The 72089-nt window shown below is 34.1% G+C and overlaps 1 long non-coding RNA gene across 1 annotated transcript; it reads right to left on the bottom strand.

The window, feature by feature from the left end:
* Nucleotides 1-52876: 52876 nt before the first annotated feature.
* On the bottom strand, nucleotides 52877-57557 carry LINC00433 (long intergenic non-protein coding RNA 433). Its single transcript, NR_047021.1, has 3 exons — nucleotides 56943-57557; nucleotides 56414-56484; nucleotides 52877-53043 (listed from the first exon to the last, which is right to left on the bottom strand). It is a non-coding gene; the product is annotated as a long intergenic non-protein coding RNA 433 (long non-coding RNA).
* Nucleotides 57558-72089: the final 14532 nt, after the last annotated feature.

Genomic DNA, 72089 nt, shown 5'->3' with positions numbered 1-72089 from the left:
TTCTTTTTTATTGCAGCATAGTATTGCATGGTGTATAGGTACAACATTTTCTCTTTTTTTCTCTCTATATATTTATTATACTTTAAGTTCTAGGATACATGTGCACAACATGCAGGTTTGTTACATATGTATACATGTGCCATGTTGGTGTGCTGCACCCATTAACTTGTCATTTACATTAGGCATATCGCCTAATGCTATCCCTCCCCCCTACCCCCACCCCACAACAGGCCCTGGTGTGTGATGTTCCCCTTCCTGTGTCCAAGTGTTCTCATTGTTCAATTCCCACCTATGAGTGAGAACATGCAGTATTTGGTTTTCTGTCCTTGTGATAGTTTGCTCAGAATGATGGTTTCCAGCTTCATCCATGTCCCTACAAAGGACATGAACTCATCATTTTTTATGGCTGCATAGCATTCTATGGTGTATATGTGCCACATTTTCTTAATCCAGTCTATCATTGTTGGACATTTGGGTTGGTTCCAAGTCTTTGTTATTGTGAGTAGTGCCACAATAAACATACATGTGCATGTGTCTTTATAGCAGCATGATTTATATTCCTTTGGGTATATATCCAGTAATGGGACTGCTGGGTCAAATGGTATTTCTAGTTCTAGATTCCTGAGGAATCACCACACTGTCTTCCACAGTGGTTGAACTAGTTTACAGTCCCACCAACAGTGTAAAATTGTTCGTATTTCTCCACATCCTCTCCAGCACCTGTTGTTTCCTGACTTTTTAATGATTGCCATTCTAACTGGTGTGAGATAATATCTCATTGTGGTTTTGATTTGCATTTCTCTGATGGCCAGTGATGATGAGCATTTTTTCATGTGTCTGTTGGCTTCATAAATATCTTCTTCTGAGAAGTGTCTGTTCATATCCTTTGCCCACTTTTTGATGGGGTTGTTTTTTTTCTTGTAAATTTGTTTGAGTTCTTTGTAGATTGTGGATATTAGCCCTTTGTCAGATGAGTAGATTGCAAAAATTTTCTCCCATTCTGTAGGTTGCCTGTTCACTCTGATGGTAGTTTCTTTTGCTGTGCAGAAGCTCTTTAGTTTAATTAGATCCCATTTGTCAATTTTGGCTTGTGTTGCCATTGCTTTTGGTGTTTCAGACATGAAGTCCTTGCCCATGCCTATGTCCTGAATGGTATTGCCTAGGATTTCTTCTAGGGTTTTTATGGTTTTAGGTCTAACATGCAAGTCTTTAATCCATCTTGAATTAATTTTTGTATAAGGTGTAAGGAAGGGATCCAGTTTCAGCTTTCTACATATGGCTAGCTAGTTTTCCCAGCACCATTTGTTAAATAGGGAATCCTTTCCCCATTTCTTGTTTTTGTCAGGTTTGTCAAAGATCAGATGGTTGTAGATGTGCAGTATTATTTCTGTGGGCTCTGTTCTGTTCTGTTGGTCTATATCTCTGTTTTGGTACCAGTACTATGCTGTTTTGGTTACTGTAGTCTTGTAGTATAGTTTGAAGTCAGGTAGCATGATGTCTCCAGCTTTGTTCTTTTGGGTTAGGATTGACTTGGCAATGCGGGCTCTTTTTTGGTTGCATATGAACTTTAAAGTAGTTTTTTCCAATTCTGTGAAGAAAGTCATTGGTAGCTTGATGGGGATGGCATTGAATCTATAAATTACCTTGGGCAGTATGGCCATTTTCACGATATTGATTCTTCCTATCCATGAGCATGGAATCTTCTTTCATTTGTTTGTGTGCTCTTTAATTTTGTTGAGCAGTGGTTTGTAGTTCTCCTTGAAGAGGTCCTTCACATCCTTTGTAAATTGGATTCCTAGGTATTTAATTCTCTTTGAAGCAATTGTGAATGGGAGTTCATTCATGATTTGGCTCTCTGTTTGTCTGTTATTGGTGTATAAGAATACTTGTGATTTTTGCACATTGATTTTGTATCCTGAGACTTTGCTGAAGTTGCTTATCAGCTTGAGGAGATTTTGGGCTGAGACGATGGGGTTTTCTAGGTATACAATTATGTCATCTGCAAACAGGGACAATTTGACTTCCTCTTTTCCTAATTGAATACCCTTTATTTCTTTCGCCTGCCTGATTGCCCTGGCCAGAACTTCCAACGCTATGTTGAATAGGAGTGGTGAGAGAGGCCATCCCTGTCTTGTGCCAGCTTTCAAAGGGAATGCTTCCAGTTTTTGCCCATTCAGTATGATATTGGCTGTGGGTTTGTCATAAATAGCTCTTATTATTTTGAGATATGTCCCATCAATACCTAATTTATTGAGAGTTTTTAGCATGAAGGGTAAAATGGATATATACCCAGTGATAAGATTGCTGTGTCAAATTGCATTTCTGTTTTAAGTTATTTTAGAAATCTCTAAACTGCTTTCCACAGTGGCTAAATTAATTTGCATTCTCACCAAAAGTGTATAAGCATTCACTTTTCTCCACAGCCTTACCAGCATCTGTTGTTTTTTGATTTTTTAAGTAATAGCTATTTTGACTGGTGTGAAATAATATCCTATTGAGGTTTTGATTTGCATTTCTCTGATGGTTTGTTATTTTGAGCATTTTTTCATGTTTTTTGGCCACTTGTCTGTCTTCTTTAAAGAGGTGTCTGTTTATGTCTTTTGCCCACTTTTTAAAGAAGTTATTTGTTTTTCTTTCTTGAATTATTTAATTTCCTTAGATTTTTGGATATTAGACCTTTTATAGATGTATAGTTTGCAAATATTTCCTCCCATTCTCTAGATTGTCTATCTACTCCATTGATAGCTTTTTTCTTCTGTTCAGATGCTCTTTAATTTAATTAGGTCTTACTTGTTAATTTTTATTTTTGTTGCAATTGCTTTTGAGGCCTTAGTCATAAATTCTTTCTCAAGTATGATGTCCAGGATGAGCCAAAGGTTTTCTCCTGTGATTCTTGTAATTTGAGGTTTTTAATTTAAATCTTTAACCCATCTTGAATTAATTTTTTGCATATGGTGAAAGGTAAGGATCCAGTTACATTCTTCTGCATATAGCTAGCCAGCTATCTCAGCACAATTTATTGAATAGGAAGTCCTTTCTCCATTGCTTATTTTTGTCAACTTTGTCAAAGAGCAGATGGTTATAGGTGTGCAGCTTTATTTCTGTGTTCTCTATTCTGTTTCATTGACCTTTGTGTTTGTGATAGCAGCAGTGGCCTATCTGAAATGGCTTCTGTGAAGATGCCAGCTGCAGCAGGCGAGGCATGGCTGGGGCTGCATGTTTCACAAGCCAATGGGAGCCAGAAACAAGCAGAAGCCTCATTCCCTTCCAAGTTGGCAGGGTAGGAGCCCTGCCCTTCAAGGCACAGCTGAATCTACCCATCTGTGGCTGCAGACCCAGGCATTCCTACATTCTCCAGAGCCTGGGAAGTCCCCCTGACCCCACAGGCTCAGAAATGCCTGCTCCTCCTGCCTGGCCTCTCCCTGCTCCCAGCACCCACTCTGATTTAAGAACAAAGTTGAGGGAGATCCTAGGTGGTGTTGTGACCTGGCTGGGTCTGTGCACACTCAGGGCGGTGCTGACACATTGGGCCCCTGGCACCTTGGCACTCTCTCTGGACTTTGGGCACCAATGAGCATGTGGGATGAGGGAAGCTCAGCATGGGCCTGCAGGTGCCTCTTCACTCATGAAGCTTAGTTTGGTGGGATATAAAATTCTTAGTTGGAATACTAGCCAACCCAATTCAGCTGCACATCAAAAAGTTAGTTCACCATGTTCAAACAGACTGCGTAAGTGGGATGGAAGGATGGTTTAATATATGTAAATCAATAAATGTGATTCACTACATGAGCAGAATTACCTGTGAAAACCATATAATTACCTCAACAGATACAAAAAAGCTTCCAATAAAATTCAACTTAACTTCATGATAAAAAGTCTCAAGAAACTAGGCATCAAAGGAACACACCTCAAAATAATAAGAGCCATCTATGACAAACAAACAGCTAATATTATACTAAATGGGCAAAAATGGGAGGCATTCTCCTTGAGAACTAGAAAAAGACAAGGATGCTGAGTCTTACTTCTCCTGTATAACATAGTATTGGAAGTCATAGCCAGAGTAATCAGAAGGCTGATAATAGGCTCCCACTATCTCCTGTTTTATGAAATTTCTGCTGAGAATCACACTGTTAGCCTTATGCGGTTCCCTTTGTATGTGATTGGACCCTTTTCTCTAGCTGTTCTTATATTTTCTTTAGCATTGACCATGGACAGTCTGGTGATTATATGCATAAGTGATGTTCATTTTGTATAGTATCTCACAGGTTGATATGGTTTGGCTCTGTGTCCTTACCCAAATCTTATGTGGAATTGTAATCTGCCGTGTTGGAGGAAGGGACTAGTGGGAAGTGATTGACTCTCCCTTGCTGTTCTCATGATAGTGAGTGAGTTCCCAAAAGAGCTGGTTGTTTAAAAGTGTGTAGCACTTCCCCTTTAACTTTCTCTTACTCTTGCTCCTGCCATGTAAGATGTAATTTCTTTCCCTTCATCTTCTGCCGTATTTGTAAGTTTTCTGGTGCCTCCCAGCCATACTTTCTGTACAACCTGCAGAACTGTAAGTCCATTAAACCTCTTTTCTTAATAAATTACCCAGTTTCAGGTAGTTTTTTATAGCAATGTGAAAACAGACTAATACACAGGCGATTCTCCGGATTTCTTATATCTGGATGTCTCCCTCCCTAGCACAGTCAGGGAAACTTTCTAGAAATATTTTATTTTCTCTAATGTTTCCCAGGTTTTTTAACTTTTTCTCTTTCTCCATCAGAAATTTCAATAATTTGTATGTTGACTGGCTTTATATAATTCCATATTTCTTGAAGACTTTGTTCATTATTATTATTATTATTATTATTACTTTTTTATCTGACTGGATTAGCTCAAAAGACCAGTCTTCAAGCTCCAAAATTCCTTATTTTGCTTGGGCCAAACTGTTGATAAAGCTTTCAATTGTATTTCAAAATTCCTTGAGTGAGCTTTTCAATTCCAGATTCTCTGACTGATTCCTTTTTAAGATATTTATCTCTTCATGCATATAGTGAATTTCTTGAGAAGTTTCTTTGTGTTGATTTTCAACCCTGTCTTTGTTTTTTTTGAGCTTCCCCACAATTCATAGTTTGAATTTTTTATCTATCATTTCTGAGTATGTTATTTCTTCATCTGTCTTTCTGTCATATCTGAGTTTTAATTTTGGTTAGGGACCATTGCTAGAGAGCTAGTGCAATCCATTGGTAATGTCACTACATTCGGATTTTTTATGGTGCCAATTATTTTCTCCTGTTTCTTCTCCTCTGTAGATATGGGCTTCTATAATTATTAAAATTATTTTTATGCAAGTAGGATTTTTATTTTTTTCTCCATTATATTATATTTTTTTCCCTTTCCTTTCCCTTAGCCTGCTCCCTAAGGAGTGCAACTGTAGAGAATTCTTATTACAGTCTTTTAGCTTTTCTACTATAGCCCTATGCACTTCTTTCTGCAGGTTTTATACTTGGCAATATACTTTGATCTACAAGCAAGTAGATTGCACTTATAGGTAACAGCCATCTGCAGCCAACATGGCTAGGTATATACTTGATCCTTGTTTACTGGCAGAAGCTCTCTATTGCCTCAGGCAATGAGACAGTTAATGAAATGTACAGTGGTCTATGCTTGCTGCTCAGCACTGGAGGTATGAGTCCATGATTGATAGCAATGTACTAAGCAGGTTGTCATCCTACACATCTCCTGATGGCTGGCACAAGCATCACTGTCAATAAAGAATCTAGTGGGCGGCCCCCAAGTGCCCAGAGGTGTTCCTGTGTTTGGAGCTGGAAAACTTTATTGGCCTAATTTTCTCTGCATGGGAATCAAAGGTAGCCTAAGCTCGTATACCAGGAGAGTGGTAATGACAGATATCTGGAGATCTGCCTGGTTTGGAGCAGAGAAGGGCCTTCTGCAACAAGATTTCTGCCCAGGAGATGTTGGGCAACTGAGGCTGCTGAACCAGGCAAGCAGGTTCTCTGAAAGCCTGAAGATCTGCCTGGGCATAGAGTGGAGAGGCCCTTGCTGCACTACAATCAGTGCCCAGAAAGTGTGTAGTGACTCATGCTGCTGCACCAGGCAAACGGATTCTCTGAATGTCTGGAAACCTGCTTGGGCATGAAGTGCAGAGGGCCCCACTGCACCACAGTCTATGTCCATGAAGGGTGAGGAATCTCAGGCTGCTGGCTGAGGCAAGTGGGTGCTCCAAATGCCTGAATTTCTGCCTGTAAGTGGATCAGAGAGGAATCCACTTCACCACAATCTCAGGGGAGCAGGCTGGGGCACCCAGTAATGACACACATAAACCAGTTCCAGGTAACAAAGCTGGCGTTGGCTGTAAGTCTTACCACCCAGGATAAACTGCAGCTGTAGCAGTTTTTCTCCCACCCCAGGTTTGCAATGAGTAAAAACACAACTTGAGCACCTACTGTTGAGGTGCTTTCCACAATTCTGGCTGTGAAGGATCCTACCCTGATCCAGAGCAGGCACTCCAATCTCTGGCCCAAGACTGAAATGCCTGTGTGGCCATGCTGCTGACCCACTAAAGAATGGCTGACTTTGTATGCACCTGGATTAAAAATTATGTTATGCTCTCAGTCCTAGGTCTGGGAAAATGTCTGCAGCTTTTTCTAGTATCTTTTCCTCATAATATCTCCAAGGCTCTTCCCAAGTTAGCTCTAGGGCTTAGGAAAAATGACGTACTCTCCTGCAAGTTGGGTTGCTTGGATCTTCAGTGGAAAAGTGAGTCACAGAAGGAGGCTTTCTATGTCTCTCACATACTGGGACTTCACTAACTTTTATCAGCTGGATGCTACTTGACTGTGATCTCTCCTGGGGATCTGGAGTCCTTCACAATTCTGGTGGATTCCTGTTTTTCTTCTTAAATTAAAGCTAATAGAGTTGATCTTTATGCACTATTTTGCAATTTCCACATGTCTCAGCCATGGTGAAAACCTATACTCTGCCATCTTGGAGGAAAAAACTATCGGCATTTTATGGACAACAGAAAAGGGCTGCAAAATAAAATTAATTTAAAATTACCTTTATATATTCAAACATATAATTTATATAATTTGTTTTTTTCTATGAAAAAAAGACACAAATAACATTTCAGTGTATAATTTACCATCCTCATTTTTTACTAATGTCTATTATCCTGTGGGATTTTATTGACCTAGGCTTTCTTTGATTCTCAAAATACAAGTTAACTCAATGCCAATTTTGAGAAAAAATATAAAAGTTGTGTTTAACTGTCCTCTATTTCTTAAATTTCTAGAATGTTGGAGATATATTTATTGACTTAAGCCTTTCAACATTTTTGTAAATGTTGTTTCTATGTAAATACGCTATGGCCTTGTAAAAACATGTTTTCATTAAAAACTGCCTTTAACATGGAGGAAAATATTTGATTCAACTTTAATGAGGTTTAATAATGAACACAAATAAATTTAGCTTATGTTTTATTGCATTTGTGCACTTAATATTTTAAAATCATGTGGTTATAACTCTTAACACCAATTGTTTACTTATCATTTATTTATTTTAAGCAATTTTAGTAGGAACTATTGGATAGTGATAAGGTAGATGATGCAATATTTGTTTTTTATGGGTTCTCTTTTTGAATTTGCATGGCAGCAAAATACGTTTGAGTTTTATTGTATATCATTCTGAAAAAGATTTTGTTAGCTCTTTGTGCTGGGGAAATTAAATGGTAGTCTTATCTAGTTGAATTAAACTCATTTGTACCCTGTGATTCTTTTGAAGTAAATTGTATAACATAATGAATGGGGAAAAATCAATAGCTTTTATAAATAATTTTATAAGGCATATAAATTTAAAATATTATCACTGTACAATTATAAAATTCATAATATTTAGTTTTATACTCTACATAATATATTTGGTAATGTAACCCAAATATAGAAATTAAATTTAAAATTTAATAAGCAAATTACATTTTTATTGTTATTTTCCCACTGTTATGATTATCCACTCATTCTACAAATACTTATTGTGAAACTTTTTTGTGAGGCACTCTTGTAGACAATGAGAACATATTATACATAAGATAGCAAAGAAAGTCTCTTTATACAAGAAGCTACTTTTTCCAAAGTGGTTTGAAAGATACTTGAAAATTTTTAGATAGACAAGATAATTTCAGAGATAGAGCAATGTTATGGGGAAGAGAGTAGGATGAAATAACTACAGAAATAAAAGTTACTTTAGGTACAATGGTCAGGAAATGCCTTCATGTAAAAATTTGCTAAAACTCTGAAAACAAAAACCAGTCAAGTTCATATTATGGTGAAATAAACCAGAAGGAGTGCAAAGCGAGTTAATGAAAGAATGTACATTTTATCTTTATAGAAGTGAAAAACAATCCGTGGAGGTTGAATAGAGTGTGCAATATAAAGATGGGAAAAAAATCACCTCAAAAAGAAAGGCAGAGTATCTGCAGAACCATGCTGTCAAGATGTATATACATATATAAAATATAGTTCATTTCTATGCAGTATGTTCATTGTATATTTCTAGTGTGTGTGTGTATATATATATATCTTATATATATGGATATAAATATGGATATTCTATTAAAAAATAGATACAAGGAAGCAGTTCATAAAAATAGATACAAGGAAGCAGATACAAAGATTTCAGTTGTAAAACTATGATAGCATTGTAGCAGCCTACATGTGACTGCATGTACACGTAACTGCATGTACTCTTAGATGTTGTCTTCTACACTGAAAATCTCTGCATTTACATGAGTATTTTTAATTAATTGATTTTGCAAATATTTATTAAGATTATGCTTGCTCAAAAATGTACTAGGCATTGAGAACACAAAAATGAATTAGGTATTATCTCCAAATTGGGTGCACAACACTTAACATTATGGAATAAATCCAGTATATAGAAATGTGTATTAAGGCCTAAAACTATAAAAGAAAGAAAAGATCTGGAGCTGACTGTGACCAGGTGGGTTTCATGAATAATTTTCAGGATGGCAAACCTAGTGTTGGTTGAGTCTAGTAAATTAATATCATGTCATTACTTCTGAATGCCACCAGTTGCTATCTCCAGATTAGCAGAGGTGCAATCTACTAAAAGTAAATGAAGAAGACTGTAGTTCTATGAAAAATATAACTTGTTTAGTTACACAGCAGACTTCTGACATTCTGCTTGAGAAGAATCATCTTGAGCATGAGTGTAGATTCAGAGATGAATTTTCCATAAAGCCAATGAAGGTAAAGATGCATGTCTCCTCATTGCATAAGCCCCTTCACAGGGCTTTAGCAAGGTGTTCACTATGATTTTTATGTCTTTAAAAGATTTTTTAAATGAAGATGGTGTCTATTTTTACTCTTCCTTTCCCTCTCCATGAGACTTAGCTTGCTGTCCATTTGCATAAATGTGGTTGCAGGTGCTTTTGGAATAAGGTTATGATTAAGGAGAATAAGGAATACATTTGGTTCCACTTTCGTGGTGTATATTCAAATGGTTATAGTCCGGTCCACGTATAGTTAAGTAATTGTTAGAGCTCTCAGTTTGAAAATGGCTTCTAAGAATCAGGATGGAGTACTTCCAGTTACATTCATCCATGAACTTTTAAATTTATTCAACTATAATTTATTGAGTACCTATTATATGTCAGGAACTATTCCAGGAATTAGGAATAGAATGGTGAACAAAAAGATATTTATCCAACTACTAATGTTTCTGACTTCATTTCTTACTGAATGTATACTTGCTCACTTTGCTGTACACTTATGACTTTTTTCCTTCCTGTTCTTATTCCAGGTACATGTGCCCACTTTCTTGGCATCATGACCTTAGTCTAGGTACAGAAGATGTGTCCACTATTTGCATAGATTCTATAGGAGGTAGGAATGGGATTATGTAGATTTTGAAGGGGAAAGAACTGTTCACCAGACTGAATTATCTTTACTTAAGAAATATCTCAAATTATTTTTATAACTAGAGGTGATCAGTGAGTATTTACCTAAATGATACAGAAAAAAAATTATTATAGAAGTGTCAATGAGTAAATTACAAAGAGTATAGTGATATTTTTCTGGATTTTATGATATATATTGTAATTTCAGTTTTATTAGCTTTGTAATTGGCTGTAATTTTACTCATTATAAATAAATATTCATATGCATATAAATTATTACTTACTATTTGTATCCTTTATTTCATATTGTATAAGCTTCAAAGCCCACAAAACCTGAATCTACCCATGGCTATATTCATGTAGGAATTTATTGTTTATGTAGTATTTCATATACAGTTTCTCAATTAGTGTCCTTTCAAATATGTATTTGGCATCTGCATTTTGCATCAGAAAAAGAAATTAAGGCTCTGAGAGTTTAAAGATATTTATTCCCCAAGGTCATACAAGTGAATTGCGACTCAGACATATCTTTTCCCATCCCAAGCCCGGTACTCTCCCATATACACAAATTTTTCCTATTTGCATAGTGAAAAAAAGCAGGTGAATTTTCTAATTTTGGTAAAGCAGGGCTATTTATGTTTCTAAATACAGTTTACATAATAACAGAAATGTTCTTAGATGTTATTTCCTTGACACAACAACTAATTTCCAACAGGGTTCATAATGCATATCCTTACTATAGTGTATTTGAGGAACTGGCTAAGGTCATTTATATGTGCAATTTTGACTAGAATATTGGTGTACTTAAAGCAATCATGAAGATAATATTTTTTTCTTTTTTCTTTGTTTTTGAGACGGAGTTTCACTCTTGTCACTGAGGCTGGAGTGTAGTGGCGTGATCTCGGCTCACTGCAACCTCTGTCTCCCAGGTTCAAGTGATTCTCCTGCCTCAGCCTCCTGAGTAGCTGGGATTACAGGTGTACGCCATCCCGTGAAGCTAATTTTTTGTATTTTTAGTAGAGACAGGTTCCATCATGTTGCCCAGGCTGGTCTCAAACTCCTGACCTCAGATGATCCACTTGCCTCGGCTTCCCAAATTGCTGGGATTTACAGGCTTGAGCCACTGCACCTGGCCGAAGATAATTGTTTCACAAGATAATCATACACTCCTTGGGAAACAACCAACCAACAACAACAAAACAAGAATCTATACCAGAAGAATTCTCAAGCTTTTGTGAGAGTGTGTGGAATTTACCCACAAAACTGCAGTGAATCATTTTATAATAATTTATGACACCGTATTTTTGTGTTTCTAAAGTAAGATTTTAAGGTTTTAACCACAGAGGGAGTAAAGATTAAGCCAGTGAATTGGAAAATCAGAAAGCTCATTGTGCATTCCATAATATTTCCTAGACAAACGTTTTATGAGCAGCTTGTTCCAGTACAATCCAAAGTAAGCTGACGGTATACTTGTGAAAAATATTAAACATTCAATAGCTCAAGAAAGTTGTAAACTAGTGTAATTTTAGGTAGAATACTGAATAATAAAATAAGGTAAATTTAAAATTACATATATTAAATATAGAGACTCTATGTTTTTAAAATACAAAAATCTTGTAGCCTAAGATGTTTTGTTAATCAAACAAATACTAGAGAAATTCTATTTGATGTGAAATGCAAATTCTAGAGGGAAAAAATGATACAAGTGAATAATTTATTGAGAAAGAAAGTACAAATTATCCCAAGCCTGTTTTTAGTACAAGACTTAGTGATAATTATTAACATATACCAAACTTTATTCCCATAATATACTATTCTAAAATTAGATAGCATTTATAGTTTATGCTTTCTGATATTATATGCAATTTTTATATAACCTTAGCACAAATAAATTTAACTCAGAATTTCAACTAATTCCAAGATCCTAAAAGTCTGATCTTAGGATCACCTTTTAAGTCTTTTTTCAGACTCCACATACCATCCATTCCTAACACAGATGTCTCCACCACCAACAAACATGCTGAGTCATAGGTGTTAAGAAGTAGGGAAAGATTACCATATTATTTGATAAATTATAGTTATTTTAAATTCCATGTCTAATAATTATCTGAGTTTAGTTCTTATTATTGACATTTACCCCTGGAGTGTATTTTTCCTTCCCTTTTCTTACATCTCATTTGCTGTTCTTAAAAGACAGACACCTTTGTAGGAAGGTAGTCCCTGAGTTAAATATGGTTTATGTTTGCTGATGGTCATGACTTTCCCTTTAATGTTGGATTTGTTTTTTCGAATTTAGTTTGATGTTTGTTTTTCTTATGGTTACCATCAGTATACCAGAAGCTTTCAATCTCTGTTTAGTGTGTGGGTGGTTTGCTGGAGGTTAATTTCTTAACATCTGTTTCCTTTGCCTTTGGGTCTTTCCTTTGCACTGTGGCCTGGAGAGAATCTGTCTCTTGTAACTAAGTTGTATTCCACTGTTACTTTTACTCAATGCCTGAGAACCTGTTATGGACGAAGTGGCAAGAGAATGTTTTCTGTTTTCAATAAGCTTCAGTCTTAGGTAGGCACTGTATTCCAGGATCTCATGTGTGTGACTTTTCAAAACTTTTTGCCCTCTTCCACCTAGAGAGTAAACATAGTATGTCTATTCATCCATTTTTTTGCTGCTGATAAAGACATACTGGATACTGGGTAATTTATAAAGAAAAACAGGTTTAATGGACTCACAGTTCCACATGGCTGGGGAGGCCTCATAATCATCTCAGAAAGTGAAAAGCACATCTTACATGGTGGCAGACAAGACAGAATGAGAGCCAAGTAAAAGGAGAAAACCATTATAACACCATCAGATCTCATGAGACTTACTACCAAGAGAACAGTGTGGGGGAAAGTGCCCCAATTATTCAATTATCTCTCACCAGGTCCCTCCCACAACATGTGGGAATTACAGGTGCTACAATTCAAGATGAGATTAGGGTGCAGACAAAAGCTTGCAATAGGGTACAAACCCCTATGCTGATCCACTAGCACGCTCATGCTAACTCGTGCTCAGCCTTTAGTAACTGATTAAATATTTTAATCTGAACTTTCCTTTATGTTGCAACCCATGGCCTCTGCCTTATAGAAGTAAATGTTCAAGCATTTTTTCTTTATTCAGGTGCCTTTTTTTGCCTGTTTTTTCAGTCAGTTGTTTGCCTTGGGACCTCAGTTCTGAGATGGGGTCCAAAAAAATTATTAATTTGCAGTCTGTCCGACTTTTGCCTTATAAGTTTGGGAGTGATGCCATTTCAAACCCTCTTCACTGAAGTAAAACTACCTTGAGTTGAATTATTATTAACTTAAAGATTATTAGTTTTATTTCTGGTAAAAATGCCATTATATATTATGCATTTTATTTAGTTTATATATTTAGAGTAACATATTTATAAATCTAATTCATATTTAAAGTATATATATATATACTCATAGGTTTATGAATTCACTGTCATTCACATATAATTATAAAGAGAAAGAAATGAAAAACAATCATGGATAGAATCTTTTTGATGCTGATGTTAAAACAAAATGTGGCTTAATATTTGATATGTTAATGTCACATTTCTCCTTTCCTAAGCAGTCTTTTTCTTAGGGTGGTATCCAGTAAAGTATTCCAATGACTATGTATTGCATCCTAATTGGGAGCTAAGTTTTCAGGAGAGTGGGTGCTGACAGAGACTCTCACTTTATTAAAGCTGCCTATTCTCTTTCATCCCCAGAAGAACATATTTTGTGTAACAAACTTCATCTCATTTTACATAATACTTTCCCCAGTGTATTTCTTCAATTCAGCTTTTCCTTCTTTATAAACAGATTCAAAACTTCAAAATTAAAATAACTTTGTTCTTCTTTCCATCCCTCCCTTGTCCTCCACCTCACAACATGCAGAGACTCTAGCATACGGTTTTCCGAAGTCCTATAACCTAACTTAAATCACTTCTTTGTACTGGCATCCTATATCTTTACAGAGATTAAAACAAATTCTGGTGTGTTTTATGTATACATGTTCATGGTAGATATTACTATTTTAGAGACATTGATAGTATGACCCAAAGTACTTCATTTTATTTTTCTAATACTCTTACACTTGACTTCTTTGAGAGAAAAACACCTGCATATATAAAATATTAAAATTACTGTATCTGATATAACTCAACCAAACTGATAATTTCTCTTTCTCTCTACATATGTCCACTTGTTTTCTTGTTTAAAATTTATGCATTAAAATATAAAGTAGAATAATCAATTAATGTAGGTAATTATATTCTAATGTGAGAAATATTTTGAACTCAGAAGCATTTAAGTCTAAAGGAAAAATGGAATAGGTTCTTGATTAGCATATATTCAAAATTCATTGAAAGTGGTATGGAAATAATCCAATATGAGAAATACATATCTTCCTGCCTGAAAAATGTGGTAACAATCATGCATATGTTGCACCACACTTCTTATCAATACCTAGATGCAAGTGAATGATAGTTTTTGCTTCTCTAGTTTCCATTATCTGTACCTCTAATTCTTCTGTTGTACATATTTTATTATGTTTCACATTTTTCCAGTTTATCACAATATATCACTAGTTTTTTTGTTTGTTTGTTTTCAATTCTTTCTTTACAGATTGTCCAAGGTAAGTTTCTTTCTCTTACTTCTTGCTAATAACTATTTAGAAATTAGTTTTGGATTCTCAAATCTCTCCTCTAATTGCCACGTGTTCTAGCTAAAATATAGTTCAATGTATCAAATTTGTTCAAAATGCTACATGCAAGTTTCCCCTGAAAAATTTAAAAATAAAAAACTAGATAATTTGTCACTTGAAAAATGGGGTGGGAGGAATTTGAAGTGAGAGCTCTTCTCATGTACTGATATTGCTAGATGGCACGGTTGTCATTTTTTGGGAGGATAGTGGGAGACTCTGTAAAATTACTTAAATAGACACACTTTATTTTTAAATCAATTTCCAAGAATTTATCTTGGGTAGAAAATCACAGACATACACACAAAGTTTCAATGAAAATGTTCAGACATTTTAAATTTCACTGATTTGGGAATTTTAACACCTCAATGTACATCAACAGGGGATTTATAAATTAAACCAAGGTTTATTCCTGAAACTCAATTTGTAAAGCTGACTAAAATAATGTTCCCCCCAAAATGAATTCCCTTTATAATATCTCCACCTACATATTTATCCTGTGGCGGTACTCACATTTCCTTCTACTCTTTTACTGATGCCATATATTGACTGAAAATGTGAATATTTTATTTATATATTCATACGATGTTCAATATAACCATCATACTTTAGTCACTATCATTGGATGATAATTAATCAGATTGAAATAGGAAAAGTTTTCACTCTTCATGTTGGTGCAAATCCAAAAGCTTTAAAACTTTTGGTAAATTTAAGGCATACATTTACAGTGGAAAAATTCAAGCTCAAAGTGTAAATGAGCTAGCTATAATTTGCCAAAAAATAAATATATATGTATATATGTACGCATTTCATATATTGTTAATACAAGGGAACATTCAAAATACGAACACATTAAGAGTAGTAGATGGCAGGAGCATATTTAAATTTTATTTGACTTGTCTGTTTTTGATGAGTTTCCATCAGAGCCGAGAAACACCCTTTGTTTCACAAGCATGCCACAGTCATGTACTACTACTCCACAAACATACCTGTCTCCTGTGCATATGTTTACTCTGGTTTTTGGCTTCATGACAAACTCTAGTACATAAAATAAGTCCTGCTATCTGGGCTGCTTTTATCTCAGGTAGAAGACTATATTCTAAAAGAGAGCTTAGATTACTGATAGCACATTCTGCTTGATAACATCAAATTTTGGTTTTGAAGTATGAGCCATCAACAACCAATATTAGGTCAGAGTTCTTCTCAATAGGAGTCTGTAATACACCTGAGCAATATTTACAGAGAACTCCCTAACCAAGGTAAGACAATCATGAAGCTCCTTTCTTCTGATAGGGGCAGAAGAGTGGCAGTATCCAGGGTGTTGCCATACCAAATAGTGATGTAAGAAGGAGAGAGTAATAAAATCTCATAAGAGGTAAATCAGCTGGCCGAAATGTGTTGTGTGTTCTCAGTCAGTAACAGTGTTTCTACTTCATGAAGATCATGAGGTGAAATGGGGAGCCTAGAACTACTTCAGCAGAATCATAGAATTTTTCTTTGGCAGTTATCATCCTAACATAAGAGAAATACGCCTTTGTAATCAGATCAAGGGTAAGGCTATCATAAGTAAGGGGTATTTGATGGTTGCCCTGAAGTTAAGTTAAAATTCCAAGAGCTTGTCCAGATTGCTCATGCACAAATAGATGAATGGCAATTTGTGCTTATGGTTGTCTAGAGAAAGAGGCTGTTGAAGCATCTTCTTTAGAGTACAAAGGTCCTGTTCACGTTTGAGCTTACAGAATAGAGCATATTGTACAGAGGACTTAGTCAATTCATAAAGAGGTGTAGCAATCTCAGAAAAAAAATGGCAGTCATTCACAGCAACACTCAAATACAGAAAATTTTTCACTTGTCATACTGTGAAGGGTGTAGATAAATAGTTATTGGATAACTATTTTTCTATCAGGAGAGAATTTTTTTTCTCTCTTCAGATAGGTCATTCCCTAAATAATTAACTGTGTTCTGTCAAAATTGTAATTTAACTTTTGAAACTTTATATATTTTTTCTGCAAGGCTGAGAGTAAATAAATGAAATTATTTTTACAGGTTTCTTTATTTTCTGAACAAAGTAGCAGATAATCTACATATTATACAAGTATTGAGTCACAAGGGAAATTTAGATATTTCAAGTCCTAGATCTGGGAAAAGTAGGAGGAAATTTTAATGATCCCTGGGGCAGACTGTTGAGGTATACTGTTGTCCTTCTCAGGTAAAGGCAAAGAAATGAACTCAACTGGCCTACAGGTACATTGAAAAAGGTAGAACACAGATCCATTAAATTGAAGTGGCTTCAGGAGAAATTGATGACAGGATGGTATTTGGTTTAGGTACTATCAGAAAACAAGATATAGCAGTTCTGCTGGTGGTCTTGAGGTTTTGAGCACATTGATATCACTGATATCCTTGTTCATTTGGTTTCTTTACTGGCAGGATGAGAGTTAAAAAGACTCACTTTTTACAAAGTGCAGGATACAAGATGATATTTGGGTATAGGGTTTCAACTACAAAATTGAGACTTTCTTTTGATTTTGTTTCAAAGACTATCCAGATATTTTGGTAGGATTTATATTTTACAGTGCCTTTGCTGGTTATTTTGTCTATATCAACGGAACTTTTAGCCCATAGAGAGATGCAGTGGCAAGATCCTTATGCAGGGTGTATATTAAATGCAATGAGGAAAGGAAAAAATAACTAGAGTAGACCTAACTTCGTCATGAATACAAGAGTCTCTTCGACCTCAAGAAAAAGCCCTTTTGATATGCATTTAATATTGAATTCAATTTGCAAAGTATGTCTGTATTGCTAAATTTGAAGGAGTTAGGTATCACAGAGCAAAAAGAAATGTTTTGCAGTCAAGGGCACCAGATTTATGGTTAAGTGTTAGGAGAAAAATCTGTTGGTTATTTGAAATACCTACCACCTATGTGGCACGTTAATTCGAGGAAGAGGTTGAACAAAGGTAGTGGAGTTTAATGTGGCCAGGGTGGTAACCATATGTACCAGAAATTCATGAGGGTGACCATCTATATTTATAGTTAATTTACTTTGAGTGTTTGAGAGTATGGCAGGATGTTAGATGATTTTTCCCTTTTCAGAGCACCTCCTTTGATCTAAATTAAGGGATTTTTAAAATCTTGGTTTTTCTTTTGTAAAATGAGACCATCTTTTTTTCAGCGTCCACTCTATTTACAGTATCTACCAGTGTCCTTGTCAGTAGGTGTCCAACTGGGAGATGAGCCACCAAACAATTTCATGTGTAGGACTAAAACTTTATATTGGTTATGTCTCATATTTATTCTAAATCGATTTTAAAATGTGCTGCCAAATATTGAAGTTCAGATAAAGGGATTATTTCCCTTTTTTTCTTTTTAATTAGGTCTCAATTTCAAGTTTCACTTTACTGACAAAATGAGATCAAAGGGCTACTACTATATTAGCACATAACTTACAAGTATTTTCATAAGGTATTCTCTATTCTATCCAGAAAATATCCTATTCTTTCATCTTTTGTTTGTTTGTTTGCATAATTAAACAATGATATATTAAATTTTTATTAGTCATTTTTCAGGTATGACTTTTAGGAGACTTTCATCTACTTGTCTGGCCTTTTAACGGCCTTCAGGTTAACTGTGGAAAGAAAGATCTCCTAGGTTCCTTTCCAGGAGTGTCAAATCAGCTCTTTCTATCACATATTTAGCATCCAAGGTTATGACTGACATTTGTACAAGGTGATACTGGTCAAGTAATCCTGGGTGTCATGAAACCAAAATAATTCTAAATTCTCTCATGAATATTTACTTGTCTTGCTTGGGTTGAGGTAAATTTTTATTTTTAACTCTTAATTCGATTCAAGTTCAACATTTAATTATATAATTGCCTACATTTGTAGTTCATGAGAGGGATAGATATTTAGAAACCACTGGCATATTGGGATTTTAGGAGAGTTGTTGGGAAAATGTAGGGTTTTCTGGTCAAGGATGGAGGAGTTGACAGGAGTGCCAAAAGAGGGAGATCAAAAGGAAAAGAGAGAAAATCTGAGTATAAGAAAGGAACTGGGGCTTAAGAAGAGAGGATTTACTAGGGAAATGGATTTAGTTTGTTGTTGCTTAAGTTTGCTGAATTGCTCATGGTCTTTGAGCCAAATATGTTTTAGTAAAGCAAATTTTAATTGAGAATTTTATTTGGAGGAATTTGAATATCAATCAAAATATGCTACCCATTAGGTCTGAGAAATACTGCCTTTCTTTTCTAAGACACTTCTCAAATGAACAATTTTATTTAAATCTGGCAGTCACCACAGCGGCTACACAAGACTCATTCGGCCTTGGTGAAGTTGTGCCAGTTAGAAAGATAGGTACAAATAGTAGAATTGTAATGAGAGTACATTGAAACAGAATTTTTTTTTTCCTGAAAGAGGTGAGGATTCACACTTTAAAAACCCCCATTAGAGCTGTCTGTGACAATGAGGGACATAATTCTTGTGTTCCTTTTGTCTTGAGCTCCCAATCTGACAATTGGTCATCTCTGAACACAAACTGAATAATCTATGCCCGGTGGCAGGTGGAAAACCAGAAAGAATGCTCACCCTGAATCAAAGCTGACTTCTCAGGACAATAAAAATGAGATGGAAGAACTTCATTTGGATTTATTGATCACTCACAGCACAGTTTGTTCAAGTGAATGTGGATTCGGTCGGAATTACAAACTCACCATCCCTGAAGCTGGTTTGAAAAACATGCTTATAGGGCCTATGCCTATATTCTACTCTGTGTTTCGTCTTCTAATAAGAAGCAACACTTTTAGACAGCACAACGTTAAACAGTAACACAAAAGTCAGCAAAAAGAGATGAAAATAAATAGTATGAATCCACCAAAGATGTCAAAAAATAGAACTTATGACAAAACCTAAGTACCAAACGTTGAATAAATAGCAATGAAATCTATCACAGAGTTGAGTTCAGACCCAGTGCTGACACTACATTATTGAAAATTCAACCTGTAAGCAGCAAGTTGCAAGCATCCTCTCTGGGTTATGCACCTGGTTGAAGATTTGCGGCCACAGCATCAGACAGTGCAGAGCGTATCTTAATAGAACCTTCACTATAACTGTGGAAATATATGATCACTCAAGTAAGAACAAGTAAAGGCATTTATTCAGAGTTCGCTATAGCAAGAGAGTTGGCAACCACCAATTGTGTTTTGGAAAAGACTCGAAGGAAGGCAGAGGAGTGAGAAAGTTTTATGATGAACAAAAGGGAAAAATCTAGTGTGCCTTGGTTGGAACTGTTGGCATGGAAAGGCTGTAGGCAAGCTACCTAGAAGCAGGGCATCCTATGTAATTGGTTAGGGGTGCATATTTAGCATTTTATATTTGAAGCTAAGTTGGACATTGGGGCAAAAAATAAGAAATCTTTTAGTTATTAATTAGGTTTTACTCATTTTTGACTATTACAGGGATTATTGTTTGGTTTTCTGAAATGGTTCCTAATGATAGTAGTTTGACTTCCTGACTGGGTACTAGGTAGATGTAGATAATGGCTTGGCTTACTGGATTAATTGCTATGGTTGTGAGTCAGTGTTTTATTTTTATATATGATCTGAACATTATCCATTTGCATATTCAGCTTCTCAATGTACTCATCACTCTGCAAAGGATTCTACATGTAGTAAATTATTCTGCTGTAAGTCCTATGATACCGATATTGCTATCATCTTTATTTTACACACAGAGAAGTTGAAGCCTAGAAAAGTTTAAAAGCATCTCTAAGTCACTCAGAAATTATGATAATATGATTCAAAAAGTCTATTGTGTTGCTCTTAATCTACATAGACATGCTGGCCAATAGAAATTTCTAAGATGAAAATATTTATTATATGTAATGTCTAATATGAGTAGTCACATTCACATGTGACGACTGAGCACTTGAAATGTGGCTAGTATGACTTAAGAACATACATTTTAATTATACTTAGTTTTAATTTAACTATTAGTTCAAATAGTCACATGTGGCTTTTTGTTTCTGCATGAAAGAACATAGCTCTGTATAATTCTATGAAAACAAGTTTTCAGGGAAATAAAATGTTTTTAAACCTAACTTGTTTGAAAAGAAAAAAATATGAAACAGCTTGCAGGAGACTAGCATGAAGCATAATTGCTTTATATCATATATATGTATATGTGCATATGTGTGTATTATATATATTCTATGTATGCATATATTACACATTCTATATTTACTAGTAAATGTGTTGTATATAAAATGAGTAACAACATTTATAGCTATAAGTATGGTATACTTAATAGGATATCTTGATATACTACTAGTAACAATAACAACAGTAACAAGGAATTAAGCTGAGTCACTATAATAAAGATTAAGAATTCTTGCTGTTGATGGAGCAAAGAGATAACTGAGTGAAATACATTGGATATTTGTTCCCCAAATATCATGCTGAAATATAACCTGCAATATTGGAGGCGGGGCCTGGGCCTGGTGGGAAGTGATTGGGTCATGAAGGAGGATTCCTCATGTCTCGCTGCTGTTTTTGTGATAGAGTTCTTACGCGATCTGGTTGTTTAAAAGTCTGTGGCACCTCCCTCCAACTCTTTCTGCCACTTCTGCCATGTGAGAAGCCTGTTCTCCTTCCACCTTCTTCCATGATTGCAAGCTTCCTCAGGCTTCCCCAGAAGCTGAACTGATACCAGCATCATGCTTCCTATACAGACTGCAGAATCAGGAGCCAATTAAACCTGTTTTCTTTATAAATTACCCAGCCTCAGGTATTTCTTAATAGTGATTCAAGAATGGCCTAATACAGAAAATTGGTACCAAGAAACGGGGCATTGCTATAAAAATATCTGAAGATATGGAAGCAACTTTGGAATTGGGTAACAAGCAGAAATTGGAAGAGTTTGGAGGGCTCAGAGGAAGACAGGAAGATGAAGGAAAATTTGAAACTTCTTAAAAACTGGTTAAATAGTTGTGACCAAAATGATCATAGTGATATGGACACCAAATTCCAGGATGATGAAGTCTCAGATGGAAATGAGGAACTTACTGGGAAATGGAGCAAAAGTCAAGTGGATTTTGCCTTAGCAAAGAATTTGGCTATATTCTCTTCATGCCCTAGGGATGTATGGACTTTTTAACTTCAAAGTGATGATTTAGGGTATCTGGGGGAAGCAATTTCTAAGCATCAAAGCATTAAAGAAGTGACCTGGCCTCTTCTAGCAACCAAACTCAGATGCAGGAGCAAAGAAATGACTTAAAGTTGGAATTTATTTGTAAAAGGAAAGGAGAGTGTAAACATGGAAAATTTGCAGCCTGGTCATTTGGCAGAAAAAAGAAATAACTTTTTCAGGAGATAAACTAGAGCAGAGTATGGAGCAATCACTTGCTAAAGAGTTTTGTGTAACTAAGAAGGAGCCAGATGCTGATAGTCATGACAATGGAAAAAGGCAAGCCTTCCCATCACAGGCCCTGAGGTCTAGTCTGTACAGTCTAGGGACACTGCTCCTCACATCCCAGCTGCTCTGGCTCCAGCCTTAGGTCAAAGGGCCCCAGATATAGCTTGGACCACTGCTTCAGAGGGTGCAAGCCATAAGCTGTGGTGGCTTTCATGTGGTGTTAAGCCTGTAGATGCAAATAATGTGACACTGAAGGAGACTTGGCAACCTCTGCCTAGATTTCAGAGGACATACAAGAAAGCCTTTGTGCCAAGGCAGAAGCCTGTCACAGGGGTGGAGGCCTCCCAGAGAACCTCTACTAAGGCAGTGCAGAGAAGAAATGAGGAGCTATAAGCCCCAAACAGAGTTCCCACTGGGGCACTGCCTAGTGGAGCTGTGGGAAGGGGGCCACCGTCCTCCAGACTCCAGAATGGTAGATCCACTAACATCTTGGCACCCTGCACCTGGAAAAGCCACAGGCACTCAACGCCAGCCCATGAAAGCAGCACCAGGGGCTGTAAGCTGCAGAGCCACATAGGTGAGCTGCCCAAGTCCTTGGAAGCCCACCATTGACTCAGTGTACCCTGAATGTGACACAGAGAGTCAAAGAAGATTATTTTGGAGGGTTAAAACTTGATGACTGCCCTGCTGGGATTTGAAGATTCATGGAGCTTGTACCCCCATTCTTTTGGTCAGTTTCTCCCTTTTGGAATGAAAATATTAACCCAATTCCTATGCTCCCCATTGTATCTTAGGAGTAAATAACTTGTTTTATTTTATAAGCTCATAGGTAGAAGGAACTTATATTCAGATGAGACTTTGGACTTGAACTTGGGACTTTTGAGTTAATGCTAGAATGAGTTAGGCTTTAAGAAACTAGTGAGAAGGGATCATTGTGTTTTGACATATGAGAAGTACATGAGATTTGGGGGGCCAGGGGTGAAGTGATGTTGTTTGGATATTTGTGCCCTCAAATTTCATGTGGAAATATAATCCCCAATGTTGGAGGTGAGGCCTCATGGGAGGTGATTGAGTCAAGGGCATGGATCCCTCATGGCTTGGTGCAGTCCTCAAGATAGCGAGTGAGTTCTTACGAGTTGTGGCTGTTTAAAAGTGTGTGGCACCTTCTTGCCCCCATTCTTGCTCTCACTATGTCAAATGCCTGCTCCCCCTTTGTGTTCCACCATCATTGTAAGCTTCCTGAGGCCTCACCAGAAGCTAAGAAAATGACAGTACCATGCTTTCTGTATAGCCTGCAGAACGATTAGCCAATTAAACCTCTTTCCTTTGTAACGTACCCAGTCTCAGGTATTTCTTTAGAGCAATGCAAAAGCAGACTACTACACTGAGTCACCAAAGATCTTTCTGTCCCAACTGTGCTGTAGTCTCTGTAGTAACAGCTGTCACTGAGTTTATACAACATTTTTATGATCTTACTTCTATACCCCATTAGTGGAGATTACTTGACATTTTCAATTTCTAAAAACCAAATGAGTCAAATACGTTACACTTAATGCGTATAATTTTTCATTGAACTAAACACTAATTTCCTCTTTAATATAGTATGCTTTGTATGACACATTGCACATTAGATATTGAGACTTAGACATTCTTTCTCCCTATATAGGCATTCAGTATATGAAAAATAATAATAGTATACATAAAACAAAAATATAAATGTAATACTGCAGAGATAAGGACCTGAAGTTGTTATATCTGATGTACTTTCTACCAAGATAATATTATACACTTCCATTCAACCTTGACATATTCTTAGTGAAATATGTATTCTCCTGTTACTGACAAATGCCAAACAGCAACTTCTCCTTTTTAAGTATTTGGCATAATGATAGATATTTTCCAGTTCAAATTACAGTCAGAAGTATATTGTTTAGAAGATACCATTTCTTATACCTCTATAATGGCAAATTATACTTTTGAAGCCACTCTATAAGAGCAATCAACTTTGATCATTACCTCTAATGCTGTTTCTAGAATTATCTGTTTTTCTTTTTGACAAGGAGCACTTTAAATTCTTCAAGAACCAGTTGTAAATTTTACTCCTCAGAATACATAAGATTCTGGCATATGTTTAAAGACAGAAAATCTTAATGCTTTCTATTTTTTTCCATCACTTTGACTCAATCAACATTGAATGACTATTTTTACCATGCACTAAAGATAACTGTAATTTCAATCCTCATGTTAGTTTCTAGGTTTCGAAAAAATAGACAACTAAGTAAATGTTCTTCAATATAATATGTTCATTATACTGAAGGACAATGATAGCTTTATGTATAGAATGCTATAGAAATGCAAACATAGAGCACCTAAATAGCCTTTAAAGTTTATTGAAAGCATCCTCAGGGAGTACTATCATACAATAAAGCTAATAATGACAAGAAATTATAATATTAACAGCAAACAAAAAAAAAACATTATTTTTATTCACCCTTTCATGTTCCTTCTCAGATACTCTGAGTACAGAAATCATGAGACATTATTCAAAGAATATAGTTTCATATTTTGTTCCATCTTTGATAGTCATCCTTGAACTTTTTGAAGCATTGACATGCATTTGTTCCCTTAATATGGTTTCAATAATGAATAATCAATCCAGATTTACATTTTTAACAGCTTAGAAACAAAATATAGCCAAATAAATTAAATTGGAATCAAGACATGAAAAATTACTTGTGAATAATCTCATTTCAGCATTTTCAAATGTAGTTTTCTTGTCAATTCATAAATAATAAATGCAAATGTATAACAGTGATTGCTTATTGTCTGTTTTCCTAGATGGAGACTCTGAATCATCACAATAAGATAAAATTACACTTTAAAACTATTAAGTAACCCAATGCAACAAGAATATAGTAAGTACGAAATAGACTAACAGGCTTAGGACTCATTAATGAATTTCCATAACAACTATTTACTGAGCACCTTCTACATATGAGGCTGTGTTCTAAGTGCTGTGGTCCTGACAGTTAAAATAAAAAACAAAGCAAAACAGAAAAAAATATCTGCCCTCCTTCAGCTTACATTCTAACAAGTGGTCATCATTTGGTTTGAAAACCTTACATATCTGTTTTAAAATTTAAATTTTTATTGGCCACAGTCTTTTGTTTTTCTAATTTCTGTGGAAGATATTCAATTATAATACTATCTTCAGACTTCATTTATGATTTTGCAGGCTATTAATAACTTTAACAAGGACTAAGCTGGTATTCAGATATATGGGTCCAGAAATTGTGATTTATTCATTAACACAAAGAGACGATGTTCAACTTGTAGAGTTTGTCTGCATAGAAGGAACAAATTGAAGATAGGTTGTATGAGGAATTTAAAGTAGGATATTGGCTATTATTTGTGGTTATTTTCATAGCACTTTTATGAGTAGTTCTAAATAACTCTGCAGACATTTCTTTAAAGTTCAAAAAATTAAGTATACTTAATAAGGATAAAAATATACTAAAAAATTCTTTTTTTCATTTTTGATTTTTTAATCATTTTTTTAGAGACAGGGTCTCACTCTATGACCCAGGCGGTGATGCTATCACAACTCACTGCAGCCTCAACCTCCTGGGCTCAAGCATTCCTCCTGCCTCAGCCTCCTGAGTAGATAGGACTACAGGTGCATGCCACCACACATGGCTTTTTTTTTTTTTTTTTCATGAGACAAGGTCTCACTATGTTGCCCAGCCTTGTCTCAAAATCCTGGCCTCCAGCGATCCTTCCACCTCACCCTCCCAAAGTGCTAGGATTTAAGGTATAAACAACTGTGCTGGACCATGAAAACTTCTTAATTTTTTATTTTTCCTTTATTTAGATATCACATAGACTACAGTATAGCGATCCCAGTAGGTTATAACACTATTGAGAAGATTATAACTCATGCAATTTGGGTCACCTTTTGTGAGGCCTGAACTTTGAAGATACTATTTGTCTTAGAAAAATGTAGGCTGATGTAAATTTAAGAAACACAAGGATTCTTCACAGAGATATCTGTAAATAATTATTTTGGCTTCATTTAAATTGCTAATATATTTTATTTTAGGGTTACTTTAATATGAAAAGCCTAAGATGGTTACACCAAGGGCTGTAAGTTTTAGGTGGAGTGGCATAGCTGTTTGGGGTGATGATATAGGAATAATATTTTTAGTGATGAAAAATCTGACGAAGACACTACCGATTGATAGGCACTCGATTGAGTTAATTAGGAAGGGATTGTTTTCATTAATAATAGAGTTGTGAAGAGAGGTTGTCCTATCAGTGCGAGGAAAATGATACGGTGCTACAGACAGCTGTCAAGGAGGTGGCAATAAGAGTGATTAAAAGGGCTCAGGCATTGGTACACAACGTGTTTGTGGTTATGAAGATGAGGTCTTTGGAGTGGAAGCCTGTGAATAAAGGTATTCCTGTAAGTGAGAGGCTGCCGATAATAAGGGAGGAAGAAGTGAAGGGCAGAGCCTTGAATCATCCTTCTATTTTTCAGATGTCTTGTTCATCATTGAGGTTATGGATGATGGATCCAGAATATATGAATAGTATAGCTTTAAAAAAAAGTGAGTACAGATGTGAAGGAATGCCAGGTGTAGTTGATTAATGCCAATTGTGATTATTATAAGGACTAGGTGGTATGGTGGTAGGGTGTTTTTAACCGGAACCATTATATAATTTTCCAAATAATCATCAGATTTTTAGTGATCCTGTGATTCTGGGCTGTGAACTTCACAAATGTTTCTTCTTGTATAGCCTCCCTTCTTTAGTTCAACCAGGGAGACTAAAGCACCTGGAGTTAGAGGAATTCCTTTTCTCTCATCTTTGGTACAAAGTTCTAGTACCGTGTTTGCCCTGAAGAGTAGATACTTGTTATCAAGAAGGTTCTATATGAATTTCATATGGATTACACTTTCTCTCTCCTAGCCAGAGCCAGATAAGGATCATTATCAGATCTTCAACCTGAGAACTTAGTGGAATTCTGGAAGTTAAAACCTTCAAAGTGTGAGGCTTCCACTAAGACAGCTGACCGAGGAGATTTTTACTCTCACTTCAGCCCATATTTAGCTTCCAACAATTCATCAAAATTACAGTTAAGTGACCCAACCAGTTTATGGGTACAATGGTTTCTGTTCCAATTTAGTAGATTCTAACTGGGGCTCTGGAGTCATCTGCGTCTCCAGATTTTGGTGTGGCTATTTTCTCTGCAAATAATTTCTTTGATAGGTTTAAGAAAAGTCATTGGTTTCACTTTGTCTAGATTTTTCTTGTTATTAGAATGGGCATGACCCTTTTCAACGTCTTTAAATGGTGGCACTGAAATGGAAGTTAAAATATTACCTCTTTAATCACGGTTTGGGGCAGTGACTGTTTTCCTTAATTCTTTTGAAATGTTAGAATATTATGGGAGAAGGCATAAGTATTAGTTCTTTTTTCTTGCCTCCAACCCCAGAATAATGGAGTGTGCATGAATAAGAGTTACTAAAATAGGCTGACTTTCAGATAAAAAATAGCAGATTATGAAAATCATGGAATTGTTTAACGATTAAAACTAATAGAGACCTTATAAGTTAGATATTCAATATTCAGAATAAAAAATCTATTTTGGCTCAGCAGGCTACAAATCCCCTAAAGAATGGGAGTGTGCCTGGTTTTAGCAAAATGGCAGACCAGAAATAATGGGAAGGATGAATTGTGGTCAGGAGAAACACCTTGGAGAATTTTGACTGAAATTGGTTCTTACTTCCATATAAATTCTTATGGCAAATGATGATCAGACAATAGGACTAAGGTAAATTAAAATTTGAAGATTATATAAACAGGCTAAGCAAGCTAAAGTAAGTTTTAGTTAATATTTTGATAAACTGTAATAGTTACACTGTATTTTAGGCATTATTAGAGTTAAATGATAAGGACGTTGGACACAACAGGAGTTTTCCATGTCCCCTTCCCATTATAATGATCGCATGTCAGATTGTTATTTGTTTTAAGCTTTTATAACAGTTATAGATTTTAGAAATGTAAACACTGGATTCTATACAAGTATTTGGAGAATTTTTATTGATTGATAATGTGAGATAAGTGCCCTTTAGATACAGGTAATAGTTAATATTCTTGGTTGACATAAAGGAAATAGTCAATTGAATCATTACTATTCCAAAGGCTACTACTGGAACATTCTGCTTTTAGGAAAATTAGAAGATATAAAATGGGATGAATTAAAACAATAACAAAAGGAAATCAACTTTAGTGTGCCAACAGACCAAGCGCAGTAAGAAGATGAAAGAAAAATAAAGAAGAATGAAATAATTGAGCTAAAGTTAGAAATTATTTTAGGAGAAGATACAATATTGCAAAGGCCAAATTTTAGAAATAACAATCAGCAAAATAGATATTCTGAGAGGGTCCTGAAAGAGGTATTTATTTTAGCCATTAGGAGATTAGGAAACTTATAAAGAACATACGGTGTTCAGAAACTGCCAAGAAAAAATAAAATGTAAGATCTCAGAACAGATATAATTCATCTAGAAAATGGAACCCAGAACCAGAAAATTATTTTAAAGTAGCCAATAGTGTGGACTAGATATGTTGGCCTGTAAGATCTAGGAATGTTATTAAGAAATATTTTCCAGAGTAATGTAGAATACTTAAAGCAGTATTGGTTAGATGTTAAAACATGTATTGGAGATAAGGAAAGAAAATAAGAAAATGTACTAAACCAAATTTAAGAGCAAACCTGTTAAAGTTTACACACTCAAAACCTCATGGAAAGTAACAGAAATAATAAATCCCACAAAAAGATGCCAAGAAGAAAAACAATTAACTAGATTTACTTTTTTTTTTTTTTTTTTTTTTTTAAGACAGTGTCTTTCTCTATCGCTCAGACTGGAATGTGCAGTAGAGCAATCTTGGCTTACTGAAACCCCTGCCTCCTAGGCTCAAGCGATTCTCCTGTCTCAGCCTCCCAAGTAACTGGGATTACAAGTGTGCACCACCATGCCCGGCTAATTTTTATATTTTTAGTAGAGACGGGGTTTCACCATGTTGGCCAGGTTGGTCTCGAACTCCTGACGTCAGGTTATCCGCCTGCCCCGGCTTCCCAAAGTGCTGGGATTGCAGGCGTGAGCCACTGCGCCCGGCATTGGATTTACATTTGTTCAACAATGAAGAATAGAAAAGACATCTTATGGATACTATTCCTAATGAGGGAGAAATTAAGTGAGCAGAAATTTTTTGAGAACATAATTTTTTTTTAAAATAAACAATACATTCAATGAGTTCATGGCTTTCACTTTGCATAAGGCCACAAAGTGAAAAGACAACAAGAAAAGCACAATAGAAAGACCTGCTTTGAGGCTAAGAGAAAAAAAGCAAAAAGAAAATTCTTATAATCTGGGAACAGTGATAGCATTATATGTGGTTAAGGAGAAGAGCAGTGAAGCTAAGAAGGTTAAACATTTCCAACTGTTTTCAAGTAGTGGGAAAAAACAGAGAATCAAAAATCTAGAGGTATAAGATCATGTGAAAGATGAAAAGAAAAATTAAATGAGGAATGGTGAGGCTTCAGAAAAAAAATAGGAAACTACTTATTGGCCTCCATGAGAAATATGAGGATTCAGGGTTATAGAAACACTAAAGACTAAAGTTTTTCTAAGAGCTATTGTTAGTTCGTTTGCTTGTTCTTTTGTATTTTTGTGACCTTCATGCCTGTTTTTATACAGAAATGCTTTTAATCTTTTATTTTGTTTTCACAATTGTTATTTAACATATAAAGTTATAAGTTCAAAATTGTTATTTGGAACCCTTGATGTTTATTAAATTTTAAGTTGATCTTGCAAAATAATCTCATTGTTTGCCCTAAAATAATCTTGCCAATCATTTCTAGGATTATCAGAATAATTTTTTGTCTCACAGACTAAAATATCGTTAAGCCATTTTAAATGTTTTAAATACATTGAATAGATAAGTACTCTGTTTTATAAAATAGTTCAATAATCTGATTTAATAGACAAAATAATTCTAAGTACCAAATAACTGTTAAATTCAACAGATTAAAATGGCCATTCATAGAAATTTATGACTTAGTCTAAAAAATTCACAAGTTTAAATGAATTATTCAATGCATTTTACACTGGAGTTGTAAGGCTGTTATTGTAATAGCCCGTGTTCTTATATATCTTAATACATAAACCACCTAATAGTCACAGAGTCTTTGTTAATATGATGAATTAAAACCATGCTTCTTATTTTCTTAAGCTTTCCCTTGGATTATAGAGTAGAGGAAAGCCACCATTGAAAGGTAAGAAAAATAGTTTTTGGTTTTGTTTTGTTTTGTTTACGGTGCCTCCCTTGCCCCAAGCTTGCACAGATAATTCCCCTGAACCCACTGTTTCTATAGTGAAAAAAAGTGAGTTGGAGGCAGACTTTCAGTTTTGCCACAATTTTGGGACCCCCTCACAAGAGCTTCACTCTTGTCTTGTTCCACAGTAAACACTGAAACCACCAGCAGGGCTAGGACACCTGGGATCAATTAGAAACAGGTGGATTTTTGGGCCAGGCGCAGTGGCTCACGCCTGTAATCCCAGCACTTTGGGAGGCTGAGGCAGGCGGATCACCTGAGGTCAGGAGTTTGAGACCAGCCTGACCAACATAGAGAAACCCCGTCTCTACTAATAATGTGAAAATTAGCCAGGCGTGGTGGTGCATGCCTGTAATCTCAGCTACTCGGGAGGCCGAGGCAGGAGAATTGCTTGAACCTGGGAGGCGGAGGTTGCGGTGAGCCGAGATTGTGCCATTGCACTCCAGCCTGGGCAACAAGAGTGAAACTCCGTCTCAAACAAACAAACAAACAAAAATAAAAAAAGAAACAGGTGGATTTTAGTGGTTGTTCTGCATTCTGGCCAAAAAAGGCACTACACATCATGGTGCCTTCAAGTAGGCAGCAGCATCATGCTGCGGGAAACACTGCCCACGTGTTTTTCAAGTTTGAATCCCTAGTCGGCTAGTTAGCTTCCCCACACAGCCCATGTGCTTTTGATAGGTCTTCCCCAGGTCAAGAGACAACTATAGGTCAGCAATTACTCACAGAGAGAACATCTTCTGCCCAAGACTGCTGGCAAATACATTATCCATCTAAGTTCCAGTGCTCAGGTTGTCTTCCACGAGTCAAAAAGCAATGGCAGGTCAGCAGTGACCCAAGGAGGGCCTAAATACTGCCCACAATCTCTTTTCCTTATTTTATTCTCTTCCTTTTCTTTCCTCTTTCCCCCTCCCCTTCCCTTCCCTCCCCTTCTCCCTTCCCTTCCCCTTCCCTCCTCTTCCCTCCCCTTCCCTCCTCTTCCCTCCCCTTCCCTCCCCTTCCCTCCAGTTTCCTCCCTTTCCCTTCCCCTCCCTTCCCTTCCATTCCTTTCCCTTCCCATTTTCTCTTCATTTTTTCTTCCCTTTCATTAACTTTCTTCCCTCCCTCTCCTTTTTTCCTTCCCTTTTTAAAACAGTCAAACACAAGCAGTATTCAATTTGCTGAAAAATGTGTTGTGCCATGAATGATTTATATAAACCGAGAATCTATTCTGCAACAAATCCATTAAAATTAATTATATTCACCAATTGTTGACAAGTTAAAGTTTTACAGAGTCATTGCTAATAGAATGGATACAATTTTCATTTGTCTAGAAGAATGATGAACATTCTCTGCTCTCATCTCAACAGACAGACTGTTCTGTCAGTGGACTAGAAGAACAGAGGTTTCCAGAGAGAATAGAGATACAGTAGGCTCAGTATAAAAAAGCAAAACATTTGAAATTTGAAGGCTGTTTCAAGTAATCAAGTAACATCTTTATACAAATAAACTGCCCTTGAGGTAAATGAAATCAAATAAAGATGCAGAAATAATCATATGTGACCTAAAGGTTAAAGAAGTAATTGTATTACAAACTAGCACATGGAAAAAATAAATCTTAAAAAAACAGAGATACAGGAGGATATGGTTAGTAAAAACACCAAGTTCTAGCCACACTGGATGAGAATAAGATAACTTCCTTGGAGATGTAGAAGTGGATACTTTAACAACACATTGCATACCCAATATAATGTATTGTTTAGAAAAAGTCAATATATACTTTATACAGTTATTATTATATGAACATAATTAATCATCTTTATAATTCCTAGTGATAAAGAAACCCAATGAGTGTTTGGATATATAGTTAACAATATTAATATAAAAGTAGCTATTTTAACAAAAGTGTTAATTCTAAAATAGGAAAAACCAGGAAAGCTAATTACTGTCAGATTTCATCTGTATAAATTATCTCTGTCAGTCTTAGTCTATAACACATTTTCTCTCCTATTTATCTAAATATGATTACTTTTTCTGGGGCCTGGAAAATATTTTCAATTTTTTTTTTATGAAATCCTCCTATTTCAAAACAGACTGGGCTTGTGATATTAAGCAGGTGCCAGCAGTTTTTGAATTGAAGTATGGAGCTTACTGAAGAAGTGAGATACCTGACCTTTTGAATTGAGTCAAGCATGGACTGCTTACTACTCACCAAACCTTTTTGGGTTTTGTTTATTTTTAGTGATAAAAATTCTGGAACAACTTCAGAGGGCTGAAATTTTCAATGTTGTTTTAGCTCTCAACAAATAGATTTCATACAAGTTTCACTAACTCTTTCATCACTGCATTTTCTAGATTGTCTGAATTTTATGCTGCAGATCTTGAAGGACTCTCTGTGAGGCATCTGTTACTTAGTTATCTAGTTACCACAGACTCTCTTACTTTGTCTTCTCTAAACCAGTTCACAGACTGTAAAGGGAATACCAAAACTTGATATAAGTAGTGAATAAGTAGCATAGCCTTTATTCTCAATCTCCCTTTGCAAGTATCTGATAACAAACTTTTTTCCAGAATTCATATTTATTTGTAATTAGATTCCCTAATTCTATGAACACTATTAGAGATGTTAGCCTTCTGATATTTGACAACCAGGGCATTAAAACCACAGGCAATGCTGAAAATTTAGTAGCTGATTTTGGCAACATGAATGTTTTAGTCTCTCCCTAGATTGCAGAAATCTTAGGAGACTAATACTTAAAGACAGGATATTCACATCTGAGGGATAGATTCACTATACTTGCCCATGTCTCTTTCCATGAAAGATAGTATGAACATTTGCTCTTTTGTTTTACGTTCTTTAAAACTACTAACTGCCTTCTGATATATACACATTTGACTGTACATTTTCTAAAGTCAGTGGAAGTTTTCCAAAGTCAGTGGGCATGTGAATTAATATTCAAGGTACTATAAGCAATAATCACACCAGCTGTGGTATTTTATAATGCTATACAATCTACCATCTTCTCATGCTGCAGTGGAAGAATCCTAACTTCCAGCTACCATGAAATGACAATATAGTCAATAAGAATCTATTTCTAGTAAATCTCCTTCAAAGCATTACTAGATATTTTAGGCAGGATTGCTTTTAAAACAGAAACTCATTTTTAAAAGAGAAACTCATTAGCTCAAAAGGCAAGTAATTTTTATTCATGTGTGTATATGTGTATATAAATACATACAATGTATGTATACATAATAAATGATAATAAATGACATTAATACAGTTAAATTATTTTTAGCTGATTTAACAAAAGCTATATTATTTCTCACAAAAGCATATTTCTCTGCTCATTTTACAGTTGTGCTGAGAGCCACAGATTTAAGTAATTTTCTTATAACAGCCAAAAACTAGTTGGCAGAAGTGTGTGCGTGCTTATAATCACAATGCATTTGGAGAATGCCGTAGAATAAGATCACAATAAATGTACTTTATCTTCATTGGAAGAAGTATATCACCAAGCAGCTCATCTTTTAAGAATCTCATGGTCACATTTGCTTCTATGCTCTTGTCTCTACTATCCCTGTTGCTCTCTCCTCCCAAATCTATCATCTGTTTCATTCTACCTTTCTTTCCTAAATTCCTCTTGGTAGACAAGCTTCCCTTGGTAAAAAATTCTGCAATTTGACTTGTTTCTGTGTCTGACTTTATTAAACCAGCTTGTATATCTCATTTGCAAATTACCAAAATATAACTTAATCGTTTGAATTAGGTTCAGAGGGTGGTTGCTTGCATATGTGGGTTTTTGGTTCTATGAAAGTGGTGAAGTGGTCAATTCAAAAACTTTTTTAAGCTTTGAGTTTTGACATAGCTTTTCACATATTTTTGACCTGTAATGTAGTGAAAACCTGAAATAAAATAGTCAAATATCTTTATCTAAACAATTTGTATCAAATGTTTTAAAATTTTATAAATCTCATTTTTTTCTATCAATTATATCTAAACATGTATAGGCAAACAATAGTAAATGCTATATTTATTTTAATTCTCACTGTAGTATTATTAGTCATCTCATGCTAATATTTCTCTTCCACCTTCCCTAGAAACACTATTCTTTTCTTCAAAGTGTATCAGTATCTATACTTCCTTCATCTACCCCGTGTAGTGTTTGAAATGGAATAGGTATTACATTGACACTCTTGTCTGTTCTGCTACATTCAATTTTGCAGTAGTCAGAAATTTCTTAGAAAAATCTATCATTACTCTGAATTTATTTCATATAAAAACTCAAGAAATGTTCAAGCTGTTTATTTCAAAGACAGACACCCTAAATTAGGGCTGGGATATACATGTTCTCTTTTATTCAATATTCTGCTGGCATATGCTATGACAAGTAAATTTCCATTTTGAGGTTGATACTAAGCAGCTTCTAAGCAAGTAGCAGTAGTATTAGCAGCATAAGGAAAATGCAATGATCCCATTATCAATCCCTATGCTTCCAGTTTATTCTCTACCAAAATCAATCATTTTAACTGTTGCTATATAATCTTCCAAAATTTCCCTTTCATCATGTCATAGTACTGGCCAAAACCCTTCAGTTTTCAAAATTCATTGTCTCAAAGAAAAATAATAATGTGCTTTATAGGTTTTTCACTGTCAGTTTTCAAACTACCATTTCAACTTCATATATTAATATTCTAATATAAATGTTTTCAATACTAACTAAAGTGTTCTACTTGAAAACCTCACACTGAATTTTTCTGACTTTACACCTCTCCCTGAAATAATATCACTTGAGATGGTTTTCTGAAAGCCAAATCTTTTCTATTTCCAGATGGGAATTTCAGGAAATTTCAGAACAGTTGTCTTTTTTCTGAGTTCTCTTCTCCTGAGAAATCTGAAGCTGATTTTGTCATAAATTATATAACCTCTATTAATTTGTGTGTTAAATAATGATACTGTACATCTTTGTCTTAAAATGTCTCTAGTTTACAATGTAGGATTTGTGTGATTTAGTGTATATGGTACCAAATTATTAATGTTAAATATTTGAGGACACTCAAGCTTCAATAAATCCATTAAAACTCAATTATGCTGCAGTTATTAATGAGGTTACAATAGGCCAAAAACTCAGAAGATACAAATTGAGGGGCTAAACAAGTAATTGTAAATTTTTTCAAAATATTTTTCTTTTTAGTGTATTTCTCATCCTATATTTTATATATCTACACTTATTGTATATATAATGCAATATATTATACAAAAGTATTAAGTATATACTTAATACTTAATATATGATATACACTTATTGTGTTACTTTTATACAGAAAGTAAAATTAATAAAATTTAATTAATTTCTTTGAGAAAATATTGATTGTGACCAACACTAGTTTGGAAAAGAAAGAAAAAAAATGTACAGGTTTTAGCCATCAATATGCACAGACTTTGATATCATTTAGGTTTCATGAAAATAACACATTATCCTAGGTCAAGTTGCTTATTGTCTGTTTTTCAAGCATCGCAGAACTCCAGTGAAGCACAACTTTCAGGCAGTGCCCTGGCAGCTATACCAATGTCATGCTAGGCCAATCTACAATCCTACTTCATCCATCAAAATTACCTTGACCTTTTCCCAATAAAATGTCATAATCTTTCAATCTAAAATACTTCTGTTCTTAATTTACTTCTTTTATAGTATAATGTAATACATATATAATGTGTGTGTGTGTGTATATATATATACACACACATTTTTTTTTTTTTGAGACTGAGTTTCACTCTTGTTATCCAGGCTGGAGTGCAGTGGCGTGACCTTGGCTCACTGCAACCTCTGCCTCCCAGTTTCAAGCGATTCTCCTGCCTCAACCTCCCTAGTAGCTGGGATTACAAGCTTGTGCCACCACACCCGGCTAATTTTTGTATTTTTAATAGAGACGGGGTTTCACCATATTGGCCAGGTTGGTCTCGAACGCCTGACCTCAGGTGATCTGCCCACTGTGCCCCACCAATATGTGTATTTTTTATTTCTACATACATATTATATGTTGACTCTAGGCATCTTGCCTAGAGTTGGGATGAGAAGAGTTTGGAATCTCTCTTTTACTGCCTCTACAATATTAGAAAATTATTCTGTATTTCTCTTCTTTTCTCCTAAATATAAAAGTGTAGGATTTAATATTTTGCTTTTTGTTTTCTTCAACATTTATTTTAAGTTCAGGGCTATATGCACAGGTTTAGTTATATAGGTAAATGTGTCCCGTGGTGGTTTGCTGCACAAATCATCCCATTTCCTAGGTATTAATCCCAGCATCCATGAGCTATTCTTCCTGATGTTCTCCCTGCCCCCACCTCCAATATGTAGTAGTTGTACTTCTATATGAGGCATAATGAATATATGTGTGGGAAAGGCAGGGTTTCTACCTTAAAGGTCTTAAACTCTAATAAAAGAATCCAATGGCTAAACAAAAACCTCAGTGTCTTATATGCAACTAGAGAAGGAAATACAAAAACATAGACTTTTGCAACTACTCAGTCTCATAAGGTTGCAGTTGGAGGTTGGGGGTGTGTGCAAATAAAAACGGCAAAAAATAATGGTAATTAGAATTCATTGAATGTTTACTATAGGACAGAGCACATTATTCAATTTGATCCACAAAACAAAATGTTAGGTATTTGGCATTACAATTGGGTTATTGAAGACTTAGAAAAGTTCAAATAATTGGCTTGGAGCCTGTTATGTATAGCTATTATGGTATGTCCTATCCCACCAAAGTTATAAATTATCTTTAAGCTGAGGTCAGAAGGATAAATCCAAGATAGGAAAAACAAAAGATGGAGCAGGAGAAGACTCCATGCAGAAATAATGTTATGCTTAAAGACCAGAAGCAAGGATAACATAATACATTCCAAAACGTGTTTCAGGATCAGTTGTATGAAGATTAGAGTGAGACATAGCCTAGTTTTTAGGCATCACATTATAATATTTTAATTTTCAATACAAAATTTTAAAAGCAGTGACAGTCATAAGGAGCTAGTAAAGGTTTTAAGACAAGGATATATTATACAGTTTGTGTATAGAATGTTCATTCTACTGGCAATGTGAAAAATAAATTTTAGGAACTTCCAGCTCTAATGATGATAGCTTAAATTACTTATATCAAACTGAGGTAAAAAAAAATTCCAGAGAAATTTTTGAAAAATAGCCTAAAAATACTGAAGAGATTTAAACATTTGGAAATATTCACACAAAGCTGTGGATAAAAGCCTGCATTCACAAAGGTAAGTAGAGTATTAAGGCATCACATTTTTTAAAAATTGGATGGCATCTTTTTCTTACCATACACTAAGAGTTAAGATTCAAAAAGTTGCAGAGTTAGGAGGAAAAAGTCAAAACCAGAAAACTTCCCCAAATAGGGAGTCTATAGCCATATTATGCAGATACCTCTAATGTCTACACACCTTCTGGATAATAGCAAAGCAGAAATAGATCATCCTACACTACCCACAATCCAGTTGAGATGCTGCTGATTAGAACAGAACAACCATAACAAATTTAAAAATGGGAGAAACTTCTGGTAAACTATTACTCTGTATTATGAAAGTACAAATTCCTACTCTTGATACACAAGACCTGGGTTAATCAGGGAATCTCAAGCAAGAAATTTGCATTATATTGGTTTCTGTCTGGGGTGCAAAAGGAGGCAAAGCAACTTGACAATGTGGTGTTGAGAGAATAGTCCTATCCACACTTTGTATATTTGGATTATCAAATTATGTAGTAACATAAAAATAAAACAAACTATGGGTAATTATAATAACCTTTATGAGGATTTATTGAGAGATTTTAAGAAGACAAATTAATGGGAATGTGTGCTATGGTTATGAATTAGAAGAACCAATACATAAATCTATAATTGTATGCACAATTATTAATACATTCAGTGCATTGTTAATACAAATTTCAGCATTTTTCCTATAAATAAATAAAGTAAAATGTATGTAAAAACATGAAGAAAACCCAAGACATTCTTGATGATAAAGAACACTGTGGAAAAAGAAATTATGCTACCAGATATAGAGATTTACTATAAAGCAAAATGAGTAATACTCTGTTGTTTGGGCGGAAACATAGATAAATAAATGCATGGAAGAGAAAAGAGTCTCAAAACAAACCTGTGACATATGGTAGTTTTATGTAGAACCGGCATGTTATTCCAAATCAATGTAGGAAACAGAGGCGTTTTTCTGTAGTGGAGCTTAGTACTACTACAGCAGCATAACAATTTTATAGATAAAATAAATACCTAATGGCTTTAGGTAGCATATTAACAAATATAATAGTTGAAAGGAAGATAAATGTACAAAGAAAACTCAAAAACATAAAGTAAACTAAAAGTAAACAAGGAAAGTAAAGTATGACCCTTATGAAACCAAAGGCTAAAAAAAAATCAAGTATTTAGGAATGGTAAACACTGTCAAAATTAAAAAAAAAAACTTTCGGGAACATCAATAAAAGATAATCAAACATAATATTGATGAAATCTTTCTCAGTGTAATGGTGAACTTTTTACGGATTTGAGGAATTAACTTATTGTGAAGAATACCTAGGGACAAAATATTCCTTTTTGCACTACGAACAAACAAGGAGAATACTTAATGAAACAGGTAAAGATGGTTTTCCCGAGGTTCAGAATTTTCTAAAAAGAAAATTTATTATTTGGGTAGCCAAACTCAACCTTGGTACTCTGGCCTCTGCCATGGAGAATGCTTTCCCTACTCCAAACTCTACAAATACCAAAGCATTAAGCCTTGCCTCTTCTACCTTGAATACTTTACAAGCTAACTATTTGGTACCTTCAGGAATAAACAAATTCAAAAATAAACATAATAGGCCTGGCGTGGTGGCTCAGGCCTGTAATCCCAGCAATTTGGGAGGCCGGGGCGGGCGGATCACCTGGGGTCGGGAGTTTGAGACCAGCCTGACCAACATGGAGAAACCCCGTCTCTACTAAAAGTACAAAATTACCCGGGCATGGTGGCACATGCCTGTAATCCCAGCTACTAGGGAGGCTGAGGCAGGAGAATCGCTTGAACCTGGGAGGCAGAAGTTGCAGTGAGCCGAAATCGTGCCATTGCACTCTAGCCTGGGCAACAAGAGCGAAACTCCGTCTCAAAATAAACAAACAAACAAACAAACATAATAGCATCATAAATAAGAAGAATATATAAAAATAAACATCTGTAGCAGATAAACCAGGGCACTATGACAGTATAAATACATGAAAATATTAAATTAACAATAACACCTCAAATGGATGATATGGCATGATTACATCATGAAGCAGGAAGAACTAGTAATAAAGAAGACTGTGGAAATATTGAAACTGGCCCAATTCTCCCATAGAATTGATGTTCATGATTTCTTTGGAATAAATGTGGAAATTGACCCTCTCAGTCTTTAGACTTGTGAAAGTTATGATTGTCTTATCTGAGTTATTTTCTCAGGAAACTAACCTTTAGTCTTCCCAAATAGTATCACAGACCTAAAGCACACCAGATTACTGCATCTGGATAATGAAAAACCAGACCCCTCACCAGTCATGATTGTCTAACCCACCACTGGCTTCCTGTTCACCAATACCTTTTCCTTACCTGTCCCTAATTCCTGTTTTCCTGCATGTGGCTACAGTTCTTCCTGCTATATAAACCCCTGATTTTAGTCAGTTAGGGAGGTGGATTTGAGACTGGTCTCCCATCTCCTCAACTGCATCACCATATTAAAGCCTGCTTCCCTGGCAAAACTTATTGTCCCAGCGACTGGCTTCCTGTGTGGCAAGCAGCAGGACCTAGACTGAATCTCTGGCACTTGGTTAACAATATTAGTTTAAAAAAATAGTGAAGTAAATAAATAATTCAATAGATGAGGGAATAACAAAACTAATGCTATTTAATAATATGGATTGGACTCAAAATTTATTAAAGAAATTCTTTCAGAAAACACATGACAAAGGGATGACATAATAAAATTATTTGATATAAAGATGTATTATTGTTAAGAAAGTCTAGGTGTATAAGAAGAACAGAGAAAATCAAATATTAATATGGAGAATTGCAAAGAATAATAGAAACATAAAAGACTTGTGGTTGAAAGGAATCCCAAAATTTCAAACAGAATAGTTAAAATAAAATTCACACATAGTACAATAATAAGATCAGCAAGAAAAAGTTCTTTACAAAAGTTATTGAAGTTCATAGATTTTTACAAGGTAAACAATGTCAAATTAAGATAAATAGTCAAAGAACTGACAAGAAGACCAAAAAATAAGCACTATTTTCTAAGTTCTGAAAAAAAATAATTTTGAATTACAAATGCATGTCTTACCAATTTATTATTAAAACATGAACACCAAATGCATATGCTTTCCAGCATAAAGCTTTAAAAAGTTTACTAAAGTCTATCTTTGTAAAGATTCTTGGTAGATATACCAAAACAAAACAAAACAAAACCAACAACAAAAATAAACTATTGAAAGAGAAGACTACATATTTAAATGAGAAATAAAAATAAGTAAATATTTAGTAAAAAGACTCTAATGTTGGATAAACTTCTTCAGTACCAATTAAGTAATGAAGGAAAAACAGTCAACTAAACAAAGTAGAATTTAAAAGACAAAATAAACTCCAGGCACAGAAAAGATTAAAATGAAAAGGAATGTTAGAAGAATTATACATTAAATTTGGATCTTAGTTAGAGATAACTACTTGAAAAAAATAAAAATAAAAATCATGATTTTTAAACTCTAGTAGGTAGACTTTAAGATGGTCATCATGATCCTTTTCTCTGGTGTTCAAATTTATATGAAAGATATACCCTTGAGTGTGTCTGGGCCCTCTGACTTGCTTCTAACAAATAAAGTAAGACGAACATGATGGGACGTCATGCCCATGATTATGTCATGTTGTTTAAGACTTTGTCTTGTTAGAAAACTCACTCTAGAGATTCTCTTTACAGGCTGGATGCTTTAGACTGAATGTTTTTGCTCCCCCAGAATTTGTATGTTGAATTCCTAACCACCAGTGTGGCTGTATTTGGAGATGAGCTTCCTTGCAGAGCTGTGGGGAAGACTCTGCTACCCCTGTGGTCCTTGAGGGCAGTGCAGCAAATGAAAGATGAGACATCTTTAGCCTTAAGATCTAATGGAATTTGCCTTGCTAGGTTTTGGACTTGGTTGGAAAATATTACCCCCTCTTTCCTTCTGATTTTTCCTTTTTAGAACAGGAATTACTATTCTTTGCCTGTCCCAACACTGTATTTTAGAAGCACATAATTTCTCTCATTTCATAGGTTTACATATTAAGAGGAATGTCATCTGAAGATAAATCATAGTTCAAGTCTCATGCATGTCTGATATCGATAAAATTTAGATGAGACTTTAGACTTTAAGGTCAGAGAGTTAGTACTAAAATGTGTTGAGACTTTTGGGACTATTTGGATGAAATAAATGTATTTTACATGTAAGAAAAACATAGTTTTTGGGGAGCCAGGGGTGTAATGTTATGAACTGAATATATACGTCCCTCCAAAATTTATATGTTGAAGCTTTACTAAGCCCCAGTGTGGCTGTATTTAGAGGTGAGGACCCTAGGAAGTAATTAAGATTAAATGAGGTAAAAGGGCATGACCCTAATCTGATAGGACTGGAGTTTTCATAAGAAGAGACATCAAAGAGCACTTTCTCTCTCCCCAGCGCAACAACCTCTTGTGCACATTCATTCTACAAGGAAAGACCAAGTGAGGACACGGAGAGAAAGCAACCATCTTCATGCCAGGAAGTGAGCCCTCACCCTGCCAGATATTGATCTGGGATTTCTAGCCTCCAAAGCATATATATATATATGTATGTGTGTGTGTGTATATATATGTATGTGTATATATATACACACATATATATGTATATATATGTGTATGTATATACATATATATGTATATATGTATGTGTATGTATATACTATATATGTGTATATATGTATGTATGTGTATATACGTATGTGTATATATATACATATATGTGTGTGTATGTATATATATATACACATATATATGTGTGTGTGTGTGTGTGTGTGTGTATATATATATATATATATATATATATATATATATATTCTGTTGTTTAAGCCATGCAGTCTACAATATTTTGTTATGGCAGTCGAAACAGATTAATACACTGAATGAAAAAAAAAGTAGGTATTCTGAGCAAAGCCCACGTGGCAAGGAACTGCAGACAACTTCCAGGAGGTGACAGCAGTTTAATCCAACAGTCAGAAAGAAACCAGGGCCCCCAGTTTTACTACTGCAAGAAAATGAATTGCACTAGTGAACTAAATGGTTTTGGAAGAAGATTCTTTCTTAGTCAAACCTCCAGGTGAAAATACAATTTGGCCATTACTTGGATTACAGTTTTGACAGATACTGTCAGAAGATGCAGCAAAGCCATGCCAAAGCATCTGGCCCACAGCAACTAAGAAACAATAATGTGACTTGCAGTAAATGCTAAGTTTGTGATAATTTATTACATAAGAATTGATAATACTATAATAAAATCTAATTAATTTATGTAATTTAACTCATAAAAAATAAATCATTCATGAATGGTAAATAAATAATGCAAGTGTATTTGTAGAAAATAAGTATTAATATGTGACTTAATTACTCTGTGTTTGTGTGTGCTAAGCTTACCAATGTAAAAACAGATTCCAAAATTAAACTTAAATATATCTATAAAATATATAGTTATATAAATTTAAAATAAAACACTAAAACTAGAGACATGAAAAAATGATATCAGTGAAAATGGTAGAATAGATAGCTCTAAGGTCTTTTCCCTTCACAGAATAATCCAAAAATGAGCCCAAAACTGTCAGAATAAAGTTTGTTATAATTGCGAAGAACAGTCCAAAATTTAAGCAACCAAATGAATGCTGAATCAAGGAAAAGACAGCTTAATATGGAAGAAAAACTTAGGCACTTTACCTGCTTTTTCTCCACCTTCTTCTTTTGCTCAGCAATTATCTTGAAGATGACAGCATGTTTCCAGTGTGGAATGCCGGTCCCTGGTTCTGTACAGCAGAACTTATACTCAAAGAATTGCATTTGTCTGTTCTAGCCTGCCTGGGGACTTCTTGAAGGACTAATGCAAGACAGTCATCTTTGATTGGCCTAACTCAATATTCACTCCAATTATAAAAGTGGCAGGTATTACTTGAAAACATTTTAAGGCAAGCTAACCAACTGCTGTTGCCTGGGGCAAAATATTACAGTTGAGGTACAAAAAATAGTGCACCTAAAGCATAGGAGGAAATCCTAGAAACAGAGAGTTTCTTTGGGAAACTAGCATTCAAAAGTTTATATGTATAGTGGGGAAGCTAGAAAGTCACATGCTTGCCCCGGGTAGGGGCTATGATTAGAACATGCATAAAAACACTTAAGTTTCATTTCTGGCTATTACATAGATTCAGAGCAAGCAGAAAATAAAGATAAGATATAAAAATATAATTAATAGTCTGGATAAGTGTTAAAGAAATGCCCAGCACAGAATTAATCAGCAAAGACTGGAAGATTTTGTTTACTTCTTTCCTTTTTCTTTTTTCTCTCTCTCTTTTTTTCCTTTCTTTGCTTCCTGGTATTCAAGAAAATCTCTGTGAAAACACTAGCTGAACACAAGCTAAAGGAACATAAATTTCTGGGACCAAACATGAAGGAAAAAACTACAAAAAGAGTTTATAAAGGTGACTAAACAAACAAAAAGCTACAGCCCACAGCAAAGATGGGTAATAATATAATATCCAAATTACCACATTATAATATTCAAAATCTCCAGTTTTTAACAAAAAAATGCAAAGCATGAGAATAAACAAGAACCTATGACCCAGTTAGAGAAGAAATTTATAGAGAATGTACCTTCAAAAAGCAGTCATTGAACTTTCTAGACAAAGACATTAAATCTATTACCTTAAATATGTTCAAGAGTTAAATAAAACCAGAAGATAGTATAAGAAAATATAAACAAAATTATGATAAGTACATAAAAGGGGATAACATAAAAATTTTGGAATTAAAAAGAATAATAACTAAAATGAAAAACTCACTGGTTAGGTTTAACGGCAAATTTGAGCAGGACATAAAACATAGCAGTGAATTTGAAAATAGGTAAACTGAAGTTATGCACTGTGAGAAAAAAATTAAAAAAAAATGAATGAAGAAAAATGAACAGAGATAAGAGCTATAACAGATATCACCAAGCACAACAACACATGCATAATGGAATTCAAGAGGGCAGGAAGAAAGAAAGGAGCAGAAAAAAAAAGACTTGAAGAAATGACAATAAAAAAACTTCCCAAATCTGACAAAAGGAAAATATCTACACATTTAAGAAAATTATTCAAAGTGTAAATTCAAAGCAAACCACTCTGAGACACATTATAGTCAAATTGTCAAAAACCAAAAAAGTTGTTGAAAGCAGCAAGAGAAAAAATTCATTCCATTCAAAGGACACACAATAAGATTAATAAGTAATCTGAGAAGCAGATTTTTCATCAGAAACCATAGGGAGGCCATAGGGAGTAGGATGACTTTTTTTTTAAAGTGCTAATAGAGATAACTGTCAACCAAGAATTCTACATCCTTCAAAAATAGCCTTCAAAAATAAATGAGACATTAAAGCATTACCATCCAGGTCCAAGTCTGCTCTGCCCATGTACAGTAAATCAACTACTGTGACATGGGTATTGCAAAAGAGAGTTTTATTCACAAAACCACTGAGTGAGGAGGCAGGAAAACAGCTCTCAAATCCACCTCCAGAAGATAAGACTTAGGGATGCCTATGTGTTAGGGAAGTGGTGTGGGGAAAGGTGATTGGCAGCGGAGAAAAATAAAGTATCAGGTTTGTTCTACGCAAGCATAGTCAGAGTTCATGACATTTCAAAGGAAATATGTCCAGAAATTGGCAACATTAGCATGATCTGAAGGTGAAGTTTTTGGCCCTCCAATGCCAAAAGGCCACCTGTGCAAACCCAGTTGAAGGGTCCGTGGTCTCAACCAGTTTGAACCGGCCAGAAGTTGGACCAAGTTCCTGAAAGACAACTGACAACATGGTGACCTATGATTGTTTTCTATAAAGTAACCAGTGAAAATTAAGTTTCAGTTTTAAGCAGTGAAAGCTTCAGCTACTTCAGTATTCAGCATCATGGAAAAAAGACAAAAATAATAATAACAACAAGCAAGCAATCTAAAGCAAGCAGGGCAGGCAGACTTGATCAAATTAACCCTTCAGTTTCCAAAGTATTCCCCATTTTTAAAAAATAAATAAATAAAAGCTGAAAGAGTTAACACTGGTAGACCCACACTACAAGAAATGCTAAAATATTTTAGGCTGAAATAAAAAGACACTATGTAATAACTGTAAGCAATATAAAAAACATAAAGAACTCTACTTGTACACAGGTAAAAGTAAAAGCCAGTATTATTGTATTTTTATTGGAACTTCTTTTTTTATTTCCTATATAATTTAAAAGTCAAAAGCATAAAACAATAATTTAGTATTTCAGTAATGGTCATACAATGTACAGTTGACCCCTAAATAATATATTTTGGACTATATGGGTCCACTTATACATACATTTTTTTCAATAAATATATTGGGAAATATTTTGGAGATTTGCAACAATTTGAAAAAAATGTGTGCATTTAAAAATTGTACCTACTTATTCTTATGACTTAGTACTTTTGGGAATTTTATCTATAGAAACCTTTCGAGACATGTTGACTGAGCATTTCTTCTGGAAGGATTTGTGTTTGCTTCTGTCAGTTACCTCACAATATTTAGACCTATTTTCATGCTGTTTCAAAAAGCATGTGGTCTGAGATAACTTGAGATTCAATAATCAAATCACGTGAGACTCTGACAATAGTAATATATTCTCAAGGGAGGCATTTTTTAAAAATTCTACACCCAAAGCTAGGGATGAAGCAGAACATTTCTCTGGCTGTTCAGCCTTTATGGTGGAATTTCTTTTTCCTAATTCATTATTTTCCCAAGAGGTAAGATTGCTTTGGAAATCAATATACATAACATGGTCTTGAATCCAATTCCCACTCTACATAGACCATGGTACTGTATTTCTAGACCATCATCATCTATTTATGCCCCTTAGTATCTAAAAGCTTCAGAATTTATTGTATTCTTTGGACTTAAAGAGCTTCGCTCCTTTCTTTAGTGGATTTGTATATTGTCTTTAGGCTCTCTAACAATATATAAAATCATAACTATTATATTTAACATACTCTTGTATAAAATAGCAGAAGAATATGAGCATCTCTTTCATCTTACTGAAAGCAGAGGCTGATGGTATTCTATATAAGTAAAAACTGATTAAAATAAAATATGAATTATATTTTATCATGAATATGTCCACCACCACTCAAATATTCAGTTGGTGAAAACTGAATTCTGTATTTTGCATTGGCATTCATACAATAGAATATGCTGCATATTGTACGTGTTTTATAGTAGCTTTTAAATGGACTTCAAAAATTAGTATAGTTCTATGGAATTTCATTGGGAATGTAGTTTGACTTGGCCAATTGATCAACAATGCTTCTTGTAAGATATGTTTCTGCATGAGGTTCATATTCATTTCGTGAAAATTAGCATATCTTACTAAATAGATATATGACAAATGGCTAATATTAATCTCCCTGAAATGTACACATAGGTGTAGCATAATTACCATAGGATGTAGTTAACATCTTGTTCTAAAATATGTAAATTGTCAATACAGGAATACACAAGAAAATTCTATGATCCAACATGTCTTTAAAACACGTCATTTCCCAAATTTATTCTTCTGCATTTGTTAGTTAAGAGCATATGTTCTGCTTTCTTAATAGAACCTCAGTAAGCAATTGCAACAGGTAATAACCCAAATGTAAACAATGCTATGATATTGTCTAAATGTTATTACTTCTGAAGAAATTTAAATATCAATGATATATAATATAAATATAATCATATAAATATGTAAATATATTTATATTAAAGAAGTAGTTTATTTTTAGATAAAGTGAGATTTTATTTAGACACCAACAAGAACTTGTCGTTGTTATACCAACAAGTTTCAATGCTTCATATAACTAAATGATTATTGACAGTTAAAACAGTCCTTTCCTCCACTAAATAATCTCATGATAATTTAGGTATATTTTTAAAAATACATTTTTGTGTTCATTTTCCTAAATAATATAATGCTGTTTTACACCTGAAAATCATCTGTAATATCCATTTCACAATTGGATAATGAAGACCATCTTCCAACGTACTGTGCAGACTCTAATTTTGATTATATGTTTTTATTTATGAGCATTTATTAAACAAACATATTTTATTTATTTCTCTATAATTTTTATTCTCTGAATTTCGTGGTTTTATTTTGTAATTTTTCAGAATTATTTCATAATTTTATTTCTGTTTTTTCAATTATGAGTATTACCAGTTATATTATTATTTCCTCAAAACTTTGTTTTATTATTGAAACAACAAATTTTAAAATATTTTCATCTGTAGCTCAGAGTGCTTTTTGTTAGTTTTACTTCTTGTTAATATTACTAAATAATAATATTTTAACTTAAGATGCAACAAGTTAACACTTTTGTCTTTAAATATAACTAGCAGAGCTTAATTGAGTTATAGTTTAACTCACCCATGAATATGTTCTTATTTTCTTTCTGTATTTTAAATATGTTCTAGACTTATTCTGCCACAGGTATTGCAATAGTTATTATTTCAGATTTATCTTTGTTCATTATATGTTTAAGGTATTATAAAATTATCACAACTTTCATCCCGAGTTTATTTATTCAACATATGTTTATTGCCTGATAATATGCCAGGCACTGTTAAAAAGACTGAGGTTATGTTGAAGAGTAATCAAGGTGTAGACATGAGCAGTGACTAAAGAATACAGTTACTGGGGTGTTCAGAGGAAATCAAATGCTTAAGTGCAAACATAAATCTAAGAAAACTCTTCATTTACTTTTATTTTAATTTAGAAAGCATCAATTTCCTCCAAGTATAGTGACATGGTTTTAATAAACTGATATAGAAATAGTTTGGTTAGTTTAATTAGGTTGAATAAAATGTTAAAAGCACTGCACCTCAGTTTTGCTGCCTAATAGCACGATATAACTTTTGCAATATTTCCTAAATTATTCCATAACATAATAGTTAACATTTAGATATCCAAGAGGACTACCATCTCTATCTTTTAGCTTCCAGTCCTTTTTTATGTTCAAAAATATGACACGGTTTACGGCAGTCTATGTGGTTGAAGAGTGAAAGTTTATGCACCATTTGCTGCTAATGACACCAGACAGGTCAGATGTTTTCCACTTTTATTTGCATGGAAAAACGAACACTAGAATGTAGAATAATAAATACATATACCCCTTGAGATTGCATTTTTAAATTACTATGAAGTTCCCTATATGTAAATCAATAAACAATATTTTTAAGAATGTATATTTAACTGTGAGCCATCTGTAGATTAAAAACATTATTTTAAATACATCAATGTATATGCTCCATTGTTGCTTTATTCAGGGTAAAATTAAGAAATCTGTGGGGTAGTATATTTACAATCTGGAGAACTTTTTTTTTTAAATCAGCCATTTAGAACTAAATATAGTCATTAAAAAGGCAAATCAAACTAATGTAGTCAATATAGTAATGCCTATTCTATTTAAATGAGCAATTATTTTAGATTTTCATTGTAGTATAATTTTTACATAGGATCATCTAAATCATCAATATTAAAAATAAATATAGTTACTTCAATAATATTTAAGTAACTAATAAAAAAACTAAGTTATTCTAAAATCAGAAATCATATCTGCAATTCCAATATAGTGTGAATAACATCCAGTTTGTGCAGTAGAATTCAAATAACCACTATGAAGACTTTAAAATTTTATGACTCAGAAAAACTATTTGAATAAATATTTCATTTTTCCAATGAGTTTCTTTAATATCTTGTAGGCATTAGATAAGAGACGTTCCTATTCTTGTTTTGTCTGAATTTAACACTACTTTAAATTTCTTTGCATTGGATTAGCAGTGATTATGAAATTATATAACCAACTTTTCCTGCTATAGTACTTATATATATTTTAATGTCAATCATTTGAAGCACAGCAGGTAACTATACCTTACTGAGTCTTATTGTTGAATACTTAAATATTTTACAACTAAACAAAATATCAATCTCTCTTTTAAAATTCTTAGCATAATGTAAACAAATTTGGACATATTATATTTACTCAGACAGGAAGTACACCTTTAAAAAGCATAAAATATGGATCACCTTTCTCTTAAGATATGAGTAGAATTTTTATGAAGATTGAGCCATTTTATATGTTGATTTTTTGCAGAAAATAAATTCAAATTGGTCTCTGTAATCCTCTATTTACTGGGGATACTTTCTTTTTTAAAATATTAGTATTCTGAATGCCAAATAATAACACTACTGATGTTTTGGGAAGTTTTATAAAGAATATTTATTTATGTCTTGACTTAGCAAAATACTTACCACTCAATCTAAATTTTAGGCTACTCTGGAGACAAGAAAGAATGATGGAGTTTTGTTTCCCTTATACTCAGCATCAAGAAATCCTGGCCATTACATATACAATGTCATTATGTTATATCACATCATGTCATAGCATATCATATCCAGAGCACACGTGTTAATTTCCTGGGGATGTCATAACCATGTACCACAAACCCAATTGTTTAAAACAACACAAATTAATTATCTCAACGTTCTGGATTTTAGAAGTTTTTTATCACATTTCACCTGAACCATAATCTCTCTGAAGTCTCTAGGGAGGGATCCTTCCTTGATTCTTTCTAGCTTGTGTGAATGGCTTGCAATCGTAGTTGTTCCTTGGCTTCAACTGGTATCATTCTAATCTCTGCCTTTATTGTCACATGGACTTCTTTCTCCTCTTTCTCCTTCCTCTATATCTCTATGTTTCTGTCTCTCTCTGTAGTCACCCTCTCTTTATAAGGACTTTAGGTGCTGAATTTAGGGTCCACTCTAATTCAATATTATATCATCTTAACTTTATTACATCTGGCAAAGACTCTATTTTCAAAGAGAGTCATATTCACAAACTCCCACTGAGCAAGATTTTTTGGAGGACCCTATTCAACCCAGTAGATCACATCATATCGTATCATATTATATCTTATAATTTTGTATCATATGATATGAAAGAGATTTTTAAGCAATTCTTGCTTTATTAAAGTGATGAGCAGGTAAACGGTAAGGAACAGGTGTAGGGTTACCTATATGTCACTACTTCAACCTCAGCATTAGTGGCATTTTGGATTGGATGATCCTTCATTGTGCAGAGGTATTTTGTGCTTTGGAGGATGTTTGGCCACATCCCTTGCCTCTATACACTATAATCCAGTACCCACTGGTGAGTTATGACAATCGAAAATATCTCCGGATATTGCTAAATGTACCCTGAAGGTACGATCACCGGTAGTTGAGAACTAGGATTAAAAAACCTTAGATCGTTTCCTCATTTTGCTTATTGGAACCCATTTTACTATTGACTCTTATTCGGACCATTATTCCACAGGAAATCTTGTTTATTTCTTCTTCTGGGCTTATTGTTACTTTGGCATAATCTCTCTTAACTATTTAAACCAGGTCAAAAGAGCATGACTTCTTAAAATTTTACTATGCTCCATAAATTAAGATTTCCTATGTCACCTGCTCTATCAAGACATTTGTGATACTTAAGACAACTAAACTGAAAAGAAAAAGTTCAGAAGAATAATATGTGAAGCTAAAACAAAAAAATTGTTAATATAAATGAGAAACAAAACTATGTATGCCACATGACCATGTTGTTCTGGCTCCAAATTATTTTATTTCATCCTGGCTCCTTGAGGAGACAAATGATCAAGGGTTTGATGGTAATGAGTGGAGTCAGAAAAATGAACTTAGGAAATTTGAATTTCTACCAGTCTTGCCTTTAGTGATGTGCCTGGCCTTGAAAGCCCAGTTTGGCAAGACAGAGCACCTGTTTCTCTGGAGTTGGATGAACATGTCAATTGTCTTTATGTGTTTAACTATTCTTCAAATCTTTCTCACTTTTTATTTTTTTCTAATTTTATTGCCAACCATTTCATACAACTGCCGCATCTTTCATTTAGGTATAGTACTGTTTTCATCTTATTTGAAACAGTAACATCTTTCTATAACCAAATGACATGAGGCAAATATTTAACATGTTATGATGCTTACTATGGTCTGAATGTTTGTATCTCTACGAAATTTACATGTTGAAATCCAGGATTTCAACAAATGAATGGGTTTCATTCACATGAATTAAAAAATTCATATATTATTAGGAGGTGAGGCCTTTTGGGATATGATTAGTTCATGAGACTAATATCACCACGAATGGTGTTAGTATCCTTATAAAATATGCCAAAGGGAGCTCATCTGCCCCTTTTGCCATAAGAAGACACATTAAGAAGGTACCATCTATGAACTAGAAAGTGGCCCCTCACCAGACTCCCAATCTGTAAGTGATCTTGGACTCCCCAGCCCCCAGAACTGTGATCAATAAATATCTATTGTTTATAAACTACCCAGTCCAGTTTATGGAATTGTTATAGCAGACCAAACAAGCCAAGGTAATGCTTCATGGTCCATTTGTATTCACTGTGTGGTTTATATGATTTATATTTTTAAAAGGCTGTCTAAATTATAATTTACTAAAAGCAGTTCTCTGACAAACATCCAAAGTCCTCTTTCCCTAGCCATCAACAACCTAGAACTATGCATTTCCCATAGAAAGAATTAATCTTAAGGCCTGTATTAGCATGAATTAACAATTGAAGAAATGTTCAATATTCCTTATTTGCTAGGCCACAGAAACAAAGGTATCTGACACAGACAACCTTTTAGACATTTATCCCATCATAATTTTCCATCCACAATACCTGAATTGTTTTTGTTTATGTCACAGCATTGGTTCAATCTGCTATAACAGAATAGAATAGACTAAATGCCTTAAACAACAAAAATTTATTGCTCACAGTTCTGGAGGCTAGGAGTCTGAGATCCGTGTGGCAACATGAGTGGATCCTTGGTGAAGGTCAACTTCTTAGTTTACAACATCCATCTACTCGCTGCATCCTCATATAGTGAAGAAAGATCTCTTGTCTCTTCTCTGTTTTTAAGGACTTGAATCCCATAATGAGGGCTTTACCTTTCAAAAGCCCCACCTCCTAATGTCATCATACTGGGGGTTAGAACTTGAACATATAAATTTTGGAGGGATACAAACATGGAATCAATAAAGGTTATACATGAGCAGTCGCTGTATTTGACCCAACAAAACTTGTCACTCATTCTCTGAAACAGGTTTTATGTTTTGCTCTTCTTCCACCCTGTTCACAGTGCTTCAGACCCAGTTTGTAGTACCTTTCTTGGTCTAGGCTCATTCCCTTGGTGATGTCCTCTTGTATTATTGCTTTAAATAAATGACAAAAAACACAAATCATATCTCTATATCAGAGATCTCTTATAAATTCCATCCTCATACCTACAACTGCCTACCTGACACCTTTGCTTGAATGTCTGATGCACATCTCAAACATGACACTAAACCTCTGTCTTTCCCCGCTCAGACCTGCACCATCTTTGGTATTAATTGTGTTCCTCCCATTGCTCATAAAATACTTGGGGTTATTCTTCACATGTTTTTTGTTTTACACCTTACATTCTGTAGATCAACAAGTCCTGTTGGCCAGATTTCAAGAATACACATATGTGAATCACTTTTTATGACATGCTAATAACACCATGGTCTGAGTCATCAGCATCCCTCTCATTCATTAGTAAAATGGCCTCCTATTTAATGTCTCTGTTTCTATTATTACATCTTCAATCCATTCTTCAGACATAATCCAAAGGGATTTGTAGTGAAATATATTTTGGAACTTGCTATTTCTCTGTTTAAAGCCCTGAAGTGGCTTCCTATGTGGTCCTACATAGAACTACCACATCTTATCTGAGTTTGAGTTACATCTTAAAATTGCCTTTGCCTGGATAGATTAAATTTTGTATCTTCAAGATATGATCAGAGTTTGTTTCTCCAAGTCATCAAGTGGCACTAACAATGTGAGAACACTTAAATTATATTCTCTACATAAGCTTTTTGGGGTACCATATTTGTCACGTGGATTGAAATCTTAAATCTAAATGAGCATAAGCCTATGGTTCAAATATTCAAGTGAGTTTTTTTTCCCTTGTTTTATCTTTTGCCAAGATAGAGACAGCTAAGTTTCCTTGCTATAATTTTCAGTTTTTTCGCCTTTACTTTGAGATGGAAAATTACAAGTATTTTTAAACTCTTATTGAATTCTGCTTTTTGAGATTTTGCTTGTTAATATTAAATAAAATAAAGGTACATGTTGAATTTGGTGAAATTTAATATGACACACAGAAACACACACATTCTAAACCTCTGCTCATAGGAAATGCAGTCACTGCTTAGCACACCTTATAAAACCTTTTGCACAGTCTTACATATTTAATTTTTCAGAAGTAAAGGGATACATATAACTTTCTGTGTTTCATTAACATCGTATTTATGCTAGAGACTCCTTAGTTGAGAATGGATCTGGGAAGGCTTAATTTTTATGATTATATTTTACTATGTTTTAAGAGAGTTTGGCACCATTAAGTTTTATTTTTAATCAACAAATGATCTAATTAAATGATGTAAAAATATTTTTAAAGGCACACATATTTAGAGTCAGTTGTTTTCAAGTGGACTGCTCACAAGGTTCAAATTAATCAGCTAATTACAAACAATATTCTCCTATCCACTTGGGCTGGTGAATATAACCAGGCAAGAAGTTTCCTGAACTGGGAAGAAAACCTACATTACAAAGTTTTGATCCTAGATTCAGTATTATGGTGTGCAATATTCAGTTGTATCAAAGCCCTGGATTTCTTGTGCCAAATAAAATAATCATCTAGGTGGCAAATTTATTTGCCATTTATTTCTAATTAATATTGAAAATAATTAGAGGGTATGTTTTATGCCGTCTACTCTTTTAGGCCTGTGTATAACTTTACTAATTATTCTAGCGATACATAAGATTTAATTAAGGAGAAGTCAATTACAAATATTCCACTGTGTACTGAAGAGAAAACTGCAAATGAATCACTAAGAGGTGAATTGGGAGCTGAGTCTCAATAATGTTAACCTTTGTCAGTGAGTTGTCAAGGATTGATAGGCATGAAAGAATAAATATTTAATTTATATTGGTCCAAAATCTGAGTTTCAGTGACTGACACCTGTATTAACTTTTTTGGAAGCAAAAAGGCTTCGATAAGCCAGGGAACATTCCAGAGGTCGGTAGATAGCAAGATCCTTCAGTCTCTGGTGAATAAAGGATAAATCAATGTGTTTCAGATTAGCCATCCCATTTAGGAGTAACTTGGTTCCAGTAGTCATTCTTGATATTTGTTTCTTAATGTATGTTTTATAAATTCCAGGAGCACCAATGAAAGATGCATATACACATTCATTCTTGCAGAATGTCTTAAAACACTCAAAGACATTTTGAAATCTTCTCATGGCCTCCTGGTTGTCCATGGGCTCTAGAATAAGAACCTCTGCCTAAAAAGATTCTTGAAATCTACCTTGCTGATGTACATCTTGCAATGCTGAAATTAGTGTCTTTTTTATCAGTAGAAATCTTCCTAAGATATTGCTCACATACATAATGACAATGCAAATAGACAATACAGACAGTACTTCATTCATGAATATCAAAAGTGTTTGTAAAACTTAATTAAAATTAGCACAAAAGAGATCAAATTACAAAAAGAGTGCAATATTTTTAAAAGTAGAAATCTAATGTTATTATGTAAGGAAGCTATTGGGAAATAGATATATGGGTGTATATATATACACACACACGATTTTTGAGTGTATAATATCACATACTGCAATTAGATATTGATTTTTTCTTTTTATATCTAATCTTTCATATTTTTTTCTTATTATGTCACCCTCTACTGTCTTACTTACCTCATATAACTTCTTGATTTTAAAAAGTAAGTAGTAGATAATCACTTTAAAAGTAGGCAGAAGGCAGATAGGCTTTTATTAAGTGGTTTTAGAAGTTAAGGAGAAATGATATATTTGAGAAAAAGAGTTCAGGACTAACAAATAGAAAATAATGTAGAAAGAACAAGCAATTGGTAACTAGAAAGTCGGGTTTTTCAAGATCAGTATGAGTACTTATTCCATCATGCAGTATATTAAAATTAATGTCCAAAGGACGATCACCTACGATGACTCTCATTCATTTATTTGACACAAAACATCTTAAATTTTCATTTAAATTCTTTTATAATAATATGTCAATTTACCATTCTTGATCCATTCCCCCATGTTTTTCTTTGCATATCTGGCTTTCTGCCACATGGTCAGGTTAAACTAACACTTCTTAGCTGTGTATTTCTCTTTGGGGAACTTACTTAACTTTTCTCTGCCTCAGTATTTTCATCTGTCCAAAGGTGGCAATCTGAAATTATATTTAGTAAGATTTCTGGGAAGTAAAATAGATAAAACATGTAAAATTGCTTACATCATCAGTTCACGATACATATTAATCACTGAAAAAATATCAGTTGGCATTATTCTCTCACACTTGATGCTTTTTATTTTTTGGCACTCCATGTATGTCCCCTTATATATCTCTCTTATTAAATTTACCAGTCTGTTCATAATTTGAAATATTATGTAGTATAGGATCTAATTTAGGACCTAACACATTGTATATGAAGGAAGAAATTAATTACCAGATTTAGAACGTACATACCTGTGCTGGCAGATGCGCACCATATGACTCCGATCTTGTTAAATGTATAGTTTTAATGATTATTTCAAAGCCTGTGTTAATAAATTTAACATGATTATATAATGCATGTTACAAAACTTATATGGTATATACAATAACAAGATACCATACTAAAGCAACATATAGCCAAAGGAAACCTTATTTCTTACTTTAATGCATATTATCCTTGGATTATAGATAAAAATAATTTCAAAATTTGCCCTCTCTGGTTATAATATATAAAAAAAACTATTAGTTGAATTAGGTTAAATATGCTTAAAAAATAACGCCAGTAACATCAAAACATATTCATAATTCTGTGTAATAGAGACAAATCAAATAAAAATTTGAGCCATATCCATGTGAAAATCTGATAAACAATAAAAATTATGCTTAAGAAAAATTATGTTTATTTTTGTGTCTCTGTGTTTTTCTCTTAGTCAATTTTCTGTTACTTATAACAAAACCTTCATAGTTGGGTAATTTATAAAGAATAAAATGTATATCTTACAGTATGGAGATGAGCATTTCAAGGTTGAGGATCCATATCTGATGAGCGTCTCATTGCTGGTGGTGACTCGCTGTAGAGTCGCAAGGTAGTGAAGGGCATCGCATGGTGAAGGGGAGGAGTGTGCTAGCTCAGGTCTCTCTTTCTCTGCTTTTGAAACCACTAATATCTCTCCCATGACAATTCATTAATCCATTAATCCATTAATTGATAAATTCCCTCCTGAGGGCCGTGATCCAATTACCTCTTGAAGGCCTTACCTCTCGATACTGCCACACTGGGGACAAAGTTCATGCAACATGAATTTCAGAGGGAACAAACTTTCACGTCATAGTGTTCTGCCCTTGGATCTCCAAAACTTATGTCTTTCTCACAACTTTAAATACATATACGTTTTTTTCCATCCTCATAGCCCCAAAAACTCATTTCAGCATCAGCATCAGCTCAAAAGTCCAAATTCCAGAGTCTTACTTGTAAACCTCCGAAATTGAGGCAAGTTATCCACTTTCAAGATAAAATGGTGTTACAGGTATAGGACAGACATTCCCATTCCAAAAGGGAGAGAGAATCAAAATAAGAGTAAAAAGCTCCAAGCAAGTCCAAAACCCAGCAGGGCAAACATTTAGCCTTAAAGGTGGAGAACAATCTCTTTTGATTCCATGTCAAACTTTCTAGAACACACTGGGACAGGGGTTCAAAGCCTCAGGAAGCCCTGCTCCTGTGGTTCTGCTGGGTGCAGCTCATATGACTACCAACATGGGTTGGAGCATGGGGCCTGAAACTTTCCTGGGTGGGTGTTGCATGCTGCTGGTGACTCCACAGTTCTGTAGTCCTGTTCCCATGGCTCCAGTAGGAATTGCCCTGTGAGGATGCGCCGCAGTAGCTTCAACCCCATGTTTCTACTCAGCATTGCTTTACTGGGGGCCTGCTGCAGTGGCCCTGCTCAGCTACAAGCTTCTGACTGGGACCACAGGCTTTTGAAGACATCCTTTGAAATGTATGTGGAGGCTGCCAAACCTCCAGCTTTCTTGCTTCCTGCTAGGCAGCAAAATCCGCACCACATGGACACTGTCAAGGCTTATGACTTTACCTTCTGGAACTGTGGCATGAGCCCCACCTGGAGCTGCATCAGCCACAGCTGGGGTAGCCAGGGAGCACTGTGCTGAGGTGTGGAGGGTAGAGTCCTAAGATGGCCCTCAGCTTCAAGCCCAGGAAGAGCAGCTGAGGTCTGTCCCTTGGAATCATTCTGCCTTCCTAGGCCTCTGGGCCTGGGATTGAAGGGGAAACCTTAAAGATATCTGAAATGCTTTCAGCATCTTTGTTTCATTCCCTTCTATCCATGTTAATCTCATTAGCAAACAGTCCTTCGGCTATGACCTTCATTTCCTCTCCAGAACATACTTTTTCATGTTTTATGTGACCAGGTTGAGAGTTTCCTAAATCTTTCTGTTCTGCTTTCCTTTTAATTATAAATTCTGGCTTTAAATTATTTATTTGCTTTAGAATCTTAGTGTGAGTGGCCAAAAGTAACCATGCATCTTCTTTTATATTTTGCTTAGAAATTTCTTCTGCCAGATATCCTACTTTATCCTTCAAAAGTTTGGCCTTCCATAAAACCCCTGGGCGGTGGCACAGTTCAGACAAATTCTTTGCCAGTTTATAACAAGGCTGGCTTTTACTCTAGTTTACAATGACTTATTCCTCAGCTCCATTTGAAACCTCATGAGAATAGCGTTTACTGTCTATGTTGTTATCAGTTTTCTGCTTATGACCACTTCACCAATCTCTAAGGATTTCCAAACTTTTCCTAGTCTTCTCGTCTTCTAAGTCCTCATTAGAACCTAGGCATTTTCTAGCCTCCTCCTCTAAATTCTTCCAGTCTCTGCCCATGACCCAGTTCTAAAGTTGTTTCCACATTTTTAGGTATTTGTTGTCATCAACACCTTACTCCTCAGCACCAATTTTCTGTCTTAGTCCATTTTTTGTTGCTTACAAGAGAACACCTGAAACTGGGTGATTTATAAAAGAAGAGAAATATATTCCCTACAGTATAAAGGCTGAGTTCAATGTCAAAGGGCTACATCTGGTGAGTGTTTTCTTGTTGGTGGGGACTTGGGAATTCTGAGGTGGCACAGGGCATCACGTGGTGAGAGGGCTGAGTGTACCTGCCCAGGTCTCTTTTTCTCTTCTTATAAAACCACTAATGCCACTCCCATGATAGCCCATTAATTCATTAATCCATTAATTCATGAATAGTTTAATCCACTTATGAAAGCAGAGAACTCTTGACTCAATTACTTCTTAAAAGCTACCTTTCAGTAGTGGCACATTGAGGATTAATTTTCAGCATGAGTTTTGAAGGGTGAAAACATTCAATTCCCAGTACTCTCTTTCTCTTGCTCTACATACAAAAACACACAGACACACATGTTTACACACATAAAGGGAACTGGATGAAAGTAATGTGCAGAATATACTAAATAATGACAATAATTTGAAATGAAGAATTCCAAAAATTGGGTATAATGCTGTTATAAAAACAGAATGAATATTATTTTTACTTTAATGATATTTTTATTTAAACCTTTATTCAAAGCATTTTTAATGATTTAGAATATAATAGAAGAGTGTATCAACGTAGAAAGTATTTTAACAAATGCAATAACATCTTAGTTTATATTCTAGTTGAGCTAAGGCATTGGATCCCTTGCTAATATTATAAATAGCTCATTTTTTTTACTTCTTATAATTCTCATCTCATAGGTTCTATTCTGTTTATTTTTCATACAAATATCTTTTACATATACTTAATTTTATGGTATAAAATATAATAATACATCTATTATAAAAATATTCTCTAGGGAGCTATCAGTGTATCACTTTTAGAGGCATTAAGCTGTCATTGCTTGACCCAGACATACTTTATGTGTACCATTGAGAAGACCTATGATAGAAATTACAATAAGAATTTCTTAAATGGATTTTTTACCTTCTCTTTTTTCCCTGTGGCTGTTCATGATTGAGCATTAAGTGCAAACATATTTCTGTTGCCTGATTTTGAATATAAATAAATAATGACAATTACTAATGTTAAGAATTAATTCATTTTTATTTTTTGTTTTTATTTCAGTAAGTTTTTGAGGATCAGGTGGTGGTGTTTACATAAGTTCTTTAGTGGTGATTTGTGAGATTTGGTGTATCCATCACCCGAGCAGCGTACACTGTACTCAGTGTGTAGTCTTTTATCCCTTGCCACCCGACTCTTTCCCCTGAGCCCTCAAAGTTCAATGTATCATTCTTATGCCCTGTGTCCTCATAGCTTAGCTCCCACATATGAGTAAGAACATATGATGTTTGATTTTTCCATTCTGGAGTTACTTCACTTAAAAATTATAATAAAAAAAGACATTGGCATTGATGCAGTCAAGATATAGAACATATCTCTCATCACAAAAAAAGAATTAAACATTACGAAATTTTATACATTAATAATTTGATTAAATATTTTGCTTAAAATAAAGCAAAAGTAGATTTAAAAGTATAAAGTCTTGGAAATATAGAGAAAATATATTGTGTTGTAAGATTCATTTTTATATCCTGCATGTATTTTCATGCCTACATACAGAAATTTTATAGTTTAAAAAACTTTTTCTAACTAATCATAATTTTATTTCTTGACCATCTCATAAACATGCACATAGATAAGGGACAAATATGGTGCAATGTAGGATATCCAGTAATGCCAAATTCAGTTGATTATCTTGTGACCTGCAGATTTGAGTTGTGATTATGAAATCATGAACTGACCATGAAAATTCCAGCTAGAAACAAAAGGAGGGGATAACATTCAGGTGAACAAGTCTATCAATGTGCTAAAATTAGAGGACATTTTTCAGGAGCAAAATAGTTCATTCAGGGATTGTGAATTACAGGTAAACTGTATTCTATGGCCTATTACCCTCTCCCTTATCCTCTCAATCTGGTGTTATACATATGCTTTACTTTATTAGTTTAGCTTTTAGTGGGACTTACAAAACTACTCTTGGCTAATTTAGTTGAATAGTTTAGAAACTATCTATTGGTGAAATATTTTTTGGTTTATTTTAAAAATAAACACTCAAAGCTTATATATGCAATTATGATTTGTCAATTTAATAGTAATAAAATTAAAAAAGTAATAAAAATGCTCAAAGCTTATATTTTGCAAAATTGCCATCGGAGAGCATTACCATCTGAGTTCTGCCTCCTGTCAGATCAACTGCACCATTAGATTCTCATAGGAATGCAAATCCTACTGTGAACTGCGCATGCGAGGGATCTAGGTTGTACACTCCTTATGAGAATGTAACTAATGCCTGATGATCTGAGGTGGAATAGTTTCATCCCGAAACGATCCGCCTTCTCTGTGGAAAAACTGTCTTCCACAAAACTAGTCCCCGGTGCCAAAAAGGTTGGAGACCCTTGCTTGATAGCATATAACACTTCTGATGCTGTGATCATTTTATGTATTAATGTGATTAGGCCACAGGTTTCCTAGATATTTAGTCAGGCCACTATTACGGTTGCATCTGTGAGGCTGTTTGTTGAGATTAACATGTATGGTAGACTGAATAAAGCAGACTGTCTTCCTTTATGTTGGTGTTAATCATCCAAATCAATTGAAAGTGGGAATAGAATAAAACATGTTTGACTCTCCTCTGAGCAACAGGGAACTCCTTTTGCTGAATGGATGAGCTGGAACATGGGCCTTTTCTAGCCTCTGGACTCAAATGGAAACACCAGCACTTGCTGGGTCTCCAGTGTTCTGGCTTTCAGACTCAAATTTGTGCCATTGTCTCTCCTGGTGCTCATTGGACTGGGCTAGAACTACATCTTCTAAGTCTTCAGCTTTCCAATTGCAGATCTTGGGACTTGTCAGCTTCCATAATCATGTGAGCAATCCCTTATAATAAATCTCTTTATCTTTGTGTATATACATTATATTGGCTGTATTTTCTAAAGAGCCTTAATTTAATGCCAATTTTTTGCATGCTTGCTTCCATTTGGTCAGTGCGAGGCACCAGAGGAAATGGGACAGTCTAAGGAATGTTCTCCTTTAGGACTAGCGGTTGTAAAAGATCCTCCACTGTTCCCATGACTTTATTTATAATATTAATTTTTAAAATGTGAAATACATTATTGTAATATGATTTTTATCCACGAATAAAATAAAATGTCATTCACTTAAAAATTATAAATCTGGCCAGACTCAGTGGCTCGTGCTTGTAATCCCGGCACTTTGGGAGGTCAAGGCGGGCAGATCACGAGGTCAAGAGATTGAGACCATCCTGGCCAACATGGTGAAACCTCATCTCAACTAAAAATATAAAAATTAGCTGGGTATGGTAGTGGAAGCCTGTAATCCCAGCTACTTGGGAGGCTGAGGCAGGAGAATCCCTTGAACCTGGGAGGTGGAGGTTGCAGTGAGCTGAGATCGGGCCACTGCCCTCCAGGCCTGGCCACAGAGTGAGACTCCGTCCCAAAATATATATATATATATATATATATGACCAGCAAAGAACATATATATATATATACCGTTTCTTGGCTCAGAGAACTTCTTCTCTGCTTCTCTTCTAAATACTAAGAAATATTCTTTCTAACCACATTGAAGAGGAATTTTACAATGACAGCTAGTAGGTTTTATTTCTGCCATGCTTTTGTGATTGATTTTGTTAAGTTTTGCTTCATTTCCTTTGAAACATCTTTTTCCCCAAGTTGAAGAATCAATATAGCTGCTACAGTTATATATAATTTAATAGGAATAGTAGTTTAAAATATTAACCCATCATAGTTTTTTTTTTTTCTTAAATGCATTTATTTTCATCCTTTCACTAACTAACTTGAGTCATGAGGGTTCTCACCACAGCATAAGGAGTTTGGTGGTAGCTGATTACAGTAGGAAAGATGGGGATATTTGAATTGTTCTTTGCCGGTCCAAAAACAAACACCACAAAGAGAGGCATATTAAATAGTGTGAGGACAGGAAGGAAAATAGTATTGAGGCAGCTGTGTTTGGAGGCAAGAAAAAAGCTTGTATAAATACTCTGCAATTGTCTTGGCACCAGTGTAGCATTGAATGGATCCAAAGTTCTTCAATACACCAACAAAATATAGTAAATATCAGCAAGTGTCATACTGGGGTGATTATATAAGAGATTATTTAGGCAGAAGAAAGTGACCAGGTACTTGAGGGCTTTGTGGCAGTTGGTTCTGGCAAGGAACAAATTTGTGTCCTAGCCATAGTTCAGAACATGCCAAAAAAGAATAAAGTGTGGCCAAGTCATTAGTGGAGAACCATAATGTACAAGCAACTCCAAAGAAGAGACCATATGTTCTCCAAATTCTAGAATCAATAACAGATGCAGGCAGAAGTTCAACACCCAGTAGAATAGGAACCATTGCCCCTGTGACCAGTATAGTCAACACATTGCTCAACTCCAGGATGCCTAGAGTGTATCACAATGTAAAACAGTACAATGTAGAGTACCTAGAGGTTTATAGATCCTGTCTCCTTGATACAAGCACACGACACAAGCTTCTTTAACCCACCATCAACATATATACATCAAAATTCCATAGGGAATAAAAAGAAATCTCAAAGACAGAGATGTCCTTTCTTTTCCCATAAAACTTATATTGATGGAATTAAAAATTGACTCAAAATTGATGGAATTCAAATGCTTATGTGTAAGGAGATTTTACATATTTTATCTTTGAAAATGTCTTTTCATGCAGACAGGTACTGCCAAATGCTGATTTAAATGCACAAGTATATTATTTTAATGAGCATATTTATTAATTACAACATATTTATAGAATTCTATTTTTTTCTTTTCTTTCTTTTTTCCTTTTTATAAGAGATGAAGTCTCACTCTGTTGTTTAGGCTGGAGAGCAGTGGCATGATCATAAGGAGACCATTATATTTGTGAAGAATACTGCTAAATCTAAATGTTATTTTCATTTGATAAATTAATATGAAATATTAAGGCAGCTCTGTGATAAGTGTTGAATCATTTCAATGAATGAAACTGTGAAAGTTCTGGTGATTTGAAAATTTGTCTTTATACATACTTATCACATGATTCAAAAACAAAATAAAAAGGCAAGATAATACCAATAATTTAGTAACTCTTTTAGGTGCTTTGACATCTCGGCCAACATACATACCCTCGTTTTCCAACTATTTGGACTTAATTTTACTTAAAAGTGAAATAGATTGTTTCAGTTATAGGAGAGAACTAAATTCCTATTTTGTCTCTGTTTTCTATAGATTTGTTTCCTGATATTAAGTTAGGTTTCTTGGTGTTAATTCTACATTCCAATTTCAGGACTCTGCAAAATGGTAATAAAATGTTAAGTGAATAAGCTATATTTGTATTATGTGTCACATATCAATAGATAGGGCAGATAGGAAGAAAATAAGAAATGGAAGAAAGAAATAAATGAAGAAAGGAAAGAAGAGAGGAAATTAGGGAGGGAAGAAAAATAAATAAGAGGGAAGGAAGGAATAGACATATTAAAGATATAAATAATATTAGTAGTGTTCTCCCACTCCTTTCCCATTAGATATCTGTATAGCTCATGTTTTGCTAATGTTATTTGAACTTTTTGATTAATCTACATGTTATACAATGTACATACATCTCACTATAAGCATAACAGTCAAATTGTTAAAACAAATAAAAATTATTAACAAAATTGAGTTTCATTTGGCTTTGATATTAACCATGGTTTGGTCCTCTTCTCAAAATTAAGAAAAATCAGGCTGCCTTTGATATTTTTAGTCTATCTCTTAAAATTAAAATTTAATGTATGCTAAAGTTTCCTGCACATATATTTCTTTAGAAAGTACATTATATTTTTCCTCAAATCATGTACATGTAATGTTGAAATATGGAAAATGTGGAATTTCTTATTCATATTGGAGATGCCACGAACATACCTTTGTAATTCGCTATTGTCAGAAAAAGTTTCTTTCTCTATTTTCTACATGTTATGAATAGGAATACAAAGAATTTAATGATATTATAATATACTTCTTATTTAGGTTTTAAAAATACCATTAAGTGAATAGAAAGTAAAACAGTTGCAATTACAAACTTATAATCTCAGGGCTATAACATAGTGTAGTCAAATTGCATATGCTAAATATACACATATTTATATAATTAAAAATATTTTTATAAATTTTAAATATAAATATTATTTTTAAAACTATGTTTAATTTAAATTTTTTTTAACTATACCAAAAACACATTTCTGTAAACTGTGACAGAGTATGCAATTCATAGCTCCTTTGCTGAGTTTTGGACATCTATAAATTAAATGTTTGGTGAATTTAGAAATAAGACAAATTCCTCTTTACAATATTCCTAAAGGTGTGTTCAGTGATACTGATTTCTTGTCATCATTTTGAGGTAATATTTCTGTGAAACATCTTATTCATAATTGTGATTATTTTTTGGGCTACCCCAGACTTCTGTTGCTGAAGTTAAATCATGAGTATATGTGGCTGAGAATCGGGGGCTTTCTACTTATTTTCTGGCCCCACCAATAGGACAAGGTTCTCTCATTGGCATAACACCACGGGGAATACTGATGCCAGGATCCTCATTAACCTTGTACTAACTTGTGGTTCCACACAGAGATAGGTCAAGTGTGACCTGCACTGCTGCTATGTGTTGAGGAAAAAATATTGCTGTAAATGTCTATATTAGGAAAACAAGACAAATCTCAAATCTATAATTTAACCTCACCATTAGGACATTGGGACAAAAGAAAAACAAATTGAACTTAAAAGAACTGGAAAAAAGAAATTATAAATACAAGAGCAGAAATGAATTAAGTATGGAATGACAATGAAAAGAAATAAAAAGCTGTCCTTTGAAAAGTTTAAGAAAATTGACAAATCCTTAATTGGATTGACCAATTGAAACAAAGAAGACTCTATTAAAATCAGAAATTTAAAAAAGGGTAAAATATTGCCAATTTTGCTGAAATTTGAAAATAAGTAAAGATAAAGGAATACTATGAACAACTGTGTGCCAGTAGACTAGACAACTCAGATAAAATGGAAAATTCCTAGTAAGACAAAAATTATCAAAATTGACTGAAGAAGAAACAATCTTTATAGACTCACAATATATAAATAGAGTAATTAGTCAAAATAATTCTAATACCCAAAAAGAAAATTCCAGACCAACATTGATTTGCTGAAACATTTTACCAAACATTTGAAAAATTAAATGTTTATTTAATTTTTCACAAACCATTACAAAAATAAGAAGAAACCCTTTCCAACTATTTCTATGGTGTGACTATTAACTTGATATTAATGTCAGAAAAATACCTCAGAAGAAAAGAGACTACAGATCAATATATTCTATAAATATGGAAATAAAAACCCTCAACACAATACTAACAAACTGAATCCAGCAACATTGAAAAAATAATTATATAACAAGACTAATTTGGACTTCTCACAGGAATGCAAGTTTGGTTTAACACCCAAAAGTCATTCAACATAATACATCATATAAATACAATTAAAAAGAGGCATGGTAATATCGATAGACCAAGAAAAAGCATTTAGCAAATACAAATTGTCTATAATGAAAACAAACTCAACAAGAAATAAAAAAGGCTTTCCTAAACCTAATAAAAGTATTTATAAAAAACTCAAAGCTAATATGTTATTTAACACTGAAAGATGGGTAGCTTTACATATAGCTTTGAAACAAAACCAAGATGTCTGTTTGGCCCATTTTATTTAGCACTGTACTAGAATTCTACCAGAGCAATGGCATGAAAAAAAATTAGAAATATCCAGAATGGTAGGGAAGAAACAAATTTATCTACATTAAAAAATGGCATCATTACACCTATAAAATATTAAGAAATACACTTAAAATAGTTTAAATTAATAAATGTGTTGATCAAGGTTACAGGATGCAAGATCAATACACGAAAAGTAGTTATATTTTATACACTTGCATTGAACAATACAGAAAGGAAATAAAGAAAACAATTCCATGTTATGTAGCATAAAATAATAAAATATTCAAGAAATAATTTAACCAAAAAGAAAAAAAAAATATGCTTTGAAAACTACAAAACCTCATTGAAGCTAATTAATTATGATCCAAAAATATAAAAAATCATTCCATGTTCATGGATTTGGAGATTTCACACTATCAAGGTGACAAAACTCCCTAAATTAACCTACAAGTTCAATATATTCCTAATAGAGTTTCAGCTGCTTTTTTTCTAGAAATTCATAAATAGATTTTAAAACTTACATTGAATTGAATGGGGCCCTTAATAGCCAAAACAACATTGAAGAAAAGAATATAGGTGGAGGACACACACTTCTTGATTTGAAACTTACTACAAATCAATAGTTAACAAGTTAATATGGTACTGGCATAAGAGAAGACATATATATATATATGTAAATGGAATAGAATTGAGAATTCTGAAATATATCTATGTCTCCATGGTCAACTGATTTCTGAGAAGGATCAATAAGATTAAAAGGGAATGCATAATCTTCTCATAAATAATGCAAGGGCACCAAGATAGCCACATGCAAAACAATGAAGCTGGACTTTTACTGCAGGGCATATCCAAAACAGATCAATGCCTTACATATAAGAAGAAAAACAATATTATGTTTAGAAGAAAGTATGAAGCTATATATTTACTATCTTGAATTGGGTAATGGATTCATAGATATGATACCAAAAGCACAAGCAATACAGGAAATATAGATAAGTTAAGCTTTGTAAAAAATAAAAATACTTTTCTTTTAAAGGATACAATCAAAAAAATGAAAAGAATTCACAGAATGGGAAGAAATGTTTGTGTGTTACATATCTAATAACAAACTTGTATCTAGAATATATAAAGAACAAATACAACTTAATAATAAAAAGACAAATAATTCAACTGAGAAATGGGCAGAGGACCTAATAGACATTTCTCCAAGGAATATATACAACTAGCTGATAAGCATACAAAAAGATGCTCGTATCATCAGTCAGGGGAAAACGAAAATAAAAACTGTGAGATATCACTTCACACACACTAGGATAGGTTAATGAGAAATCAGATAATAACAAGTGTTGGTCAGGATGTGAATAAACTAAAACACTCATATACTGCTGCTGGAAATGTAAAGTGATTCTGCCACTTTAAAAGAGTCTGGCAGTTTCTCAAGTGGTTGAGCACATTAAACATTGAGTTAACATATGACCCAACTTTTTCACTTATAGGTGTATATCCAGAAATAATGAAAATGCATGTCCTCAAAAAAACTTGTACATGGATGTTTTTAGCAACATTATTCATGGTAGCCATAAACACCCATCAATAGATGAATGGATAAACAAAATGTTGTATATCCATAAATGGAATATTATTTGACCATAAAAAATCAAGTACTGATATGTGCTACAGGATCAATGAACCTTGAAAACACTGTGCTAATTGTTAAAAGCCAATCACAAAAGTTATATGTTTCCATTTATATAAAATGACCACAATAGGCAAATGTATATCAACAGACGAGCTGCAGGTTATTCACCACATAGGGCTGGAGGAATTGAGGAATAGGGGGTGAGAGCAGAAAGTGTACAGAGTTTTTTTTTTTTTTAAGTTGTCAAACTGTTTTAAAATTTACTGTGTTGATGGTTGTACATTTCTGTGAATGTTAAAAACCATTGAATTGTACATATTAAAGGCTTGCATTATGTGGTTCGTGAATTATATCTCAATAAGGCTGTTACAAAAAACTTACAATAAGTATAAAAATGACTGTGAAGTTAGTCCCAATAAAATTCAGTGCATGAATTCCCATATAAATTGTGTTATAGGTATATGGGCACATGTATATTTCTGAATACTTATACAGACATACACTTGTACCCATACATGTATAACACAAACTTAGTATTTAGAACCCAAATGAAAAATATTTTTCCATTGATACGTGCACATTTTTATATGTATGTATGTACTCATACTTGCTTGGTATATTCCAAAATGGCATAAAAGCAATTTTATAAAATGAATAGTCATGGAGTATTCACATGCTTAGAGGTTAAATAACAAAGCATTTCACATATTCATTGCAAAATAGGCTAAATAAAAATAAAATATAATACTAAATCTTTTTGTTTCCTCTGTCCGTATTCTTTATTTTCTCTACAATCATGGACAACTCTGATATATTTCATCAAAACTTAATTATAATTTCCAAGGCATTAAAATTTCATTAGTTTATCAATTGTAAAATTCACACATTTTGGCAAATGACTGTCATGTTACAATTTTGGGACAATTAATTAGTTTGAACTTATAAAATTACATTTTGATTTTAAACATAACAGAAGAATAAAAAATAATAATGTAAGTTAAAAGATTATGGTATGTATCATGGTGCTGTTGCTTCTTGATTTTGCATTGTCTGTTTAGGTCCAAGGTTTTTTTCATCTCCAAATCTGTTACAAATTAGCTTTTGGAAATCTCATTTATATATTTGTTGAATCTATTAGTAAATCACATTGTTATCTGTTTTTTCAGTAGGATAAAATTTTTTTTTCTTAAGTAAATAAATTTAACTGAGTTTACTCACCATTACATAATGTATTAATTAGTTCTATTAGAGAAGATAATACAAATTAAGTGATGCATCTTTGGTTTACGCACAACACCTTAGGAAAAATTAAAAGTTCATGTTTTAGAATCATTTTCAAAAGTGAAAATAATCTTACCTTTTCATAATCTGACCTAATTGTAGTTTAGTGAGATACTTAACTATTCTTAACTGAGATAAAGCTAAAATATTTGTAAGCAATTTTCTCATACTGGTTTTGCCTGGTGTTGTCGTTTGTATGAATGTAGTATCAATAGATTTTATGCTTATTTAAACTAGAAAATAGAAACTATATGGTTAAATGATAGCTGATATAATTGGGAATCTATTCCTAATGAAAAAAGTGGTAACTATCCTTTGGGATTTTGAATTTCATTGTAATCTCCAGATTCTTTTTTTTTTTTTTTTCATTTTTGAGACATTGCTACCATTGTATACATATAAACAGGACTCTAGGTAGAGAATGCTTGCATAAATATTTTGCTAAAAATGCCTGAGAGCTTCTTTGCTCTTTTCTGGAGTAAGTTATGCTTGCTTAGCTGTCAGAATTAGATTTTGAACTCTCTCCACAAGAGTATCCCTTTAATAGAAACAGATATGTATCATTGAAAAATATATTTTTAAAAAACCCTTCCTTAAAAAACAATTGTAGAGATTTAAAAATATGTATTTTCAAACTGGTTCTAATAATAGTATTACATTTTGTACTTCAAAATTAATTTACCTTGGTCATTTTCCTGTCAAAACACAAAGATCTGGTGGAATAACTTAGATGTAATGGGTTTTGGCCACAGTAATTTATTCTATAAGCTTACCTTTTCAGTTAACATTAATTAAAAGCAGCTTTTGAGCAGAATGTGCACAGTGAGGTAAATAGCAGCAGATACTGTTATACACATTGAGAGGTACAAAAACTTTCAGGTAGAGTTAGGAAGTCAAGAAGAATTTGTTCTGATCTAACTATTATATTCTGAGTCAATCTTCATTATCCATTACTGGAAAACGATAAAGCCTAAGACATTTATCCTTTCCCTATCTTATCTGCTTCTTTTGGAACATACCAATTATTTTATTTGATCTAAAATGCTACAGATATTCTTGGAATCAGTGAGTGATTACTCCCTAAAATGGGGACGAGATAAGTTTATCCCTAAAGCATAATTTATTAACATTGGTTGGGAGATTAAAAGGAGGAATTTAAGTCTTAGTCACTTGGGAAATGACATATATTTAACATGGCAAATGCTTTGAGAGAAAGCTAGATGAAACTCTAAATAGAAAGAAAATAGTAGCACAAAACACAGAAAATGTCAAGCATTTTAAATATGAAAGTAAACGTAATGCAGAAAAATTAAGAAAAATATGTAATTATTAGAATGGTGATAGAGATGGAAATTAGTAACCTGGATGTGATTTTTAGTATCTTTAGCATAAGAATGAATAAGAATTGTAAGGGGAAAATAAGGAACGGGTTTCTACTCAATGACACCCAGAACATAGAAACCATTAGAATAAGCGTAAAACTATAAAAATATATATATATATTTTATATGGTATTTTCATCCTCCAAGGTTTATAAGCAATAAATTCAATAGCAAACCAATAAAGTGAGATTGGTGGGCCAGTAAAGGAGAATGTGTGTCCTGTTAATATCGTTCTCCACCTTGCTGAAGCAGACCATGTGTGTGTGATTTCCCGACTTTCACATACCTCAAATCTCCGAGGCAGGAGCAGAATCCGCCGGAGGCGAGAGTTAATGCATGAAGTCATGTGTACAACTGATAGAGTCAGCAGCCACACAAGCAAGGAATTTTAGATCAGATGAATCCTAGAAAATATTTTGAAATGTGTGTAAAAAGGCTTTTATTTCTAGAGAATTGATGGTGAATTCACAATTACCCGTGAAAGAAAACAGAATCTTGGAACCCCAAACTTGCTATTTCAAATGGAGAGTTAAAATTTGGACCTGAGACACACAAAACTGCCTTCCTATTGTTCTCAAACAGACAGCTGTAATTTCACAAGCTTATGTCATAACGTCATACATAAGCCAGGTTCCCACAGTGGGAGAAGGCTACAGGTCTTCCCAGATGGCCTGTCTCACAAATGTTGGACAAAAAAATTCCTTGTGGGCCCCAAATTGTTTAGAATGCATGCTCCCCCTTGAAACTAGCCCTGAAACCAAGTTCTGTTAAATCTTTTCTCGACAGTGTCAATTACCAGCTTATCTTCACAGGTACAGACAAGACAAGGACAAAATTAGAATTCATCCCTCTTCCCACTCTGAGATGAATGCATCATTGATTTTTTCCTCTACTGTCTGCTCTTTCACATGTAAAATGTAGATTCACTGAGCAGTAATTCGAGCCTCGTGAGAATGCAACCACTTGCTTCATTGCTCACCCTCCCCTCTTTTTTTGTTCTTCTCCTTCTGCTTGCTCTGTCCCCTTTA

Source organism: Homo sapiens, chromosome 13 (assembly GCF_000001405.40).
Source record: "Homo sapiens chromosome 13, GRCh38.p14 Primary Assembly".
NCBI lineage: Eukaryota > Metazoa > Chordata > Mammalia > Primates > Hominidae > Homo > Homo sapiens.
The sequence above is the reverse complement of the archived record's forward strand: the minus strand, read 5'-3'. Positions and strand labels throughout refer to the sequence as shown.